Raw genomic sequence first — 72,089 nt, 5'->3', positions numbered from 1 at the left:
AGAGCATAAATTGAAAAGGTTAGTTTCCATTTGCACAACATTATAAGGAAGCCTATTAAGGGTGTCAAGTATCTATCTAACTATTCAAACCAAGTGAAATGGCATGAGAAAAGCATTATCATCTTCGAAGGAAGATTTTTTAAACTCACTTTTATCAATTGGTTCCTCTTTGATTCCTATCCTTTCATCATCTATAAATTTTGGTTAAGGTCATCTTTTTCAATTTCAGATTTAAAAGAGATAACATCTTTTTCAATTTCAGATTTAAAGGAGATAACATCTTTTTCAATTTGTTAAGGACAAGAGGTATGAATTCTCTATTTCAAGTTTATATTAGGATTAAATCACTTGAAATTTCATGTTCACATTTTGAACTTTGTTCATTCCTTTACTTTAGTAATTCTTTCATCTTGAGTGAATATGAATTGATGTTGAAAATTGTGAATTGGAAAAATTCAGGATGCTTTATGATTGCTTGAATACATGGAATTGGGAACAAACATTGGTGGTTGAATTTTTGTTATCCAAGTTTTAGTTGAAATGTTAACTTAGACATGACATTTGTTGAAATCAACTAAGGATACATTTGATTAAAACTTAGGATCCTATTTTAAATGCACTTGAGAGCATTCTACATTTTTCATTTGATTCTTGTCCATGGTCAAGCATTACAAGGTTCAAATATGAGGAAAATTAGAAAACATTCAATTTTGGATGTCTCTTATTGAACTGAATTGCATTATACAATTTTGTTAAGTTCCTTGTACATCCAATCTACCTCTATTTACTTTAACAAAAATGTGGAGGACAATGAATTGGAAATACTTATACAATTCAAAGCAATTCTATGATCATTTTTTTTTTCAAATAACTATTGTTATAATTTTCTTGTATTGATATTGGTGAACATTAATAAGAGGATCCTAAGGCATCCAATCCAAAGCCCAGTTTGTTCTACCAAACAAAGATGAAGGGTAAATAATGATTGAACAATCTTTCTAGCCCTAGCATCAACTCACCACCAAAACTATGTTTCCTTGTATTATTTTCATCATTTATTCCTTGATTTTATACTTCACACATTGTCTCTAACATATATTTTATTTTTAGTAGATTTTTTTTTTCATATATCCTTTTTTTATATCCTACATTACTCATGTTTGATTTTCTTTTTGTTTCAACTTTTGAAGTTAAAATTCATGAGAGAGAATGAGGTATCTTCCCATTCTTTATTTATCTATTTTAATTACACATTGAGGATAACATACAAGTTAAGTTGGGGGAAGGATCATAAAGAAAGAAAAGGAGATATGTTGTTAGTTTTTTAGGATTTTTTTTTTCATAAATCAAATTTGTGACTTATTAGGATTTTTTTGTTTTGTTTAAGAAGATTATATCATTTTTTTTGTTGATGAATGAATACACATAACTTAAAAGAAGTTAAGTTAGAATGATATCTTGTTTGCTTGATCTTAAATTATTTGTTATGTAAATTGAAGTTGATATAACTTTGAAGTTTTCATTTTCCCAAATGTCATTTCTATTTGAGTCTTGATACATACTATGCACTTTAAATTTAGGTATAAGATGAAAAACTAATCTAATCTAAACACTTGAACTTAATTGTCTTAGTAATATAGATTACTTTTGAATTGCACTAAGATACCTTGGAAAGAGATCAATGTGCCCAATTTGGAAAAAAAAAGTGAAAATATAGAAAAAAAATTAAAAAAAAAAAAGTTGGTGAATAAAACGGATTGAATTATACTTATCTTGAAAGTTGGGTAAGGTTTGAGAGTTGTATGGTCTTTAGCCTTTGAATCCCGGTACTCTAAGCCATTTTGATTAAGAGTCATTGATCTTAATGCTTACTAAATGGATGGATAGGTGAAATGTAATCTCAATTGAAGGTGTTAAGGTGTTCGGCTAGGATGAAATTCAAGGAGTTAGTGGCTAGTCGAATAGTTCTAAACTCAATGCCCAAGGCCTCATAGTTAGGAGTCATTGATGGATCCACATTATATAAACCATATTCAAGGGAGATACCTTTAGCATTATAATCCTATAATAAATCGTTTGATATAAATAAATAAACAAATAAAATGAGTGTTTTTTTTTTTTTTTACCTACGAGAGTGATTTATGTTGCTTGAGATGATAAAAGTTAGGTTGAGGAGAGGATTAGCTTTAATAGTAATTTTGAGGTTAAGTTAATTACACTCGAAACTTGTAAAGAAATATTGCTTAGGAGATCAAAGATGGATATGTCTTTAATACATATATTCTTTCTATTAGAAATTGTAAATAAATTGAGATTTTGATGATGCTTATAGATTGTAGGGTGTGTTTCCTTATCAACCATTTATGTTATGAAATTTTTTAAGATATTTTTTAATTAATTAGCAACGTCATTACTAAGGAACTAACAATGTGTTAATCGAGGGAAATGATTACTACTCAAAAAGTGCATATTATTAGCATTAATTAATTTATAAATCACATTTTTCAAGTACAAATTATATTTAAAATACCCAATTGACATGTTTTTACTTTTACAATGATTAATAATTTCTAAGTTTTAGAGTGATTTTAAGGTACAATTAATGTAAAATTGTACATAAAGAAAAATGAGTTTAGGAGAAGATAATAAATATGATTTTTTTTTTTTTTATGAACAAAATGATTAAATTTATGTAAGTAATAAAACTAGGAAATGGATGAATGAGATTAGAAAATGGAGGAGGAAATGGCTATTTCAGACAATCATGCAAATTTTGGCATGAGTAAGCCAAATGAGCTAGAGAATTAAAATGTTGTAGGCTTTAGAAAAACGTGTGAATAATTTTCACACGACTATGAGAAATTTCACATGGCCATGTGAAATGGTCCAAAGAACTTATATGCAACCAGCTAATTTCAATTTTGCATGATAATGTGAAATTAGAGTTCCTCATGCAAATTTGTGATCTTTGTCATCATTTGTTCATAATTCAAATTTTAAACTTTCTTTGAAAGCCTTTGATTGTAAAAGAATGTTCTAAATGGTTTCTAAGATGATATCAAATGACCACTTGATTTTCACATATAAATAGGAGTTAAAACTTCTCATTTAAAATATTTTTCCTTTAGCTTTCCAGTCTTTTTTTTTTTTTTTTTTTGGCTATTTTTAGATCTTTTGTAAGAGAGTTTTGCAATAAAATTTACCTTTACTCATTTCATTTTCCTTCACTTTCTCACTAGTCAAACATGTTTTGTAATAAAAAATTTCTACACTTATCTCACTTTTTGAACATCACCACCTCAATTCACATCATTTTCCCTTATGAATACCAAATTCATTTGTTATTCAAGTGGACCATACCTAGAATCACTATATTATCGTGGTTTTTTTTTTTTTTTTTTAATTTAAAACTCTTTTGATGAGACAAAAGCTACTTTAGAATAGCAAAATAGGTAATAAATATTGTTTCAGATGGAATACTAATGAAATTCCCTCTTGGTCTTTTCTTTCCGATTCAATCAAATGTCTGGTGTTGATGCTAGCCAAAACAATGTAAAGGTGCCTGTGAAATGAGTAGCCTGTACCTGATATCCGATACTAAAACTAAATAAATAAATAAAAATCAAGAGCTGTCAGCATTATTCTCTTGTCTGCAATCCATCACAAACTAAAATTTTGTCACTTAAAGATGCATCAATATGAGATAAAAACAGCTTATAAGAAAAACAGGTTGTGTATAACTTTTGGCCCAGCAGTCGATCAAAACCCCTTAAGCATTTTCAATAAAGCATGAGATCCTACACTCTCTGTGCCTCCCTAAAGTACAAGATCAAACAACTATCAAGGATGAGTAATTACAGAAATACAAGATAATTGCCCTGGCCTTGGGCATTCATAGAGAGAATTTCAGACCTTTCAAAACTCATTGTGACCTTAACTTCTTCAATTACTTTAGGCTACCCTCATAAATTCTATTCCAGTGAGCTACATAAATCCTATTCTCCAGTGATATCTTCTATATCAAGAAAGAATGCTCACAAGACCTGTTCATCTTTTGAGAAGATAGTAATGACAATAGCAACGGATTATCATGACAATCCCTTAAAAAAATAAATGACTGAAGCTGTAAAATAAACAAGTTCTTCATGAACGAATGCCCACTAAGGCAGCCATAACCGGCAGAAGGAAAGAGAGAAAGCCTGGCCACTAGCTTTTATGCATGAAATTTAAAGTTATTCCTATGAAAGCATACTACATTATATAGAAAGAGAAGATACACACAGCATTCAAAAAAAAAAAAATCACATTTGCAACCTCACAAAATTGAACTGTTACTTTCAAATCCCTTCAAATACAGCATTGACACAGAATTCTCATCAAGTGTACACAATATGAAAATATTTTGTATCAGATAAAACCAAAATTGAAACAGTTCCAGAATAACTGACAAGTTTCATCAGGAGTAGGTAATCAGAATTTGCACTTCATTATTCATGAACTATGAGTATATTCTATAATACAGAACTTTCCCAAATTGATTTCAAATTTTGCAAAATTCATTGAAGAATACTAAACCCTAGAAATAAATAATTAGGCTGTTTATTAACAAATTAAAAGAGAAAAACTTTTCTGCTAATTTCTTAATTTTCTTGAATGAAGACCTGAATTCCAAATCATATTCCCAATGCAACAATTTTCAAAACCCAAACTAATAATTATCTTGTCAAGCAGTCTCACAAAATAGGCAACAAATCAAACAACAGGCCTGGAACATTTGGAGGTAATTTTATATAACTATGAATGACAGGAAAAAGAAATACATGGTATACAAAGAAGCAGAATTGTAGTGTCCAAAAAATGTTTCCAGAGGAAGTACAACTAGTTCATTGATGTTGTACCAGGATTTTCAGATGCTTTTTCTCATTCTCCATTGTTTGTGGATCACCGAAGTACACTATCATTCAGTTGAATCAAATTATCAACTAAGCACTTAGAGCCATCTCAAGTTATCTGCTTTCCATAAGCCCCTGGTCCGGGAAGGCCCAACAACAGTAAAGCAATTTACAACGCTATGTTATTGAATATCCATTGATGCAGGGGTTTCCAAAATTGGGAGAATTTCGCCATCCAATGCTTCCCTGCTAGAGGACCTACAACTGAAGTAGAAAACTGCACTCATCATGGAATCAATAAGCACCACAAATGAGTACATAATCACCAAAAGAGGCCCTTCCCATACCCTGGAAGACCCATCTCCATAGCTCAATGTCTTCACCCTGTGCTCAAATAACCCCTCCACGAATGCCATCCCAATTGTGGATCCAAGAAATATCAATAGACCCACCTGAGTCTGACCCTTTATGAGGACTCCAGACCGCAGTAAAGCCTGCGGCCCTGAAACTTCCTCCAAAACACAGATTACGATTGCAATGTTGCAAATGATGATAGCTTTGGCGAAAACCACCGAAAAAATCAGCCCAACCATGATTGCAGCATACACAATTAAGTCGCCCGGAAACCCAATTATCAAAAATACGTTACAGACAGCAATGAGAGCAACAAGGAACACAGTGAGACAGCTGACAATCAGCATACAAACCCACAAATACGTCGAAACAAGCCGCCTCCAGATCTTAACAACTATGACGTAGAATTTGGAGGAATCAAACTTCTTCCTAGAATAACTGCAATCCACAGAGTAAACCACGGCAGCTTTGGACAATAGGGAGATGGTGAAGTATAAAGGGAAGCACGTAGCAGCAGAAATGGCCATCTCGGAGAACTTCTGGCACGACTGTTTGATGAAAGGCCTGAGAGGGAGTCCACTGGACCTGGCCACCAACAAAAGCCTAATACTCAATCTTTTCACAATTGACTGATCAACTAAGACATTGGATAAGAGAAGGGCGGAGACGGGGCAGATGAGGAGCGCGGCGATGAGCATGAAGCCCGATGAATTGTAACGGAGAATCCAGACAGTTTCTCTCAAGATCTGCAATGCGTTCATGGGATCAGACCCAGCACTGCCAGTGCCATTGCTATACTCATATGGCTCCAACTCCAAACCATGTACAACTCTCTCCAGGGATCCTGCCTTGGGCGTCCTAGAGGCCTCCATGTTCCCAAATCCTTACAATCATCCAACCATGGAGCTTGTCCCCCAACTCCAACCCCAACCCCAACCCCAATCCCCCAGATAAACAAAAGAAAAGAAAAACCCAAAATGCAAAAGGGGTTGCAATTCGGAAGAACCTTTAACGGTGGCAGTTTCAGATCTGGGAAGGTCACGAAATGGAGAGAGGAGAGTCGCGGTAAAAGCGGGTTTCACAGTGAGAAGCATGAGGAAGATGCGATTGGGCCGTGGAGGAGCGAAGGATGTGTCTTCCTTTTTCTTTCATTTTCTTCCTTTATTATTATTATTATTATTATTATTATTATTATTATTACTACGTTCAATATTTAAAACATCAAAAATTACAAAAATATTCCATGATCGAATTTTATGAAAATGTTGAAAAAAAATTGAAATATATATATATAAAATAAAGTGAGAGAAGAAGAAAAGTAAGAAAAAGATAATGGAATGCACAGTGAGAAAAAATAGAATATAGGAAGAAAACCATATGAATTTTCATTAAAGGTATCTTCCTTTTATAGAAAGTTATAAAGAAATATACATCAATATGAATAATCATTCACAAGTTCCCATAATTCAATGAATTTTCATATTTTATAACACTCTTCCTTGGATGATCATAAAAATATGTCTCATTAAAACCTTACTAAGAAAAACCCTATGAGAAAAAGTTTAGTGAAGGAAAAAGAGTACAATATTTTTTTGGATAACTGTAACTGTCTCGTTAAAAACCTTGTCGATAAAACTCAATGGGACAAAACCTGGACAAAGGAAAAAAGAGTGCAACGTAGTGATATTCTTATCAATTAGCTCCTCCTCATGTTGAAATGATTATATTTTCTTTAATAGCACAGTATGGAGATCTTTGAGTTGGCGTATAGTATGGAGATCTTTGAGTTGGCGTATTCCAATGAGCTTCTTGAGTATTGCAGTTGACAATGCCTTTGTGAATAAATCTACTAAATTGTCGCTTAATCTTATTTGTCGAATAACAATTTCATCACTCTTCTGGAGTTAATGAAAGTAAAAGACTTAAGCGATACATGCTTAATTTTATCACCCTTAATGTATCACTCTTGAATCTATGCAATGCATGCAACATTATTAACTTGGTAGCATTACCTTTGATGGAGGGTAGTCCACATGTTTCCATCATTTGCTTGATTGATCTCCATGATATTGTCATACCACCATAAATAAATACATACCTCATTTGAGATTGAGCTTTGTGGGGGGGTCTAAAAGATAGTCAACATCTACATATTCAAACAATTAGGTTTTTTATCATTCAGAATAACATAAACCCATGTTATCATAGTATATGACTGACTTTATTCCAATGTCTCTGAGTTGGTGTAGAATTATATCTCACAAGTAAATTAACAAGGAGTACAATATCTAGTCGTGTATAATTTACAAGATTCATCAGTACACCACTAACATTGTAATATGGTACTTCTGGACCAAGTAATTCTTCATTATCTTCTTTAAGACAAAAGAGGTCATTTTTCACTTCAAGTGAATGAACTATCATAGAAGAACTTAATGAATGTGATTTATCTATATGAAAGTGCTTTAAGACTTTCTTTGTATATGTTGACTAATAAACTAATATTTCGTTTAAAAAGTACTCGATATGCAAGTTGAGGAAAAATTTTTGTTTTCCAAGATCTTTCATTTCAAATTTACTTTTCAAATAGTCAACCATTTTTGTAAGCTCTTCAAAAGTTCCAACAAAATTCAATGTTCCACATATACTATAATAATTGCAAATATTCAACATAATGAATATGCATAGACAAATAAGGTAATACATACATACTTCTTATTTCAAATATTCATTGAAGTTATCATACCACATGTCTTTGGATTGCTTAATCAATACAAGGATCTTTGTAGCTTAATTGAGTATATGCTACAATGTTTTGAATTAGTTGCTTCAAGCATTTGAAATCCTTCAAGGATTTTCATATATATATATATATGTCATTATCTAAATATCCATGTAAATATGCAGTAATGACATCCATGAGACGCAAATCTAGTCCTTCTAAGACTGTTAAACAAATTAGATATCTAAATATGGTTGCATCCATTATAGGAGAATATGTTTCCTCGTAGTCAATACTAGGTTTCTACGGGAAACCTTGAGTTATGAGTCACATTTTATATCTCGTGATTTCATTTTTCTTGTAACACTTTCTTATAAATACTCATTTACATCCAACAAGTTTGACAATTTCAAGCGTCTAGACTATAGGTCCAAGTATTTCTCATTTTTCTAATGAGTCTAATTTTTTCGGGATGTATTCTTTCCATTTTGACCAATCTTTTCTATGTTGTCATTCATCCATAATTTTAAGTCTGGGATCCTCATCATTTCTCATGATGTCAATAGCCATTTGGAAAGAAAATATATTGTCAATGACAAGAGTATTTCAATCCCATTTTTCTCCATATATAAGTAAATAATTGACATCTTATCAATATCAGGTACTTGTACCTTTTCAGGAGCTAATTGTAAAACATATGTCTCTCATAGGGTTAATTGTTTAAACTATGCCTCTTCAGGGGTTGCTTGAGACTGATTAATCATTTTAATAACTCATTTCATATGCAACTTTTTCAAGAGTGCCACATTTCATATATCTTTCCTTATGTTTTCCTCTTCTAGGGAATATGTTTATCTTTCCAAGGTCTATCATGCTTCAAGCATGCCTTAGACTCGTTATTTAATTGTCTTTCAAGTACATCAACTCATTATTTAATTGTTCTTCAGGGACATTAATTCGTACTGGAATATTCTAGGTCAATGAAAATGATTTTTGTCACTTTCTTTGCATCAATGAAAGCATTTGGTAGTTGATTTTCAAGTTCTTGCAAATAAAAAAAATCTTTTAAACTTTTAGTTCACATTGATTAGTACGAGGATCAAGATAAGTCAAAGTCAATACATTCCAAATAATTTCAAGTTGTTCTCTTAGAACTGGCTCTTCTCCCCCTAATGGCGAGAAAATTGTCTCATTAAAATGATAATCTACATAACATGTCATTCTACTTTTTAAATGTATAGGTAGACTAGTCACTAAATAAAAAATTTTGGTTTTATAATGTACATCCATACGACCTTTTACCCCAGCCTGAGAGACCAAGTTGGTCTTACAAGATTCTTCTAGATCTAGCATCATATAAAGTGTCATTCACATGGAATCAAATACTACTAGTGACATAGTATAAGCTCTTCTAGAGCCTTTAATTAGGTTTCTATCACCTGATATAGTATTAACATTGTTTTTCATCAATGTTGTGCAATTAATGAGACAAGAGTTTCATCAAAATAACAAGTCATAAAACATGTCATAAAGACCTCGCCTTTATAGAGTTGAAGAAATATTATCATAGGGAAAGAGTTAAAATTAATGGAAAAATATCAGTCATTGATAACGACTTAACTTAATAAGTTGTGTAAAAACAATGAGAGCATATATAACTCAATAAAACAAATATGAAAAAGATAATTTAAAGTTATATATTTCTTAAATATCTCGTACATTTGATTTTGTAAGTGTGGAGCAATTTATACATGAAATAACGAGGAAGTATTTCAATAATCAAACTAATTATAGTGATAGATCAATAATTTTATTCAAAATATTATTATGATCTAAATCAATGTGCAAAAATTAATTCATAAATCAAAATTTCAAGAGAACATATCATGATTAAAGCATCTTGTTGTCTCAAAACTTTAATTGAAATATTACAAATCCATCTAAACATATATGTAAAGATATAACATAATATATTGAGAACAATAGTTGAACCTATTGTAATTTCAAAGTTATTTTTGGATAATGAAATTATTGCATTAATAAAAATACCATATGTGGCAACATGCAATAATATAAATTATTTTATATAACTAAAAATTTTCAATCATAAAAAGATGTTATAAAGAAAATTGACATGAAAAATCAATTTATTAATCATATGACCAAGTCATATATTTCATATGTATCAAAAAAATCTCAATTTTCTAAAACAAAATATTATTGTGTGTATTGTGGCACAATTTGCTAGGCATGCATCTACATTGGATGTTGCATGATGTATCAAGGTATGAAAGAGGTCCATGTATCTTCAAGTATAAATAAATAAAAGAATTTAAATGAGAAATAATAACATGTGAAATAAACTATAAAAGATGAATAATAAATAATGTGTTCAAAAGATGATAACAAAATAAACCTATTTGTAAAGAACTAAATAAAAACATAACATTTAATCAAAACAAACACTTCCATCACCAATTAGATGGTTAATTTTCTCATTAGGGTTCTCAAATAAATCTAAAACATCTAAATGGGTTAGATCCACTGGGCCATCACTATCAATGAAGTTCATTTCAACTTTCTTTCCTTTTGCTTTTATTAAGGCTTGATAAAGGTCAACCAAATGCTTTGAAGTACGACAAGCACGTGACCAATGCCCTTTCATTCCACATCTATGACACTTATTCTCACCAGCATGTTTACTTTATGGTTCTATTCCCTTTTCAGGTTGTGCCTCTGAATTATTCCACTTATGGCGGTTTGAGTTGTTCTTTTTTACTTTAAGAACCACTACAATGAGAAGAATTGTGTTTACCACGACCTCAACCGCAACCACGTCCTTGTCCATGTCCAAGAGTTTAAACAAATGTAGCATTGGCTTCAAGCAATGACATAGACCCAATAGGACAAAATTGATGGTTTTTCAATAAAAGCTCATTATTTTGTTTAGCCACAAGAAGACATGAGATCAATTCTAAATATTTAGTGAAATGATGCTCTCGATATTGCAGCTACAGCAGCATATTCGAGGCATGAAAAGTCATAAATGTTTTTTCAAGCATATCTTCTTTAGTGACTTTTTCTCCACACAATTTTAATTTTGAGCTAATTTTGAATAAGGCTAAGTTATAGTCACTAACAGACTTGTAATCTTGTAATCTCAAGTGCATCCAATTGTAGCGTGCCTATGGAAGGATTATGGTCTTTTGGTGGTCATATCGTTCCCTTAGATTATTCTAAATGATAAAAGGAAATTTGACCGTAAGGTATTCACCTTTTAATCCTTCATCAATGTGATGGAGAAGGAATATCAAAGCTTTGGCGCGATCTTGCAGAGATGCATCATTTCCTTCTTTAATGTTATTTCCAAGATTCATTGCATCTAGATGAATTTCAGCATCTAGAACCTAAGATAAATAGTTTTTACCTAAAATGTCGAGAGCAACAAATTCAAGTTTTGCAAGGTTTGACATTATCTGAAAACTATATATATAGAATAATATTAATAAAAAAATATTTCTATTATTATAATAAACTATTAATAAAAAGCTTTAACAATATTTCAAGTAAATAATATCTAAAAATATAATAACATAAAATTTATCAATTATAAATATGGTAAAAATGTATAAATATGAAATAAGAATTAAAATCTAGTATATATATATATATATATATATATATATATATATATATATATATATATATATATATACATATATATTTTATAGCTTCAGTCTATGATTATTTTATCATTACAAAAATGTGCAAATTAATACATAGCTTCAGGCCATGAATTATTTTATGTAAATTTGTGCATAGATTTGGGCTATAAACTTTTATTATGTAGATTTGTACATAACTTCAGGCTATGAACATTTATTTATTTATTTTATAGCTTCTAGCTATATAATATTATTTGGTATAACTTCTAGTTATATTTTATAATTAAAAATAAATAATTAAGGGTCATATATATAACTTCTGATTTTAGGGATTGCACATATTTTTCATAACTTCTGGTTATGAATTTACCCCATAATTTATAATTTATCCCATAACTTCTAGTTATAGGGATTGTACATATTTATGTATTCAAATAAAATAAGAGAAAATAGAGTGTCAAAGGGTAATAAAGTAAAAAATCATGATATAAGTTTATCACACACCTTTTTGTGAGAAAGAATAGAGAAGAGTCTTTCTATTTCTCTGAAGACAAGAACGTCTTTCTATTTCTCTAAATTGAGAAAAATCTTTTTACTATTCATACTGATAACGTGTTGTAAAATAAAGTGAGATAAGAAGAAAAATAAGAAAGAGATAATAGAATGCACGGAGAGAAAAATTAGAATGTAAGAAGAGAACCATATGAATTTTCATTAGAGGTATCTCCCTTTTATAAGGAGTTACAAAGAGATATACATCAAAATGGATGATCATCCACAAGTTCCCATAATCCGATAAATTCTCATATTTTATATATAAAATGATGATCCATTTAATTTGGATGTATTTAAAGATATAAAAAAATAATAAAAATAATAACATAGTTACCTTTATTAAAAAATGTTAATAATCTTATGTTTTCCTTATATTTAATTATCATACAAAAATATATATAAAAAAAAAAAAAAGACTTATTAAAGAATGTCATGATAGTTTTATATTTTTAACAAGGTAAATCAAATATTAAAATAAATAATTAAAATTTATTTATTTATTAAAGTTTTGTGTAATATTTAATTTTCTAAATAGGTATATTACATTGTTAGATAAAAATTTTATTTTAATATTTAGTTATAGGTAGACAATACAAGAAATTCTCCATTTTGCTTCAATATTTTGACATGAATAATATTTTATGGCAAAAAAAGACTTCTACAATTATTATTTTTAATGGTAAAAAAGTTCTTTTAAATATGAAATTTTTAGGCAAATAAATTTTATAATATTTTAATATAAATCCTATATTCATAATAATATAAATTTTTAGGCAAATAAAATTAATCACAATATTAATTTATTGTAAATTGTTTTTATAAAATCTTGTCACAAATTTGTGCAAATTCTAATTCATGGCAAATAATCTTGTTACCCTACTAGACTTTGGTTTTTCAAGGATGTCTTTTGATATGGACATAATTTATTTATTTATTTTCATTTAGATCCACAATTTATTGTAACATCACTAGCACATATGACTTTCTTGTTTAGGTATTCTTTCTATAGGGTCTGTTGTAATATCAACTTGATGACCGACTTCCTCCTATAGTTGGTATAATGAAGTTTAGACTATAACATTTACCTCGGAGTATGCCATATAAGACTTGCAAGATTGTATCAAAAATGTTTTGAAAGATATAATGTGGATATTTGAGCTCTAGATACAAGATGTTTTGGTGTTTGCTTTGTTCATGTACAACGAGGATCACATATATAGCTTCAATTACAAGTGTGTAGTGTTTATTCTTGTGTATTGTCTTAACAATGGTTCATATGACGTATGAACTTGTGTTTTATATAAAAGTGGTAGAGAAAATGTATAATGTTGGGAATTGAATTATGGGAAACCCCTATTGTTGTCACAAGAGTGACATCTCATGGTCAAGAGTCCCATTGTCAATGCAACATTTTATTTATTGGGTAAAATATGAATGATAGTGATTAAGATACCCTGATCTATTAAACTTCAGTTGCAATTTCTTTTTCTCTTTTCTTTGAAGTTATTATTTTGGTTATCAAAACATTTGAGGGAAAATGTAAGGGAAAGAAAATAGAAAAGAAAAATATAAGAAAAATAAAAATTAGATTTAAAGTTAATAAATCGTTTTTATGTACTATTTCAAACTTATTTTATTTATTTTACCCTCTTTAATATAAATTTTAAAAAAATACATATATGAACTCACATTTTCTACATGCGTGGGACTTGATGAGAAGACTCGTTTTTTATTGTGAAAAAATGATTTTTGAAAAAGTTGGAGTGGTCACTTATCTTTATTTATTTTTAAAGGAAAAACAAAATAAGAAATAAAACCCTAGAGTGACTCATTTTTAAGGAAAAAAATTGAGTTCAAGTCTAGGGGATTACTTATTGGGAAGGTATCATAGGATAACACTTCTCAAAGCCTTAAAAAAGTCTCTACTAAACAAGCAGAAGGAATTAAGACAATTGACTAATAGACTGTGGATACCAAGAGATAATAACAAGCATATACAACCTATTAATGGTGATGAAAAACAAGAGATAAAAAAATACTTATGCCATAAAATGCATATCAAAGAAAACAAATCAAGGTAATTAGAGAAAGTAACTAAAAAATGCCTCAAAATAGGGTGACATGCTTACACAGAAAGAAATGGTTAATTCACAAGCAAAATAAGATATATAATATAAAAGTAAGAGTCACCAAATATATGCAACATATATACAATCAAAATCAAAAGTTAAAGATAACTAAACTTGCATCAAAGTTGACTAATATATATTAATTATGTAGAGAGATCAAAATAGGATAGCTAACATATAGTTAAGAAATAAATTTAAATAAAATGGTTAAAGGGTGATCATGCTACAAGGAAAAGCTTGTTTAATGTATGCAATATGTCTACTATACAAACCAAGAGTCAAATAAGGTTAAAAGTATGCCAAAAGGGATTGAATTAACATATTATTCAAAAGGTACAAAAACAAAGCAACCAACAAATATTTACAAAATAAATGTAAATAAAATTGCAAGAGACAAGATAAAAATCAAAGAAAAAATTACAAAATATATATAAGATGTCTATATCAAATTCCAAAAGCCTCAAGTGCTCAAACCTTCACCAAATAGTCCAAATTTCAAAGAACTCTCACTACTCAAAAACAAGATTACACGACAAGCATGCAAAGATTGAATTAATTCACAAGCTTAATAATAATTTTTTATCAAGGCCAAAGCATCCAAGCTTATTTAAGAAGTCTAGAATACCAAAAAAAAAAATCAAAATTAGTTAAAAACCCAATAACTAGGATTGATTTGCAAAAACATTTGGATATGTGGAAACAAGGCAACAACATGGAAAATTTCCCCCTAAGGGTACTTGTTGAACTCCTTTAAATTATCAACAAGTTGAACCCGTTGTAAATCTATCAAATTTTCCCTTTTTTTTAGTAGAACATGCTCAACAAAGTACAACAATGCTAACTCCACAATGTCTTCATCAAGATTTGATTTCCCATTTAACTTTGCCTTATTTTTTGTCTTCTTTGTGCTCATTCTCTTTCCTTTCTTACATAATGCGATGAAAACCTCCTCCAATCGATCGTTGCGAATCTTATTCTCTCTATTGAAATATTGATCTCTTATCCTTAAAGATGTTATGTCAAATTGTGAAATTTTCCCAAATTTCAACCTAGTTATCAATGCAAACTCTAACACACTAAATCTCAATCCTTTTGAGTGAACAAGTATCCACATGTCATTTTTTATTTTTATTTTTAATGTCACATTCGCATAACATATTATGAACAATTTGAGCAGAAAATTTCAAATCATACATACCTAAGAAGTGGCCAAAACAAAATGTTTTAAACATCTCTAGTTGGGTTTCATTCAAGTTCTTCTTTATGTTGTCAATGGCAATAATGTGGGATAAGCAAACCACCTTAGATGGGAAGTGATCTTCAATACGTATTTTTTGTATGAAGATTATTGAAGAAGTGGTAGCCTGCAAAGTCACATACATTGTGCTTCACATTAAGAAAATATATTAAGAGTTACAAACATTTTGCATGAACTAAAATAAATTACAAAAAAATTAACTACTTCTACTAAAATCAAAATACCGATTCCATTAATTATATTGTAAGCAAGTTTGAAATATTTTAACAGAGAACTTAACACCAGTTATGTTATTTGTCAATGAGACTTAACCTCGATTAAGTTCAGGTGAATTTTTATTTTTTAATAACTTAACCTAGGTTAGGTTCTTTGTATATAAAACTTAACTATAGTGTAGTTTAAATGAATATTTTGATTAACATATAAAAAACTTAACTTGATTAGTTCATTATTTATGACAAACTTGAGATATAATATCATCTGTAGACTTATAATCTAGGCTTAATTTATATTTTTAGCATATGAAATGCAATAGATATATATTTTTCTATTGAAGGAGTAATCTCATATACAAGAATCATCAACACATTAACATCCGAAATAGTACAAAAAATACAAACCTTCTCATCAAATTCTTCAGTACTTGCCATTAAAGATGAGTAGTTCACTTTGTTCACTTTCTAGGATGATCACTTTTGGAGTTATACTAGATTGCAAATCTAAGTTTTTTTTTCCTTGTCCCTGAAAAATGAATATAAAAAAAATTCAAATAACAATCATGAATTTACTTTTTAAAATCCATAAGTTTATATTGAGTATATATATATATATATATATATATATAAGAGAGAGAGAGAAATAGAGACCATCGTATAACATTCTTTTACATCACCTTAGAAACAATTTTTAGAAATTTTCATTTTCATAAAACTTACACTACATTTTTCTTTGAATTCTTTTAAATATTTTATTGATGAAAGAGATTGCATGATGCACATGATTTTCTAATGAGTTCAAACACTTTGTCTATTCATGCCTAAATTTTAAGAACTAATCATGAGTCCATGTCATATTACTTTTCCTTGCATCTATATCTAGATATAAATGAAGTTCTAAAAGACCATCCTTACTTATAGAAATCATATGACAGAAGTATTTTGGCTATGCATATGCATCATCTCACTCAATATTTTAGTTGTGAGTAATATTTCAATCCTCAGTTGGGATCATTCTTTGTCATGGCTTTTGTTAGAGATTACTATTTCAATGTTGTGGTTTACATTGTAGGACCAACCAGGTCCCAAATTTAGCAAATGTCACTTATGATCTAGTAAAAGAAAACTGGGTTTAGACCTTGATGGGGTGCTTCTTAATGTTGGTTCACATCCAAGGGAGAACATGGATTTTCTTCTCAATCTATACAAGCGAAATGGAAACTATAAATGATACAAATTGTTTGATGAAAATTGAGATTTTCAATTAAACCAACTTCCTATCCTTTGGAAAAGAACTACAAATAGGAAAAGATTTTTTTCCCAAACTGCTAAAAAACTAGACACCCAATTGGAAAAAACTACAATGATCTCCAATTTTGTCATTAATAGAAAAGAATGATTATTCATGTATATCATATTGGTTCCATTACTAAAAAGTTAAGCAACACAAAAGGAGAACAATTGACATGAATGCTCATAGAAGAAGTCTTGTTTTCACGTTATGATAGAAACCAAAACTACTTTAAAATAAGGGTTTTGAATTTTGGAAAAGAAATCGAAACCATTCTTCCAATACTGCTCATGGAAAAAGACTTCAGCAACATCTTCAATATCTCCACTTGGGGGGTTTAAGGAAACAAATTCATTTTCCTATGGGACGAATGAAATGTTTCTTCCAATCACCAAGGAGGAGATATCAAAATGGGGGCAAATTCTATTTCTCTTATTATGATTCAACTCTTTAGAAAACCAAATTGGTCAACACATTTGTCACTTTTCACTAGATTTCTACACTACAGAAACAGAGCATTTGCCACAACATCATGCTTCAAAATCTTAACAACTAGACCAAAACATCAAAATAAAATAGCCAAGAAATCTAATTAAAGACATATTTTTTCAATTCAACTAGATATCTTCTTTGGTAGACCAATGTGTTTTCAAAGTTCAAAATCAAAGAGGAATATGCTAACAAATTTAAGAAAAACCCTTATATTTATGCTTAACAAAAAGTGAACATATAAACCCATTACTTTCTCTCGCATTTTTTCTGAAACCATGCATAAAGAAAACACACACCTCAAGCGAATGTATGAAATCAACAAAAAGAAAAATAAAAAACAAAAAAAAAAAAAACTATTTCAAAGTAATGAACTTACTTTTCAAGATCCTTTTTTATTCTCTTCTACTTCGTTTCGTTCTCTTCTTTTCCCGCATTTTTTCAGAACTTGGAGAAAAAAAATCACACTTCAATCAAATGAATAACCTTTTAGAATCCTTTTAGATAGATAATCAACAACAATACAAAAATCTACAATACATACATACATACATACATATATATATATATATATATATATATATATATATCAGAAGACCATAGAGTGCGTTGCAGACTACCATTCGAGAGAGAACCCTTGGTTTGTTTTCTTTATCATCCTTTTTGCACTTTTGAATTTCAAAGGTTTCTCTTTAATTTTTTTTAGGGGTAATTTAGTCCAAAAGGGGTCATTCTTAAGGTTTTAAAAAGGCAAAGGTCATTTTTCCATATACCAGCTTATTTTGGCACTTTTAACCAAATAACCCTATAATAAAATTATAGGTTTATAAAAATACCCTTTCATTAAAGGGAAATTTTTTTGTTAGTGGAGTTTCAGAGAGCACAAGAAGAAGTATACATACATATATATTACTTTCTTGGTTCCTTGGACTCGTGTTAATGGGACGCCATCTCATGTAGTGAGTGCCAATGTTCAGGATCCTTTAGTTCTAAGCGAGGGCTTAGCCCGTTGAGGAGGGCATGTTCTTCTGCATCTCTTTTGTCAAATCGCCTATGATGGGATTCCCCGTGTCCACAACATCGAAGATATGGTCTTTGGACCCCAATTTCCCGTCATAGGGAGCACTCTTCTAAGTTCCAAGATTCGCCAAAGGATGAGATCTTGGCTACCTACGGCGTGGGTACCATAGAATTCTCCATTCAAGAAATTAAGAAGCGAAAGCTTGAAGTAACATCCCTGAAATCGCCCCTTATGCCTTTGATGTCGACAATGATTTTGTAGAACACTGACCCCCTCCTGCGTACCGAGCCCTAAGAGAAATCTTTGTAGGCCGAAGGCCTACGCCTTCGTTTTCGAAGGGCCATATCACAAGTTTTGGGGTTCAAATGGCATGCATGAGTCAATCCATTAGTTATCGGTGCAAAAGATTCTATTTTCTTATGAATTTTTTGGGTGCTCTTTATTTTGGCTAGCCTTCTCTTTCTCCAGGTCTTTTCTTTCTTTTTCGGTGCTTTTTTTTTTTCTAGTGCCTAGATGGGCTCTTGATGTATACTACCTGTATACGTAGGGTGTGCCCCCTGTTTTTGGCGTTTATTAATTCAAATTGTCTTTGTCTATAAAAAAAAATTATATTATCTTACTTATCTGATCTTTTTTATTCTCTCTTCTTTTATTTCTAAAAAGTAAAAGGAATTCTCAAACCCTTTTTACGTTATCTGATTGTTCTGTTCCAAGAAAATGGTAAAAAAAAATACCTGAACAAGATCTTGTGCAATTTTAAGTTTGTTTTTGTTTCTTTTAGTTAGCTGATGCATAGTTGTGAAAGGTGCACCTAGGCTTAGGGCGGCGCGACGCCACCCTCCGGCACCTTGCCTGAAGGCAAGCAACGCCCCTTCACGAAGGCACCGCTTAGGCGTGCAAGGCACAACGTTGTTGCCTAACTCGCCTCTGGCCAAGTATGTTCTTCTTCTTCTCCTTTTTCTTCTTCTTCTTCTTCTTCTTCTTCTTCTCTTTTTCAGTCACCGTCGGGTTGCAGAGGGTTAGGACTAAGTAGCCCTATTTTTATTTTTTTATTTTTGGGTCCAAAACGACGTCGTTTTGGCCTTATTTTCCCTCCCAGCCCTTTTTTTTGTATTTTTGAACCTGACACCACTCCCAATCGTGCCCGAGCCTCAGCCATGCAGTGGAGAAGTGAATAAGAAGAAGAAAATGAGGAAAAATAGAGGAAATATAGAAGAAAAATAGAGGAAAAATAGTCACATAGCTTCCAGGACCTCGTCATGTTGATTAAATTGAAGTTTTGGATGATATTTGATGATTTATGTGTTTATGACAAATAAATGATTGTTAAATTTGATTATATTATATAAATATATATATATATATATATATATATATATATATATATGTAAATTAGGGTGCGCCTCACTTCACTAAAGCCCGCGCCTTAGGCTCTAGGACTATTTTGCTCCTTGGTGCGCCTTGAGCCTTTTAAAACTATGGGCTGATGAGAACTGAAACAAAAGAAAGAAAATGAAATATTTCTTTTGAATTTCTAGTTTCTTTTTTTCCTTTTTAATCATAATTTTGGCCCTTTATTTTTCTAGGTGATCAATAACAAAGGCCATGATGGTGCTAGGCTAAATCACAAAAATATTCTGGGATTTTCATGGAACTGAATAGTTAGTGACAAATCTCCTGATTTGTTTGATAAAGAACCATAAAATTGTTGATAAAATCGTGTGGCATTACTCTACTCTACTAAAACCTTTGTTACCCACCTCAGATGAAACTTCAAGGGGAGAAAACTGGACGCAAGGATCATTTATCCATTGCAATAGAGGTATGTCTCTCCTAGTTACCTTGTTTGCAGGATCCCTTGACCATGAGTTTATTGGAACATTAATTGAAAATTGGAGGTTAATAATTTACTTCGACATATTTTTGAGGTGGCCCATTTGTTGTACATGGTCGAGCTTCAAAAATCTAAGGGAGATACTCTGGAATTTCTCAAGGTATGCATATATTATCTCAATGCAATTGTCATATTAAATTAGAATGGATATTGAATTTTTATTTAGGGCATATTGGTGTCCAATATCTAGTTTGATATTATACCCAGCCCTTCCCTCTTTTATATAAAAGCATGTGCTTAAAATGTAGTGTTGTTTGTGCTAAAACAAACTTCTACTACCAACCACTAATTTATTCCAAATATAAATGGAATCCTAAATTGGGGTCTCTTGGATATAAGGACCTTAAATTCAGTGTAAGACCAGTTTTAAATTAGCTCTCTAGGGAATTGGCACCTTGAGCACGATTTTTTTTCCCCATGTTAGGAAAGCATTCCCTTTTTCTCTACAAATTATAAATTCAATCATTCATTGAATTTGTCTTATGTGCAGTTCTACAAGAACCTCTCAATTGGGTTGAAAGATATTGTCTAGAAATCAGGAGATGAAGCAAATGAGGAAGTGAATAATGGTTAGTGTGCATTATAACAGTGATTAAGTTCGCATCTTTCTTGAAATTAAATTATTGTTCCTTTAATGGCTTTGAAATGGCAATCAATACTTGAATTGATAAATCTAGGCATGCAATTGCATAGGCAGAAAAACAAATCATATGCAAAACTTGAAAATCTTAGAATTTGTTTGGTTTTTGAGAAAATTGAAACATAAGAATATAAAAATGAAAAAAATATGTCTTTTCCTGATGTTTTGGTTTCCAAGAAAATGAAAAAATTTCCTTGACAAAATCTTTTGCAAAAATTTGTGTAGTCCTTTCTCTTAGGGTTTGGTTTTTGCAAAGTAATACTTAAGTTGTTTAGTAGTGACATGGATATTCTTTGTTCCTGAACATAAGGCTTATCAATTTCTTTAGGAAACTTCATTCTTCAATGACATGGTATAAGTGTTTGTGAAAGATAGCTACTGTAGGCACAAAATCAATATGAAAGTTTAGCATCAATAGTTTGTAAGAAAAGTATTATGGATAGTACTATGGATCTAACTTGGTTTTGCTCCTTGGAAAAGAAGGTCAATTTGTGGTACTTGGATATTTTGTAACCCATGTTGCACAATTGATGGGGTTTCCTCTAACAATATCATTGTTTTGGACATCCCAAGATCATTGGTGGAGATGATTCCAAGAGTGTGCACTTATGATGTCCCCATGAGATTACTTCAATAGTGTAGTTAGCTTTGTAAAATCCAAAATATGATAAAATTCTTAAAATTATAAAAACAATGATGAGAATTGATTAATAGATATAAAAAAAAAAAACCATGAACTTTAAAAATAAAATAAAATGAAATTGATTAATGTCTAAGAAATCTTGAAAAATAAGTAAGAAAAAATTTCCAAAATTCAAGTTAGTGAAAGTTATATTAAAAAGTAGTGCAAACTAAGGTTAGCTTCTTGTTGGGAGGTGATCTGAAAGAAATTTTACCCTTGATTTATTTAGTAAGAGATGTTGGATTTTAGCTAATTACTACTGCCTCTGCAAACAAGTAGTTGAGTCAGAAAACCACATATTGATATTTATTTTTCTATTTAATTAAAGTGGGGTTAGGTGTTGCCTTAAGCGGTTAAGGAAGTTTTTCAAAGTTGGCAATGTGCTTTTATTAGTTATACGGGCAAAACGTTAGGGGCTTGATTCCTATGCTTGTTTTGGAATGTTTGGATGGTGCAAAATGTTACCACTTTTGAAGAGACTAAGTAGTTGATTTTTGCAGCAAAGAACTCTTCCTTTAAGCCTTGTTCTTATGGTACAATAGGGAAGTAAGAACTGTAATGCTCTCGTTTGTTGTTTTTGTAGATAGGCTTTGAGTGGTAGATTAACATGTTGGCTGGTTTTTTCTTCCTTTTGTTGCATCTTGTATAAATTGTGTTTACTTAGTTTATGCTAGGCTTTTTTTTGTTAATTTATCTTGTTTTTCCTATTAAAGGCATCATCAACAAAAACAATAATAATTATAAAAGAACATTAGAAAAGAATTGAGTGGACTCTAGAATTGACTATTAGATAAACATGTTGAGCATGAATTGTGTTATTAAGATTTTAAACAACTTCCAAAATACAGTCTTAGTTTACTGTTTAACAAATAAAATTGACTTGAACATATTCTCCTAGCTGTTTTCTCATCTTTGGTTTTTGTTGCATTGAGGATGAGCACTAGTCATGTGACTTTCATATTTTGAGTTTTAAAGAAATCTTACGGAAATTGGAGAATACATACATAAAATTTTCTGATATAGATTAACACAACTACTTGTAAATGGTTAATGAAGAAAGATATACGCCATAGATGCTATCGAAGTGCTTATAGGAATTGGAGTTTTAAATGGAAAAGTACAAGTTTAATAACTCATCCTCTGCATTTCAAGAGATATGTCTTGTTTGTCATGATCTGGAGTTAGATAATTTGATTCATAGGCTCTGCTTTTACAAGGTTATCCGTATGTTTACTGAATGATTCTCCCTAATATAACATATTTATAAAGCTAAAACCTGGTTATACAAGGACTTAATGTTATTGCAGATATTTAAGGTTGACTGTACGTTTCCTCCTTGCGTCTCCCCAAGTGTAAAGAAGCTAATCAAAAGAATCTTGCACCTTGTTTGAGCCCACTTTTGGGACCACCTGTGGGACACGTGGCAGGGAGAAACCTTTTTATTTTCTGGTAAGAGTTTGTTGAGAAGAGGGGGTAGTTTGCTAGCACCTGGGAGACAATCTCTGCTAGGGGGGACAACACGTTTTGGGGGGATTTCCGAGTAGTGAGCTGGGCATGCAGATAGAGTGTTAGCAAGAGAGAAGGAGAATTTTCTTGTTTGTGATGAAACGCTTGATGAGCAAGAAAGCTGGGACAGGGAAGAAGGGGTAGCGACTTTTTAGCCACCTGAGAGAGGTGTCTTGGGGAGAGTGAGTTTTCTGCAGAGGGGAAGAGGAAATGAGGAGGGGAAGAAGCTTAGGTGATTTTGCTGATTCCTAGCTTTGTGGTGGTTAGGGAGCAGAGGAGATTCACCATTCTGGGGAGACGTTTCAGTGTGAGAGGCTGTTTTGGCAGTGTGGGTTTTAGAGAGAGAGAGAGAGGAGAGAAAGCTTGGGAAGAGAGAAGATAGGAGCTGCTGGTCACCTGAAAGAGGGTGGGGGGGGAGGATTCTGATTTTCCTGGTGGGTTTTGGTTGTTGAGCTTAGGGAGTAGTAAGGATTCTGATTTTGCGGGTTTATGGCTGAGAGGAGAAGCAGGGGTGATTTTGCTGATTCTTGGGAAAGAAGGTAGAGTTGGAAGAAAAGCAAATTTTTGCTTGAGAGGAGAACTGTCAGGTAAAACCCAATATGGGTTTCATGCTTTTCGTTTTTCTTTCTTTTTTTTTTTACTGATTCACTTTCTTTCTTATTGATTTATGAGCATCATTTGTTGATTTGAGTATGGATGTTAGAAGATATAGATTTGTTTATGTTGATTCCCAGGTGGCTATGAGCTTGTTAGTTGCTGATTCATTTTTATTTGTTTTTATTTTTTTTATGAGATTGGGTTGAGAGCAACGCAGCTCTGTTATAGCTTTACTATGTATCACCTGGAAATCTCATCACTGTTTTCATTTCTGCGGAGTATATATTCTGGTTGTTTCACATGATTTCCAAGCCCATTGAAAGAGCATGAGATGCGAGTTCACATGGTTTTTGCTTGTTTCTTCTCTTCTAGTTTTGCTCTATTTTCTCCACTGTCCCCGTTTATTCTCTTTCCTCTTAACCTCGTTTTTTTTGTTTTTTTTTTTTTTTTTGTGACCGTCTTTGGTCTTGTGCATTGGGAATGTATTTGTTGCTTTGGGCTGGCCACCTTTGGGGAGACTGTGTTTCCAGATGCCAAAGAAAATTTCACTTCTGTGCCATGATGGAATGAGTTATCTGACTATGATAAAAGGGTCATTCTGTGAAACCAAAGATGGGTGATGACTGTTCCTGGAATCATTTCCGACTTGGGCAGATATGGTAGTAATAATGGGGATTCAAGATTCGAGAATGCAGTATGGCAATCTAATTTGTTATCGGCTTCTGGAGATATGTAGCTTAGACTAATAGACACGCATTGTATGAATAGAGTTGCCAGGGTTTGGATATTTTTGAGAAAAATGACACTGCTAGCAACCCCAATAGGGGATACTGGTTATATGCAGGCGTAGGACTTCAGCTCTCATCTGAGTGCTTTAGTAGAATCAGAAATAGAAGCTTGCCAGGGATCTTCTCCAGTTATTAATCAAGCTCCATTAGTAAGTTCCAAGGATGAAGGCTATGCTATCAACGGAGTCCTGTGGTTGTTGATGGTAATGGTTCATGAGGATGATAAAGGCTTAGTGATGCCCCCAAAGGTAGCATCTGCCTTAGTTATTGTGGTTCCTGTGCCTTTCAAAAATGCTGATGCCCCCTAAAGCAGCATTTGCCCTAGTTATTGTGGTTCCTTTGCCTTTCAAAAATGCTAATGCTCAAGCAATGCCTGTGATGTCCATCAATTTCCCTGAAATTCAGGAAGAAGCATTGGTGGCAATCTTGTTTTGTTTGTGCAGTCTAGGGTGATGGTCCTTGATGCTACTAATCACTTATTAGAATATGATGTTTATTGGAGAGAAAAGAAGGGTTCAACAGTGTCTCCTCAAACTTCTGCTGAGTCATCTGTTCTACTAGCAGTTGGGAATCCCCCCTTGCTTCCAAGGCTAAAACAGTTGTCTCAAACCATCACAGGTTCCCATTCCAGAAACCTTAGCTTGAATAACACAGTATTTGGTAGGGTTATGCTTCTTAAGCTGGTGACTGGGCAGAAGCCCCTAGAGGTTAATAATGGAGATGAAGGTTTCAAAAAAGGAACCAGGTGGATTGGGTTATTATTCAGTTGGTGATATCTGTTAGATAAATTGAAAGAAGCATCTGTGGGTTCATGATTGGTGTTGGGTTTGCTACTTCATGTTTAACACGCACTGAGTTAGTCTGCTTACACACCTTACTGCAATCCTGCTCCAGGGGCCTGTCAGATGAGTTGATCAGTCCCAAAGCTCATGTCCTGCAGAGAAACCAGAATTCCAAGTAGAGTCAGCATCACACACCACTGCGGTCAGTGAAGTCCCATGTTTACTTGCTGGATGCGTATACCTTGAAGATTGAGGTCAGTGGACCCAATTGAAAAGATTGCCAGAATAGAGGGAGATTTTAACGGAATTTCTTTCAAGGACCACTGGATTGTTGTGGAATGGGATCCCAATTGACTCCCGAGTACCTCTTTCTAGTGGGGGTTAGTTAGCAGCTTCTGGAAACACAATGGAGAATAGTGGTCGTTTATACTCTTCTTGTCTAAGCATGATAGGGGCTCTAGCACTACTATAGAAGAAATAATAGACTCAAGAGTATTATAATTTTTTCAGTTATCACCCGATTTTCCTAAGCAAATCTATCGAACTTAAACGAACATTTCTCTATCATATGATTGGTCTTGCCACAATGTAGACAATATCTATCTCTTCATTCTTTATAACATCCCCCTTCAACTGTAAGCCTATGCCTCGATCATTAAACCTCATTATCTCACAACCATTTGAAGTAACAAGAACAACTTAGGCTCCGGAAGAGAACCCAAATTAACATGGTTACTCTAGATAGATAACTATTCACTAGAAAGGATGTTGTTCAACATTCTTTAGACCTAAACCAATACCTGAGAAATTTAGCTAGAATTCCTCATATTGCTTGTATAACATATTAATATTATTAGTGAGAGGATGGTACACATTGAGTTTCTCTTGCATATCTTGCAGTTCTTCATGGCACTTGTAGAAAGAAACACCAATACTTGTGCAAGGGAAAAGAACTGCTTGTAGGTCATAAGTCCTTGACATATTTTTATCTTGGCAGTCTCAAAAAACATTGCAATGATAACACTTATAAAAAAAAAACAAAAAAAAAAAAAACACAGCAATGATAGCAACATAAGGTTCCATGCATTCCATAACCAGGTCATGATTATTAAATTATCCTTATACCATTTTCGTTGTCCTTTATCTCATCACACATAAACTTTAACTTGCCCTTTGCCTAAGAGATACTTATGGAGCTTTGTCCTCAAATAGAGTCAGATTTTTTAAATTTTATTGCAGTAATTTGGATATGATTATTGTCTTTAATTAAGCGGGGAGAAATCTTGAAACTACCATAAAAAGCCATTAAAAGAAAACATGGCAACAGATTGGAGAAACTTACTTGGACAGCAAATGAGGTGAAGGACAATAGCTAGTAGGCACACAAACAGCACAATGAAACATACCCATAGACAGTACCTATTTAATGGGTAGTCACCATAAACCACCTAGTAGAAGAAGAGGAATTCCAAAGGCCAATTGGCACTTCACTATTAAGAAAATTTCACAATGAAGCAACATTTTTAGAATCAAGAATTGAACTCATCCCAATCATACTCACAGTAAGCTGAGTGAGGATTTCAAAGAAGGTAGTCCGAGTAAGTCAAACAGTTGGCAGAGAAAATGGAAGGGAAAAAAAAAACCAAAAAGAAATTTTGGGATTCTTTTCGTATTACCTTTTGATTTGTTTGTTTTCAAAGAAAATAAAATCAAAAATCAAAAGAACCAAATAGTTGAATTATGTTCTGTTTTGGTGTAGAACCCATGAACATATGGAAATTCAATTTAAACTTTTCATATCAAAATTTCAATGTTTTCAAAAGGAAAAAGAGTAATTGATCATGCCTTCTTAAATATGAGAGTTTTTTTCCCCTTTTAATAGGCACAAATTATACATTAAAAGGTTCTCAAACATGAGATACAAGTTTTTAATCTTAAACCAAGATTGTTGAATGGAGTTTCCAAATCTTTAATACTCAATTTATTCATTGAAATTGAAAAATAGGTATCTAAAGTCAATAGATTTTTTTTCTTTTTAAAGTCAAGGAAGAATCCATCGGTCACATTCTTCTTCATTGTACCAAAGTAAGGCTCCTCCCGTAGTTGCTTTTCACTCTGATTGGTATCCGTTGGCTGCAAGCTGGTATGGTTAAAGAGACCCTCTTAGGGTGACATGGATCCTTTATCGGTAAAAGAAGCAAGAAGGTTTGAAGAACGGTTTCATTATGCATCTTATGGACTGTATGAAAAGAAAGGAATTGAAGATCAATTGACAATGAGGAGCAATTGGATCAAGCATTGAAAAGTTCTTTTCTTAGAAATTTGTTTTTGTGGGTTCTATGTCTTTGTATGATTTTGTAGATTGGTTGGGTTCTTGCGAAGAGAGGGAATTGTTTTTTTGGGTTCTCTCTTTTTGCTTGCCCCTTGTGGCACTCATTTTATACCTTTTGTGTGTTATGGTGCACCGTTTGGCCCTTGTTTATAAAAGTGTATTTTTTGCTTATCAAACAAAAAATAAATCTTGTAATACTAGGACAGAATGCTTCTTAATGATACATTGCTAGATAAACTATAGGACAAAACATTCATTTCTAATTTCTGTGCAGGCAATTGGGCAAGTACTTTTTCTCCGGCCCTATGTCAATGACTTTAGTACACAGTGGGTTCTATCCTCTGTTACTTTTTTGACTTTTGGATCAGTACTTACTACATACATTGGGGAAAGGATCTCTGACCTAAAACTTGGAAATGGTACATCCCTTCTAATCTTCACAAGCATCATCTCCTACTTGCCAGCTTCTTTTGGTAGGACAGTTGCACAGGCATTTTAGGATGGTAACTACATTGGACTCGTCATCCTCATAATCTCCTTCTTCCTCTTAGTCCTTGGTCTTGTGTATGTTCAGGTAAGTGTTAACTACTATATTTAAAAAGTTGGATTGGTGAAGCGAGGAACTGTTAACAATGATATCAACAAAGGGTTCCAGGAAGTAGAGAGGAAAATTCCACTTAATTATGCATCAAGATATACCAACAGAAGTGGAGGCCTTCAAAAATCTACTTACCTCCCTTTCAAGGTTCTCACTTTGTCCTTCTTCGAGTTGTAATGTTTTTATCTGCTTTTGTAATAGTGTAGTGATTAGAGCATAGCCATGGATATTTTTCATAGAAATAATTGAAAATGCTTTAGAACCTTGTCTTTTCCCCTACGACTTGCCATCATGTCACACTTAGGAGTAAACAACTATTTGAAAAATTAGGATTGTCTTGGGTTGGAATCCAGAAACAATGGAAGCAGAACATGATTGTAAATGTTGTAATTATTTTTTGCCTAGAAATTTTCATTTCACATTTGGAGGCAAGAGCTTCTTTGAGAATTAAGGGGTTGTCTGAGCTGGCATCCAAAATTCAATAGAACAGGCGCATGACTCTGCTGATCTATGCTTAAGGTAGTTCCTGTTGACACCATATGCCTGCATCCATGATATAGAGTAATGATACAATGTGGTTCTTGAGTATGACCAGCTTGAGCCTGTTACAGATGGGAGATGTTTGGATGAATTAGAGGTCCGCAAGGGTTTAACTGGCTGGGCTTTTGGGCCACATCCTTTGGGCTGCCAAGGGGTGGGGGAGGAGGCCCAAGTCGCAGAAGCTGTGGACCTGGCCCATGTGGAGTCTGTCGACGAAGGAGGGGCCTCTTTTAGACTCTTCTTAAGTTGCCAAAAGGGAGTGGATTCAAGGGAGAGAAGCCTTTGCTTGGTTCTGGTGGGATCGGGGGGATTTTTCCCTATTATTGAGGATTGAGAGTCGTCTCAAGGGGGCAGCAACGCTGTGGCAACTGAGAGAAGGGATGGAAGGGGCGGGGGACTGTCGCGGCCTTGGAGCTTTTTCCTGTGGCATCAGAAATGATTGAGAGGAGCTGTGAGGGTGTTCACTTTGACTCTGCAGTGCCCTTGGAGGATTCCTGGGTAGCAATCACGGACAAAACCCTCTTGGCGGAGGCAAACCAACACCTTTTTGCAGCATTCTCTTCTTTGGGATCCATGACACAAGATGGGTCCTTGAAGGCGATGAAGGGGTCATCAGATTTGGAGGCCAAGGTTGAGTGGGTGGACCCTGTTGGATTTTTTATGTGTGGACTTACATAATCAATTTGATAATGTCATAAATCAATGTTAATTTAATTTTTGTATTGTGGTACCACGAATTACAACCAAACACTACATTCCTTGCATCAAGCTGATTCAAACCATCAAGATTGCAGGATCAGGGAGTTGGAATCCAGCAGCCTACCATCTTGTATTTGCATTTTGCAAACCAAGCAATTGATAGAATAAAAATTATATCCCATCATATACAGATTTAAGCGATCATCTTCATTGCTAACCATATCATTGCAGTCATTTCTTACCTGAAAGTTCCAGAAGAAACCGATCCATTGTTGTCATCCATGTACGAGTATTCGAGGAGACTCTTCTCTGTCACATACAAATTGCTGACTTTAGTTTAACCCAATAGCTTCAATTCACATGGTAGAGGAGTTAGAAATATTAAATTTATGTATTCATTATGGATTATGCTCACAGTATCTGAATAGAGTTCCAAATTGAATCATCTGACCAAGAAACTTGCACAGCTTTATGGAGCAGAAGAGTGGACCACCAAGGGATTACACAATAGGATGAGAAAGTTGAGGGATGAATAAAAAAGGTGTATGTGTGTATTGTGTGCCTTTGTGCAAGCTGTGTATGTCTGTGCAACACGCTCACACATGTATGTGTGCTTGATTAGAAATAAGCCGATTTGGGAAACAAGTCGCTGATGAAATAATAGTAATGCTAAGGACAAAAGGAAGCCCCATGAATTAGTAAACTGCTTGAACTTATGATGTTCAGGAATTATGAAATAGGGAAGCAGGATTTATAATTCTTTTTTCTTTTTTGGTACATGGAACTGAACCAGGAAGTTCCTGATCCCCACCAAATCCTAGCCACCTAAGCTAGGCCTCAAGGGCTAGTGGAGGACTCATGTTGCGGAGCACTACATAGTTGGGAAAAGGTTTCGGAATGGATATAATAAAACTAACTTATATGGGGATATTTTGATCATGCATGTTGACACTACATCCACAAATAACAGAAACATAAGACATCAATATCCAAACACAAGCAATTGGCAAAGTTAAAAGTGGAAGATGTGATCCTTGTTTGACTTCAAGTACACTTTCTTATCCAAAAAAAAAAGTATTCTTCACTTCTATTTCGTTATAACTGAAACCCTTAGTATTCAGTAGGGTTATATTCTCTTCAGTCAGAGTGTTTGCAAAACATGATTATTCATGATGTCATGACATCACAAACTAATAAGCACAAACTTGAAATTCTATTATTATGAGTACATGATTTTCATGACAATCATTCAAAACATTGCGTAAGTTGCAATACTAAGTGTCACATAGGGAGAAATGAAGTTAATGGACCAAAAAAGAAATGTAGTTGATGAAAAAATAATTACTAACTTTTCATTCCCTTCTTGGTATGTGCAGCTTGATGCAACAGCTAACAATTGTCCACTGTGGTTATATGATGAGGACACCACACTATTAGGGTTTTTGGGCAACTGAAAAGTAAGAGAAGACGAGTAATACAAGAGAAATATTAGTAAGCAGAAAGTTAACAAGACAAGGCAAATTATATGCATATGTACATATAGATATATATATGCTTATGTATGTATGTATATACATATACACACAGGTGCACAATTCTAGGCTAAAATAGGAGCAAATTCTCCCTTGTCTAGCATATTAAATCCCTATAATTCAGGGATTGATTCTATCTTAATTTGAATCCTTAAAAATTAGAATAACTTCTCCATTAAAATAGCTTGACATAGGTTTAACATTATTTACAATTACTTGCAATCTCCTATTATGTGAAATCAGGTTGTCTCACACTCCCCCTCAAGATGGTGAGTGGATGTTGTCCATGATAGTTTGAAAAACAACACTGTTTAAACCTTTGGTTAGCACATCTGCAAGTTGTCCTCTAGTGGATATAAAAGGAATGCAAATCAATCCACTATCCAGTTTTTCTTTTATAAAGTGTATCAACTTCAATGTGCTTGGTACGGTCAGGTTTTACTAGATTATGGGCAATATCGATCATTGATTTGTTGTCACAATAAAGTCTTATAGGTCTTTCCTACTTAATCTTCGGATCTTCCAGAATTATTTTAAGCCATAAAGCTCACACCTGGTGTCATTGCTCTAAATTCAGCCTCTACACTTGATCGAGCAACTACATTATGTTTCTTACTTCTCCATGTTACAAAATTCCCTCCAAGGAATGTGCAATAACCAAATGTGGACCTATAGACCCTCCATTTTGTCCCTTTAGCACATGTCTTTAAGTTCACTTCCAGTGCTCCACAGTAGTTCCTTGGTGGCCCATTGCTACTCATACTACTTACCGTTTTTTAGCCACCTTGGAGACTTTGGTTGAGGGATTTATCTAACCTCATTGTGACTCTTAGGCTTTTCCTTCCTTTTTAGGATAGCTTTTAGGTGCACTTTTAGGATAGCACACTTAGGCATGTTTAGGTCACTTAGACAATGTCTTGATCACTTAAAGTCACTTAGGCACTATCCTAAACACCCTAAGCCCACTTAGGTACACTTGGCCCATTAGGCACCACCTTAGGCTCACTTAGGCCCTCTTGGCTCATTAGGCACCACATTAAGCCCACTACCTTAGGCTCATCTAGGTTCACTTAGGTTCACCTTGACCCACTTAAGTTCACCTAAGCACACTTGGCCCACTTCATTCACTTAGCACACTAGGATCGACAGAGAAGGTGGAGAAAGAAGCTTGATAGACAAGACACAAGGCCAGAAAAAAAAGGGTTCCCAATGAGCCTACTGCTCTAATACCATGTGAAGAAATCAAAATGTTTCTTTTTTTTCCCTAGTGTTACAACCCTAGGCAATATACGGTCATTTAGTAGTTTATAGGTACACGATTCTAGACTAGAAAATAAGAGCAGATTCTACCCTATCTAGAATATTAAATCCCTATAATTCAGGGATTGATTCAATCCTAATTTGAATCCCTAAAAATTTTTTTTTTTTTTTATAGATAAAGAGAATAATATTAAACGGGAAGAGGAAACACCAAACTAGTGCCCTCTAGGTATACATTGACCACTAAAATAGCATAATCTAGGTTTATCAATATTTACAATTACATGCAATCGCCTAGTATGTGAAATCAGGTTTTCTCACAAATATGTCATAACAAATACTTCTTTTTAGTACATGGAATCAAACCTGGAAGCTGCCATCCCCACTATAATCCTGATCCAACCCCAACCCCTTTGCCACCTAACAATTATTAAAATAACCATTTTGTAGATTTGATATCTTTTACAGCATTGCCACATAAGCAAATTAAAAGGGCATTTGAGAGGGCACTATACATTACATTAAATTCTACAAGCTTGACTATAATTTACCCAACTATGCATAATAATGATTTGATATCTTTTACAGCATTGCCACATAAGCAAATTAAAAGGGCATTTGAGTGGGCACTATATATATTGCATTAAATTCTACAATCTTGACTATAATTTACTCAACCATGTATAATAGTGATCTTTAAAGCTTATTTTCTGGTGTGTATCTCCTAGAGGGTAGCATTCATGAGATTACTATGCATAGCGATTTAAATATACAAGCAATTACATTAACAATGTTTTAATAGATTGAGGCATCACACACTATCCACTGGAAGTATCAGAATGTACAAAGTCCTACTAGGATCAGACAAATACCTCAAATAGTCTTCTCCTACTTTGAGCATCCCATGAACAAACATAGCCCTCATCATCGCATGTGACAAAAGCACTACAGATGCTATAGAAAAAACATTATTAACATACGTTTCTCCAATATACAGTATTGAACTGCTAATAAAAATACACATACATTGGGTTGAATACAATATCATTCACGGCTACAAGATGATCTCTTCCCTTCTTTGACTTCGGATGACAGCGAAAACTATATCTGCAATAAATCATGAAACTAATAAGATGGGGAGCCACAGCAGCCTTATATCAGAATATTCGATACCGAAACTATGCTCCAAGTTCAAAAGACCATTAAATAAAAAAATAAACAAAATAAAAAGAATAAAAAAAAATAGCTACCACAGCAGCAGACTTGAATTATGAAGTCAGCAAATGTGAGAGCAGATGCATACAATAGCGATCAAGTTGAAAACCTTCAGTATAGCATATTGGAACAAGTGATGCAGTTGTAAGAAAATTTTTGATAATTCTTAGAGCTATGGTTCATTTGGCTGCTACAAAGACACAAGAAAAAGGAAAATGAAATTAGATCTTCTAAGATGCTGGGGTTGGATTAGCAGCAGTCAGATTACAACTTTTTGCCGTACAACTCCTTGGCAGCTAAATGGAGTGAAAATGTCTAGTTGTGTTGGCAACTTCATGACATCTATATTGTAAGCTTTAGTGGATGTTCAGCTTTTGCGTTAGAGCCAATTTGAAATCCATGAAAATGCACTTGGAGTCCTTGATACATTGAGATTCAAGGTTGGTCCAGCCTGAATTAAGTTGGAAGCTTGCATTGAAGTGCATTATGAGATATCATGAGACGACCATGTCAAGAGTTGATTAAAATCATAAAAGATGTGCAAAATTTGGTGGAAGAATACCAACAGTTATAAGGGCAAAATACAATAAATGTATGAAGATTCCGCCAATAGAAGGGGGCTATGCACATGGATGCACCATGGTGAGGTAAATCTGTCTTGAGGCACTGCCTTAGCCATGTGCTCAATGAATGTAATGTATCAGATGACGGCACATGGCTGCTGCACACAAGTTTTTGGGTTTCTGCAAGGTGCTAGGCACATGGGCATGCACCTTACCTATATTGCTTGTTTAATGTTTGTTTGCATGGGATGTGCAGTTAGGGGCATCTAATCACCTTTGAATAGGAGTTTTGAGTTTCTCAAAGACCAATAAGGCGCTGCAAAATGTCCAGGCTCTCAACTGATTATGCCAAGTAATGCACCAAAGCACCATTTTGATCGTATCTTTCAAGTCCCTTTGCATTGTGTATATACTCTCCCCTACCATGTTTTATTCTAAAGTGCTTAATGTTGTTGCTCTGACCTTTTTCCTGAAGATGTGCAAGGTTAGGCAGGAAAATTAGCAAGGACTAAAGCACCTGTTGAGTATGCTCTGCAAGGCCTTAACTAGCCTTGGAAAGCTTGTCAAAGGTAGCACACTTGAATTCGTTGAGGAGACCATGCTTCATTGGGCATAATCACAAAGACACACATGAAGCAAAGACCCAAGCACTCACTTCCATCCCTTGTTCAGACAATACACTAAGGATTATACCTTCTAGCGAGCCAAGAGCAATCATTTCACTAGGCATAAGTGCTAATTACACTAGCTGGCAAGCCCAAGCATATCCAACGTAACTACTTTGCTAGCTTGTGACCATAATAACACATGTTGTGCAACCACTATGCTTGGCTCACTCACGCTCACCTAACCTAGCGTAAGCATCTCCTATCCAATGTAGATGGCCTAAGTCCCTTAATGATCTCTCATGCCTATTGTAGAGGAAATGACACCTAAGCAACTTTCGTACTTCAATTGGCATGTGAAAAGGCCACATTGCCCACACCATTTGTACAACCTCAAGTGGACATCACATTAGGAGTCCCATGATACATGTCATAGACCATCACCTCACTAGTTCCTTTTGGAGTGATTCAATCAATAAAAAGTTGAAGCAACAAGAATGTATGTTGAGGGGGGAGAACGAGAAGACGATAACATGAGAAATGGAAAGGGAGAGTAGAATAGACAAAAGTGTAAACCTCATTGAGAAGGTTGTTTTGATCTTCAATGTATAAAACTTTTGATTCATTCAATATATAGTACTTTTTCCAATTCTCTCTTCCATTTTTCAAATTAACAGTTAAGTGTTTTTTTATTATCTTATTTTTTTCTTAGTTTTAGTACCTGATTTTGCCACCAGGAGTTAGCTAAATTTTGCAAGTCAAGGATGGGAGAGCTATGGATCACTCTACTTAAGTTGTTTCCAACAATTAGGGGACCCCAAAGTTGCATTTCCTTATTTGACTTATCCCCTTACCTTCACCAACCCCACTGAGTAATAATGACCAGCAAAGCACCCTTATTGTTGCTTTCAAAACTCTCATGGCTTCTTATAATGACTTAAGCTTTGGGGGCTAATGTTTGAGCTTTAGCTAGTAAAGTCTTGGGTATAATTCAGTGAATCAATAAAGCCCGATGCACAATGTTGAGCAAACATGGTTAGGTTGCACATTGTGGTGATACCTCACAACACACCTAGGCAAAAGGGGCATACAATAGACCCCCACCTTGACCACTCGATTCCTCAATACTTCGAACAACCAACACAGTTTCAGACCTCTTGGTTGTTTGAAAGTCAAGGCTAAAACCATAAACATAAGCACTCACTGCTACTATCATCCCTGTTCACTGGAAGTCACAAACTGCTCACTTTCCCTTGGGTCCAACACCCATTATTCACTGGGTAGACTGCAAATAAGGTGTCCTTGCACTTGGGAACTAGAAGCTTTGTTTATAGCACATTCAGCATGCATGCATCAACCAACCTTCAAGAGTCTATAAATACTCATTGGAGATGAGAATCAATTAAGTTCTCATCTGTATATCAATTTTGGAATTTCTATGAGAAAATTTTAGAGGGAAAAATTCAGAGGGAGATGCATTTCTACTCATGGAGATTTCGCAGAGTGCATTATCATCTTGAAGAATTCTTCATAAAACATTGAAAGGTCTAAAGACTTGAAGCTACTGAATCAGAATTGAAGAGAAGAACATCTTAGTTCTTTTGAAATTTGAAGATTATGCATTCACGAGAATGACCTAAGACTTTACTGCTTTGATATTCTACATCTTCTTCTTCTTCTTCTTCTTCTTCTCCTTCTTCTTCTTCTTATCAGTTCTGGAATGGGATTTGTTCTCATCATGATGACTGACAATAGAGGATTGAAAATGTTCATTGGAAATCATTGAAGAAGAGCTAAGATTCAAAGATTGAAAGTTGCAAAGATTTGGAAGAGTGCTGCAGAGATCAGATTGCTGACCCTTTTCCTCTCAGAATGGGAGTTCAGTTTATCGAAGACTTTGGTGCTAAGATTGAAGGACTATATCAGATAATCAGTCTGATTAATTAAGCTGACGATTAATTGAAACAGAGATGCTGCTATTTGAGTGTTTGAATTCAAGTGATTGCAGCAGTGCAACCAGATTCAAAGGTGCACTTAGGAGGTTGTGAAAAACCTCAACTGCAGTTGAGTGTCTTGGTCTGATCCCAAAGTGCCTTCATAAGTTCAGCAGATATTAGTGGAGGCATCAGGAGTTGGACACCTTGTTTGGAGGACATGTTTGGAAGTGAAGATGCTTAAGAAGAGGGTACAACCAAGTATGATTTGGATTTGATCTAAAAAGATTACATTAGTAAGACTAATAGTCTTGCTATCTTTCTTTTAATCGTGGATTGCTCATAGCATTGAGTAGGCTCATGGTTTTCACCTCTGTAGATATTTCTACAGAAAGCGTGTGGTGTCATTGTGTGATTGTTTTAACTTGATATCACAATCACACACATCTCTGCTACTCAAGCTAATCACAGCACAGCAGCATCACACTAGGGTGATTGGAATTGAACTTAATAGAATCGATTCAACCATTAGTAACCTGAATCTGATCAAATCTAATCTAGTAAGGTTGATTGCAAAGTACACTTAATTAGTTTAAAAGAGTAATGGACACCAAGTGCAGCAGATCATAAAAATTCAGGCACAATATTTTCTAACACAGAGCATTAAAGAGATCTCTTTTCAGATCCAAAATGAAGTGGTCAAATAGGAAATCTAGGGTGTAACATCGTGCAGTAGCAAGAAAATTTTGAATTTTGTAAATTATGTAAGCTGAGATATTCCATCTCAGTTATCTAGCTTCGACATCAAACAAGCAGAACCCACATGGAGACCAGTTTTAAAGTCTCGCATGTACATTGATGATACTAACATGACCCACATACTCTCAAGGTGTATTCTTCAAGAACCCTCCACAAGAAATTATTCTATAATTTTAATAATGAAATAGAATTATGAAAAAAAAAAAAAAAAAGGTAGGAGGGGGGTGGTGTGGTGGTGTGGTGGAATTTGATCATGTTCTAAACCCATAATTCAGAGGTTGAACGTGCAAAAATCTGTACACTGACCCAGTGCCATTTGAATTGGATGGATCAGGAATCTGCAATGTCACCCGTCCATCAATAGATCCAACTGCAAACCCTGAATGGAAGAAAAAAAATTGTCACTTTAAAAGGCCCTAAAAGGTTTTAAACAAAGATGATTTTACACATATTAATGTGCAGAACTACAGACCAGGACAACTTTCAGTGGTGAAAAAAAGCTCAAAAATTGCAATTATAATCCAACAAAAAGAATTTGAAATTATCACCATGAAGCAGATATGGGATACTGAATTTTACTTTGGGAAATGAGTCAACTGAAAGGTGAACAGAATAATGACAAAGATCCACTTACGTTACGTTGTTTCCAACAGAAACAGTGTTAGGTGATATAATCCTTTGGCAAAATTGATAATACCTTTAGAGTTAGGAATTGATCTGAGACATTTTATTTGAACGCCCATTAATAATTGTTCTGCCTGGGCAGGTCTCTCTAACATACGCAAGTCATAAGTATTTACTGAGGCTCCAGCAGAAACCAGCAAATTAAATACGGATAATGACATGGACTCCACCTCAGCGCCCAGAATTTTGACACATCCAGGAGCCTTTTTCATACGCGTGTCCCACAACATTATCTTGTTATCCCAACCTGCAGAAACCACTTGACCTACACCAATGAAAGAAAAAGGAACTATTTAACAATCTTTTCCAGAGGAAAAAAAGGGAGATATGGGCCTAGAGATAATAGCATCAAAGTATCTAATCCAGAACACTGAATTTGCAAGAAATACATGATGAAACAAGTTATTGATGTCACTTTTGAAGGCAGAAGAAGACAAAGAAATATTAAATGATTGCTGCCAATTAGACAGTGAGTGACTAGTACCACTAGGTTATTCTTTTTAAAATATTATTACAGATAGTTTCAATGCAGCAGACTACTAATGCAATGACCCCATTCTATGACCACCAAATTTTTAAGGTTAAATGTAAGTTTGTGCAGCAATCAAATCCTTGAACTAGAAGTGCCATTTACTTCTTTACTACCATATCTCTTATTCATGGAAGTAAACAATAAAAATTAGAACAAAATCAAGAGAAAGCCTGGGATAACCAAATGACAAAAGGTGTGATTGATAGTGCTCAAGAGAATGAGCGCATATTAAAATGAATTCCATTTTGAAGATAACATCCTATCTTACTCACCTAGTCACCTTGTATGGCCTCAAAGTCCAACTAGATATCAATAATTATTTAATATATAGTGCTGATTTATTACACAGTATAGACATGAAAGGCTCAATAAGGCCCCAAAACATAGATAAATAATGGTGAAAACATGTAGTCCCTAAAGTTCCCCAAATGTTAAAATATCCTGAACAAAATATATATAGTAATTTCAGTTATTGCTGAAAATATCTTCAAATGAGAAAGTGGCTATATTGCTCCCTTAATATCGTCGGCAAACTACAAAACCTTAATTGACAAACATGAGAAACATAAAGTGACATTAAGAATGTAAATTAGACACCAATAACATTCAAAACAAAGAAGCATTAGTAGCTTACACGTTTCATCACAATATTCAACACAGGTAGCCAGATCATCATGATTCCCTATTGTATCTTGAATTCCTGAATGTAAGTCATACCTAAAAAAAACATACCAAAGGGAGTCATTAAGCATTGTGCAAAACAAGAATCTATCACCCCATGAAGTGTCAGATGAAGCAAAGACAAACTTGATTTCCATGTTCAAAAAATGATATAAAACAATAGTAAAAAGAATTTCAGCCCTTGTAAAAATACCCTGAACCAACCTGATCATATGATCATGAAGGTGTAAGCAATTATAATATATACTATTGGTCAAGGTACAAACAAACAAATATATTATGCCATACAAAATAATGGGTGAGCATGGTGTGTTTTCTGGATAAAGACATTATTAAAATAAAATAAGATAAAATAGATAAAAGGGAAGAAGAAGAAATTGACATTAAACATATAGAGAATTGATGGTCAAAAGCATGATACAGATGCTCATGAGAAGGGGACCTTGGAGATATGATGCTGTCTAGAATGGTGATGTGGTTCAATCTGTCCAGAAGTTCAGAGCAGCAAAGCAGGAAGTTGATATGTTGCTAATAGAGAAACCTCTTCTTTGGTTTCTGTGGGAGACAATATCCCCACATGAGACCATTTATAAATTATGATCAATCGATTTTTTTAATGTCCTTTTATTCTTCATTTCTTTCATTTGTCTCTTTCATCTTGGAAGAATTTTTCATCCTTCTTTCACACATCCCATATCAATAATATTGCTTTTATTTTTTATTGAAAAAGAACATAAGGAGGTGTTTGGTAAATCTGAAAATTGAGTACTGAAATTTTTAGTGATGAAATAGAAATGAGCATTTAAATGCTGAATGAATGATCTGAAATAAGTGCTGAATTTAATGTAACTAATTAAAATAAGTGTTGAATTTAATGTAACTATTTGATAAACAAAAAAACTTAAAATCTAAAAACTGTTTATTTTACAAAAATATCCTTACATCTAAGTGAGAATATTCTTAGCACTGTCATCGAAATGACTAAAAAATGACATAATTAATGTTTTAAGTTTTTAACTCCTTTGACCTATGTTGACCTGTTTAATTATCATGCATGGACATGATAGTGGCCCAACCCCATTTGAACATCATACCATCTTGACACAGTAACAAGTCAACCTATAAAAGACTCATTTAACTAATACAATGGTATATTTAAATCTTCTTTTCAAAATTAATAACTCTTGATAATAAAAGGCTCAAATTCTGATTTTAATAAAGGCTAGTAATTTGCATCTGTACATCAGATTTCAAAATCAAAACTTGTGCTGTGAATACTTTGAAGAAATAAAATTTGCCAGTAAATAGGTGAAATCTTTTCATTACAAACACCCAATTTTTTTTCCCACTTTTCAGCGCCTACTCAGCTATCAAACACCTTCAAAGTTTTCAAGTGGTGGAAATTTTATTTCAATGCCCTAATGTTATGAACCTCTCATCTCTTGATAAGCTGATATGGCAATATAGAGAACAAATATGACATATACAATCCATGTTTAGGCAATTAAACATAAACCTAATATAAGTCAAAATCCCAAAGCAATAAAGAAACATATATCATTGCGTTCTTCATACTTGAGCATAAAGGAGTACCCAAAATGCAACTACCACGTCCCTTAACCAGTATATTCTAAAGGCACAAGAGTTGCCATCCCTGGGTTGAGGTTGCCAAGATAGGTGGATATATATCATGTGCTATGGCAGTTGGTCTTCTTCTTGTGCTATGGCAATAAGGAAAGACAAATCGTTGTGTTCTTCATACTTGAGCATAATGGAGTACCCAAAATGCAACTACCACATCCCTAAACCAGTATGTTCTAAAGGCACAGGAGTTGTCATCGCCAAAGTTTTTAAAGGCGCTTCTCGGGCGCACCTTGAAGCACGCCTCAGGGCAAGGCAGGGCGAAAATGCCTTGAGGCGTAAGAAATAAAACGCAACGCTTGAAAGGCGTACGCTTTTTCCAATGAGGCGTGACTGAGGCGAGCTTTGATCGCGCCTGTTTACGCTCCAAGAAGAAGACGTACGCTTTGTGGGAGCTGATGTGGCCATGAACAGAAATTTACAAAAAAAAAACCCTAAGTAATCCCTGAAACCCGAGTCCCGATTGAAAACTTTGGCAAACACAAATTGGGAGAAAAACTCAACAAAACCCTACCTCAAGAGGCTCAAGCGGTGACGACCAACCACAGTGCATCTTCTCCGGCGGCGATCCCTCTCGTTCATCTCCAGGTATGTCGCAAACTCACGATCTCCCTTTCTTCGTCTTTCCCCTTTCTTCATCTCTTCATCTCTTTCCCTCTCTCGGCTTCATCTCCCATGGATTTCTCCATCTTCCATGGTTTCTCCCTCTTCGTCTCTCTCGGCACTCGGCAGTCGACACAGGCTTCTCTCTCTTAGTCGGCTTTTCAACGATTTTTTTTTTATCAAATCTATTGTGCCTCTTCATCCTATATATATGTATATATATTTAAACCCTCTGCCAGTAAGCCGATTCTCCCTTCATCCATTTTTATTTTTTAAATATTCGAATTTTAATTCACAGTTTGGCTAGGGAAGATGAGAAGCTTTTGTTAATAAGATTTTTTTTTTTTGAAGTTTTTTAGTTATTTTTAATATGTTTGCTTCTAGGAAATCATTCAGAAAGGAAAAAAATTTTAAAAATTATTTTTAATGTTTATCATAAAATAAAGTATGAACAAACAAATATAATTAAAATTATATAAAAGATAATTATTTTTGAATTTTTATTTTTTTATTTCTGGTTTAATTTTAATTTTCACCTAAATTTTCTTTATTTCATTATTAAATTCCAATTAAAATTTATGTGTATAATTTTTAAATTCCTCTAAAAAAAATATTGGTTTTTTTAAATTTAAACTAATTAAATTTTGTATTTCATTTTTAAATTCCTTTCAATTATGTCTAGTTATTATTTTTTAGTCAATTATATTGTTATATGGAAATTTGAATATTATTATTGGTGGTTTTTTTATAATGAGTTCCTCCGATTCAAGAAATTCAAGAAAAGATTTTGTGTGGAAGTATGTTATTGAAATTTCTGGGGAGCAATATTTAAGATGTAAATTTTGCAATCAAAGATGCACGGGAGGGGTGAATAGACTAAAGCATCACTTAGCCGGAACTCATCATGGTATGAAACCATGCAACAAAGTAAGTGAATATGTTAGATTAAAATGCAAAGAGGCATTGGCCAATTTTAAGGATCAAAAAATGAAAAGAAATGACTTGCTCCAAGAAATTGGTATGGGTCCAACTTCAATGCATGAGAGTGTCTTGTCTAAAACAATAAGGACATTAGGGAATGGGAGTGGGTGGGGTTCCTAGGGGACCCATGGATAAATTTACCACTTCACAACCTAGACAAAGTACTTTGAATTCAAAGTGGAAGGAAGTATAGAAAAATTGATAGGTTTATGTATTCAAAAGGTCTCCCATTCAACACTATGAATGATCCTTATTGGTTTCCTATGATAGATGTTGTTGCAAATTTTGGGTTCGGGTTTAAGCCTCCATCTATGCACGAATTGAGGACATGGATTCTTAAAGAAGAGGTGAATGACCTAAGTATCATTATGGAAGATCACAAAAAAGCTTGGAAACAATATGGATGTTCAATTATGTCAGATGGTTGGACAGATGGAAAAAGTAGATGTCTTATCAATTTTTTGGTGAATAATCCTGCTAGCACTTGGTTTATGAAATCAATTGATGCTTCTGATACAATAAAAAATGGGGAATTGATGTTCAATTATCTTGATGAGATAGGTGGTTGAGAAATTAGAGAGGAGAATGTTGTGCAAGTCATCACTGATAATGCCTCTAATTATGTGAATGTTGAAATGAGGCTTATGGAAAAAATGAGAAGATTGTGGTGGACTCCTTGTGCTGCTCATTGCATTGATTTGATGTTGGAGGATATTGGAAAGTTAAATGTTCATGCTACTATACTTTCTCGAGTTAGGCAAGTAGTAAAGTTTATATATGGGCATACTTGGGTTCTTAGCTTGATGAGAACATTTACAAAAAATCATGAACTTCTTCGTCCAGCAATTACACGGTTTGCTACTGCATTTCTTACTCTTCAAAGTCTTTATAAGCAAAAGCAAGCTCTTATAGCAATGTTCTCCTCAGAAAAATGGTGTTCAAGCACATGGGCTAAAAATGTAGAAGGTGTGAAAACTCGAAGTACAATGTTTTTCGATCCAAATTTTTGGCCTCATGTTGCTTTTTGCATAAAGACCACTGTTCCTTTAGTTAGTGTCTTGAGAGAGGTTGATTCGGAGGAAAGACCAGCCATGGGTTATATTTATGAGTTGATGGATTCGGGTAAGGAGAAGATTTCATTTAATTGTCAGGCGTGGAGAGAAAATATGGTCCAATTTGGAGAAAAATTGATGCAAAATGGACTCCACAACTTCATCGCCCTTTACATGCAGCAGGTTATTATCTTAATCCTCAATTGCGGTATGGAGATAAATTCTCTAATGTTGACGAGGTGAGGAAGGGATTATTTGAATGCATGGATAGGATGTTGGATTATCAAGAACGTTTAAAAGCTGACATTCAGTTGGATTCATATGATCAAGCAATGGGTGAATTTGGGAGTCGTATTGCAATTGATTCTCGAACATTAAGAAGTCCTACAAGTTAGTGGATGCGTTTTGGGGGTTCAACACCGGAGTTGCAAAAGTTTACTATTCGAGTCCTTAGCCTTACTTCTAGTGCTTTGGGATGTGAAAGAAATTGGAGCACATTTGAATCGGTAATACTTCTATTTTTGTAAATTTTTATACATATATTTCTATTTCAATGTTAGAGAACTTTATTTCATTTTAACAAATAAATTTGTTTCTTTTATTATTTGTAGATCCATACAAAAAAAAAAATAGACTTGAACATCAAAGGTTGAATGTTCTAGTGTATGTAAGGTACAACACTAGATTGAGAGAGCGAAGTCTACAAAGGAAACAAAATGTTGATCCAATTTTGGTGAAGGAGATTGATTCGGATGATGAATGGATTGCGGAGAAAGAAGATCCCCTCCTCCCCCTTGATCTTTGTTGGCTTCAAGATAATGAGTTATTTAGTGTTGATGTTATTAGAGTTGTGTCATCCAACTCCCAAGAGACTCAAGCATCATTAGATCACATGGTTTCTTCACATTCCTACAAAAGGAAACATAATGAAGTACCAAGTAAGTACTCAAAAATTGAAGTCATAAATTTGATTAAATTTAATAAAAAAAAACTTATAATATTTACACCTAATTAATACTTTATGTTAGGTACAAGTGGAGGCAAAGGCAAAGAGAAGGAATTGAATTTGACACCAATTGATGAAGATGAAGATTTACATGAAATGGGAATACATGATAGTGCACATTTTCCTACCATTGATACATTGGATGAGGATGACCTTGGAGAGGAGGATTTAAGTTGAAACAATTTACTCTAGTTGTTATTTCATGACTTAGTTATGGATTTTTTGTAAAAGTTTAGAACTATTATTATGGTTGACTCTATTTTCTATTTCATGACTTAGTTATGGCTTTTTGTTAAAGTTTGAAACTATTAGTATAGTTGAATCTAGAATCTATTTTATGACTTTCTTATGGTTTTTTGTGAAAGTAGGGAACTAGTATGCTTTTTTTTTATGATTCTAATAAATTGTTTTCATGTTTTTATTTATGTTATTTTATTTTATATATTTTAAAATATTAATTAATTATATAATGTGAGGCTCAAAAAGCTTACGTATCAACGCCTCGAGGCTTACGCCTCACCTCACGAACACAAAAACATCTCGTCTTACGCTTTCGCCTTTAAAAACTTTGGTCATCACTGGGTTGTGGTTGCCAAGAGAGGTGGAGAGATATATCATGTGCTATGGCAGTTGGTCTCCAGTTGGCTTATTAAATTAATCACATAACGCATGACATGCACTGGCACTAAAACAATTAGATTATTTTCACAATGAGGCTTAAGACCTCTTGTCTGCGAGTTGTACTTAGTATTCACCTTTGCTTTGCATGCTGTGAGTTTATAAATTGTACTGAGCCATGAGCTGACTTCCTACGTTTTAAACGTTTTATAGACACATCTGAGAAAAAACACAAAAATAGATGTTTAAGGATATTCCTGACTTGATTCTGTTTTTAATATACAAGGATATATTTCTTTGAAGTTTTGAGATGCATACTTAGTGGCTCACCACCATAAACTATTGACTATGGGCCTTGTTTCAATGTAATTCTGTAATGATTACTAGACTTTTTAGTGTCTAGTAATTAACCACATGTATTAAAATTTAAACAAGCTCTTAGGTTACAAAAGTGATCAAATTGTTATAGGTTCTCTTCAAATTTTAGACCCTGGTGGAAGCATTTAAAAGGGGAATCCTACCTAAATTTCACCCTTTCTCTGTCCCATTAACAAATTATACTATGTTGAAAGTTTGTCTCAAGTTTGGACATTGTGACTTGAATTTGAGTTATAAGAGTTGATTCATGGGTCTGAAGTTCAGGGTATTTGTTATACCTCACTTTCAGTTTGCAATGCCACTTTTTTAAAAATTTATGGCTGTCCTGCAGCTCCTGCCCAAATCCATCAAAATGGTAATTACTTGATGCTCTCCATTTTTTAGCATGGACTCTAAATATAATATGCATTGAAATTTTCAAAGTTTCTTCACCATTTTTATGTGCATATTAGTTGCCATATATCCATCATTTTCACTTTCATCTTCTATGGGCACAACATGAAGTTTGAACAAAGTTTGACAAGACCCAAACTTAAGAATAGACGTACTTAATGCCAGAAGTTTAACCGAAGGGGAGACAAGGGTGCCTTTACTTCTACTTGAACCATGTTGAGATTGATCCATAGCTTTGTTAAGACAGGCTGTCCCAATGGCAACTCAAAAATTAATGGGCCAAAAGGCTTAGACCTCCAGCTCAAGTGCTCTTCTCAAGGCCATTGATAAAGCAACCCACCAATTATGAACAATTTCCCTACTCATCATCTCAAAACAACTCTAATATTTACAAATTTTACCAATTTGTTTACACTTGGTTGGGTTGCTACATAACAGGTAGGTTCGTATCTAGCATCGAAGGCCTAATTAAATACATCCACATAATGAACCCATTATCTTCCTTTAACATCCGATACAATAGCTGAGTCTCACCTTCCTAGTGGTAAGCAACTAATGGAAACTATTCCTCCATTGAAGAATATGGAACCCAAAGGATTGCTCAAGCCAACAAATCCAATTTGCTAATTGATACCTTCTTTTGAATTGTAGTTGAGCTAGTTGAATTAGTCTTGCCTAACCTCAAGTTGCTACTAATATGCCCAGCCATGTCCAATTAGCCCCAGTCCTCAACCATTAGCACTTATAACAAGTTGTTACATACAACTTGGAGAGGTTGTTGACCTCATTCACACATGGGTCTATTTTGATTTAATTTTTTTAGAAGAATAATAAATATAAGATTCTTATAGTTACTAAGAGTATTATGGAAACTAATTAGGATTTACTTCATGAAAAATCTTCATGAAGAGTTGAAATAGAATAAATGTCTATAAAATAGTAGAGAGCTAACAAAATATCTCCTATAAAATAGTATCAACTGAACAATAATTTAGGTCTCATTTGGATATACTTGTTTTTTTATTTTTAAAACAAAATGTAATAATAACTTTTGTATAAAAAAAAAAATTAGAAACTCTTATTTAAAAAAGCAAAGTATAAGCTTATTGTACATCCTTAGAAATTACTTCCAAAATTTTTAATTTTGAGGTAGTAAAGATTTTTTAATTGCTCAATTTTTGAAAAATAGTCATCATTTTAGTATAAGCCTCAGATTTTTTGTGTTTTACATAGAAGTTACTAATATTTTCTATTTTAGTGTCTTAGACATAGAGGAACCACATAAATCCATCCTGAACTTGGTCGTTAAACTCTAACATGGCCAATAATAATATATCCAGACAAATTACCAACTTTTCAGCATAAAAAATTCAACCATTCATCAGAATAGCAGGTAAAATTCAGGGCACCAAACAAACGCTCTACAAAGCTAGAACTGGTAAAACCCAACTTAAAACAACTTCAAAAAGCAAATCTTTCATGTAACTCATTTTGGTATAACAATCAGAACAAGCATGAGGTCACTTAAATGCATAGAACAAGCATGAAATTGAAATCAAACGACAAACCTTCTAACATAACAATCAGAACCAGCACTAAAGGCTATGGACCCATTCTGGAAACAACAATCAAGCAGCGCAGAGTCCGTGGGAGCTTCTAATCTAAGCACCCAGCCATCCACGTCATATAATCGAAGACTCTGCATACGACTTATTACATTTAGCTAAGAAGGAGAGAGAAAAGTTGGGAAAAACCTGAAGACATAAATGAAATAAACCCTTACGCAGTCCCAAGAGGAGATGAGAAGGTTATTAGATTGTGGGGCGAATCTGATTCTAGAGATGGCATCACGGATTGGGTTTTGGAATTGCAAACAACTTCCCTCCATCACTAGACCGTAAAAGCAGCTGTCGTGGAAAATTAAAACTGGCAGATGGAAATTTCAGGCCCCAAAGAAAGTGAAGGTTGTAAGCATAATAAACCCTAGTTTTTCTTCCGTGGGTTTGCGCGAAAATTGTGTTTTGAATTTAGTCGGAACCACCAAAATTAAGCTTTAATTCATATAAGTTCCCTATTTAAACTCAATACTTAAAAAAAGATATGAAAATTGAAAAAAATGATATATATTTTTTATCTTTCCAAAAATGATTTTTATTGATTATAAAAAAAAAGTAAAAAACATTAATTTAAATTTATTCATTTTGTAAACCTTTATAAAATTTAATTTAATTTAGTAATTTAAAAAAAATACACCATTTTCCAAAAAAATAAAAATAAATTATTATTATTATTATTTAAAAATCAAACTTCTTGGAAAATATATATTTTTAAAATTATATATGTAAAAAAATAACTAAAAATATGTCAAAATTATTTTTTTTAAATGATATATTTTTAGAATATATTTTAAAAAAAATAGTTTTCTAAAAATAATAAATTTTCAAAATAATTATTAAAAAAAAATTAAATCAAAAAATTTGTCAAATATTATGATAGAAAATACTCAAAATAGTTTTGAAAAGTATATTGGTCTCTTCACATTTTATATGTTTCCCATCAATTATGAAACTTTTATGGGTCAAATCTTAATTTTTGAGTCCGGCTAAATCCAAAACACAATTGTCCCCTAAAATTTCACAATCTTGAATGTGTTTTTTATCCGAGTCATCCGACAAAGGGATTTTAAAAAAATGGCGTGTAGTTACGAAAGCACCCTCCTTATTTCGGATGTAACAATTTTAAAAGGAAAACATTATTGTAAAGAGAAAATAGAATGTTATTTAAAAAGAAGAAAAATCATTCCAATGTTCGTTAGATAAATAAAAAAGCACCTCATCCCCGGAGGTGGAGCAAGCCATACGTATAGAAGGAAATTGAGGGGAAAATGCCCATACACCCCTTAAACTTTTAACTACTAGTCAAAAGACTCCCTTAACTTTTTTATTGACCAATTTACTCCTTAAACTATTCACAACTGTCAAATTAATACTTCAGTTAGTCACACGTTAAAATACTAACGGAATAAACACATGCCACTCACGTGGCTTTTAAATACAAACTAAAAAAAAAACCCAAACATCCCAAACCCAACGGAAGAGAAGAGAACCAGTCCAGGTCCGGCAGAGAGAGAGAGAGAGAGAGAGACTGCACGCCGTTCATAGCCACTGCCAAGCTTCTCTCCGCCGTCTTGCCGCCCTTGTCCCGGCGGCGCCTTGGTGGTTCCGCCGCACTGTTCAATCTGGGTATGTCTTTTTTTTTTTCTTCTTCTTCTTACATCTTGCTATTTAAATCTTCTAAGAAATTTTTTTTTTTTTTTAATCTCCATGTGCGAATTTTTATTGTAGAAATTCTTGTTTTGGTTTAATTTCTAGGTTGGGTCTCTATGAAATTCTTGGTTTTTTACTTTCTCCCTGTGCCTTTCACCAACTGTTGCATTTGAGGATGCCATAGAGCTGTTTGATTAAATGCCTGAGAGAGATATGGCTACTGCTAAGGGGGTTTGGTTGCTTGGTTATCCAATTTTCCAAATATGCTAGCCTTCCAAGTTTCCCTTGCAACCCATTTGCTACAAAAAAATATCAAACACAATAATTGGTTCTGTAATGATCCAGAAGCCAATAACTAAATCTTCAATTAGAGAAATTTCATTAATTTTGTCACTTGCAAATATGCCTTGTATCCATCCAAGAAATAATGCAGAGCTACATAAGGATTGATCATGAACATCCAAAATCCTGTTTATGAATCCCTTGGTATTTTTAGTGTGTTCCAGTTTGGTCCAAACTTGCCATGTCTAATTATACTATAGAATTAGTGTAACACTTTTCTTTTTTATTATGAGAAGATAATGTAGTTTTTCCATATGTTCAGGCAAGGTCACTTTGTAAGTAAGCCTTACGGTCTTAATGTCTTAACAACCATCTTATGCAACATTTGCAATGACGAAGCAGTTGATACTGAAAAATCATAAACATAGTTTCAAAATTTGCATTAAGTCACTAAAGATTTTACCTAGTTTGATCCAAATAAGTTTATTTTTTATGATAATTCATTAGTTGGGATAGAGGGAATTTGATCGCTGAATGTCTTTGTAACTCAACTGATTTAAGGTTTCTAAATACTTTGGAATATGGATCCATTCAAAAGAATATTATTAATTTTTACATTTTTCTACTGTTGCTAGGTGCATCTTTTTTTTTTTTTCCCCCTAAAGATGCTGGGTGCAGCTAAGTAATATTAATATGTAATATATAGTTTACTGTTAAAGATATGGCTTTTGGTTAGTGTTAAAGATATTGGGTCTCAGTGTAATGATTCCAGCCATATGGTCTACTGACTAAGCTAGCATGTTGTAATATTTTGAATTATGTGAATTGAACTAGCAGCAATCATGCACATGTGCATGAGCAAATTGTTTTTTTTTTTTTTTCTCACTATTCTCTATATTGTTTTTTTTTTTAATTATGTTTTTTCCAGCTCTTCTATTAATGTTCTTGTTAATTTTGTATTGTAGCCATGGATGAAAGTCCACTGTCACTCCCTGGAAATTCACTCTCTATGCCAAATGTACAAGCCCCTCAATCCCAATATGATTCTATTGAGGCTGATGGCCAATCTGAAATTGTTAATGTTCCAATTGATGTGGAGGATGACGAGGATGACGAAGATTACAATTTGAGTGATTTTTCTGAATCTGATGATGATATAATTGAAGATTTTGGTATGGAGGATGATGGAATCAATAAAGCAATTGGAGGCAAGCAGCTTGAGGGAGTTTGGAATGGTGAAGGAGATTCAGATCATGGGGATAGTGATGAGTTAAGGAGTGGAGAAGGGTCATTTGATGATGAAGGGAATTCAAGGCCTAGGTTCCCTGAGTTTAACCAGCGCATTGGCATGGAGAATGTACAGTTAGTGAAGGATCAAAAAATTGCATCACATGTCATCTTCAAGGAAGCACTAAAGGAGTGGTGTATTAAAGAAAAACATGATTTTGAGTATAAGCACAATGATAAGTGGAGAGTGACAGCTATATGTAAAAAAAAAATGTGGTTGGAAGATACATGCATCCCAAACACAAATGGGAGATGCCTTTCAAATCAAAAGTTTTAAAAGCATTCATACGTGTGACAAGGATCATAAGAATAGTAAGATTTCTTCAAGGTGGCTAGCCAATAAATATTTGCCATTCTTTAGAAATGATCATACTTGGACAACAAATGCATTGAAGGGTGCAGTGTTTAGGGACCATGAAGTTGATGTGACTTTAGACCAATGTTATAAGGCTAAGAGAATGGCATTCAAGATGATACATGGTGCTGAGGAGAAGCAGTATGAGAGACTTTGGGACTATGCAGCTGCTATTAGGAAGTGGAATGTGGGTAGCACAGTGAAGATACAAACTACGAATGATGTGTTTGAGAGAATGTATATTTGTCTTGATGCTTGCAAAAGGGGATTTTTAGCAGGTTGTAGGCCACTTATTGGGATAGATGGTTGTCATTTGAAGGGGACAACAGGTGGACAGTTGCTGGTTGCTGTTGGAAAGGATGGGAATGATAATATCTTCCCAATCGCTTTTGCTATCGTTGAAATTGAGAATAAAAGCTCTTGGACCTGGTTGCTACAATGCTTGTTGGATGACATTGGACATGTGGATGAGAATGGATGGGTCTTTATCTCAGACCGACAGAAGGCAAGAAACAATTAGTGTGCATGTGAATTATTTATTTATTTTTAAAAAATATCATGATCTATAACCTGAATATGAATAACTAATGTATATTTGCGTATTTTTTATGGCAGGGATTAGTAGAGACCTTTAAAGATTTGATGTCTAATGTAGAGCACAGATTTTGTGTTAGGCATTTACATGCAAATTTCAAGAAGGATTTTCCTGGGAAGGTACTCAAAGATGCAATGTGGAGTGCTGCTAGGGCAACAACAAAGAATTCTTTTAACTTCCACATGGATGAGTTGAAGAAGCTAGATGTGAAGGCATATGAGTGGCTTGTGAAGTTAGATGTGAGAACATGGAGCAGACATGCTTTTAATCCAAGAAGCAAGAGTGACACTCTAGTAAACAATATAGCAGAGTCTTTCAATGCTTGGATTTTGGAGGCTAGGGATAAACCGGTGTTGACAATGATGGAGATCATAAGAGTGACGTTGATGCAAAGGTTGCAAACCAAAAGAGATCATATGAGAAGGTATGAAGGGAGGGTTTGTCCAAGAATCTATAAGAAGCTTGAGAGGATAAAAAGCGAGGTTGGACATTGCATTTCTCGTTGGAATGGAGAGTCCAAATATGAGGTGGAGTATATTTATGGTGGAAGATATGTGGTGGACTTGAATGAGAGGACTTGTGGTTGTGGGAGATGGGGATTGAGTGGAATCCCATGTTTTCATGCTGCTGCTGCAATAATTGAGCATGGAGAGCAACTTGAGACTTATGTAGACATTGCTTACACTAAGGAGACATTCCTAAGTTGTTACCAATGGATGATAAGCCCACTTCCAAGCCATGAACAATGGCCAAAAACACCCTATGACCTAATCAAGCCCCCAAAATTTACAAAGAAAGTAGGCAAGCATAAGAAGGTAAGAAAGAGGAAGGCAGGAGAACCTATTAATGCATTTAGGGTGAGCAAGAAAGGAACTACCATGAAATGTGGGAATTGTTTCCGGTGGGGCCATAATCAAAGAACTTGTAAAGCTCCTGATAACCCCAACAAGAAGGCTTATAAAAAAAAAAAAAAAAAGGGCAATTAGAACAATCATCTACATCTGGAGCTAAAGGGAGTAAAAAATTATTGGTAAATTTCAAGTACTACTTTGTTAAACTTTTTCAACTTTTTTGGCTTTTTATAGGGTACTCAACAATCAAATATAGGTACTCAACAGTCAAGTCAAAGTCGTACAAAGGACAACACTAGTGGAAGCAAGAAGGATAAGGGAAAGGCTAAGGTTTAGTGGCAGCAAGAAGATAAATAATTTTTTAGTTCAATAATTTGTTTAGTGATAGACAACCTTCTAAAAATATTGATGGAACCAGTATACTTTTGTTTTTCAATATTGCTTGGAAAGTGTAATTATTGATTCATTGAGTGTTATTTTTTTGGCAAACAATATACCATTTGTGAACACTTATTTGATATTTCAAGTCATGGCCTATTGAGATCCTTTTAAGAATACTGATGGAGCCAGTATACTTTTGTTTTTCAATATTGCTGGAAAAGTGTAATTATTGATTTATTTTCTTAGAGTTATTGCATAAAGTTCAATTCATGGCAGATTGGGACACATTCATTTTTGGTGATTATTGCATAAAGAGAAGAAGTACGCATTAACCAAATCACTCATACAACTTGAATCAAAATAAAGAGAAGAAGTAAGATCATCCCAAGATTGTTTACTTTCCTTGTTGACTACTTGAATTATTACAGTGTCAAATCTACATCACACAACTCAAACCCTCCATAGCAACCTTTCAATTTAATGGTTGTAAGAGAACCTATAACAGAAGGGGGACATATCTGATTCATGCCTAATTGGTGTCTCAGCTGATTTGTGTCCAGCTGGTGCTCCTTGATGGCGGGAGTAATCAACAAAATTTTTAACCTATAACACCATGAACTAGGGTAGCAAATAAAAAGCTACTATAGCATAGTGGCTCTAGGATCGTTCCACTGGGAAGGGTACTCAAGTTGAAAATGATACCAATTCAAAGTGAATTGGTGCTGTTTCATTTCAAGATTAGCTAAGAAATAAAACACAAACTTTGGTTGAAAAAATGTTAAGCTTAGGTTAACAACACGGTAAGTGATGAAAATTACTTAAGAAGAAAAGCATTCCTTGGAGATTCAGGTATACAGGGGAGGTTTCTCGTGCAATAGCATAGCTCCGATCAGTTGGTTCAATTCCTCGCATTAGAGAATTAACATGAAGTCAATTCTCTAATAGGTGCTGCACAAATGCATCCCTCAATTGGATTTCAGCTTTAATTCTCTCACTGATGCAACTTGCAATGGTTCAAGCCTCTCACTAGCCTTTACCATTCAAAGTGATCTTTAACCTTGGATTACCCGTCAAAAGCTCGCAAGAGATAACTAATGGATGTCTCCTTAGAGTCCAAAAGCTTATCAAGTGTTGGCTATTCTAGAAAATCCTACCTTCAAGTCACCTACCAGAGGCTCGCAAGGGGTAAACTAGTGCATCTCCATGGTTAGAGATCACTTGCCTTACCGAGTGTTGGCCCAGGTGACTCCAAGGCGTTTTAAGTTAACTAAAAACATTAGAAACCATTCACGGGACACACTCTCTCTTCATTCATAGCTGAAACCACAAAGCTTCTGATTTTTGCACTTGGAACCTTTCCCGGCAACCTTAACTCCAAGGAACTAAAAGGTTTAGTTACTCATTCTCTGGGGAAAACTCCTCAGAGAGTGCATAACTTAGTAAAATAAGTAAAAACACAATCAAAGTGAGAAGGTAAAGCAGAGCTCAAGCTCCGTGTATTTCTTTGAAACTTTTACAAAAGGTTCAACACCCTCAGAACAGGCTCCTCGGGCTCTCTTTAAACCAAAATTACATAATCAACTATTACATTGATATTTTAGCCAAATTCCTAACTTAAAAACTAAGGAACCCTATCATTGGTGACTTACAAGGAGAATTTGGGCATTTAGGCAACAAAAATCTAATGAAAAATATCTCCAAGTGTCGGTTACAAATATCGGGAAGCACTAAGGACCATTTCGCAGGTGAAAAGTGAGGTCTGCGAAATTTCGCAGGTACACAAGAAGCGCTGCGAAATTTCTTTGCAGCAAAAGGCTGACTCAACACCTTTGCGAAGTTGACTTCCATCTTGTGGTGCTTGGCTTCCATCGCGGCATGAAGCTTCAGGGGAAATCCATGGTACTGTAGAAAAAGGCTGCGAAATCATTCCGCAACAAAATGGTGATTTCGCAGCACTTTTCTGAAGCCTTCCTTCAGCTTGGAGCAGTCAGCTTCTAAAGGCTGTAACTTTCTCTTTTCAACTCCAAATTGCACACGGTTTGAAGCATTGGATTGTTAACTTCCTAAGCTTTCAAATGACATATTCTATGCATAAATTGGACATCAGGAAGTACTCCAAAAGTGGCTGCAGTGACTGTCATCAAGAATGCTTCATGGCTGGATTCTCTTTGCTTTCCCTTGCATTCCAGACTTTGCTTATGGCAATCAAAGCTTCAAAGCTTTGATTCTTCATGCCTCTAAGCTTCCCATTGCTTGCCAAGGATTCCATATAACTCTCCTCAATCTCATAATGCTTTGGTGATCAAAATACTAACAAAAACACCAAAACTTACACAATTTGATTAGAATTGATTGAAAGGGGCCTTAACATGCTAATTGGGTTAAAAGGTACTAACTACTACTCAAAAGTGTTTAAAAGGATTAATTAAAAGCTATCAAATAGCACTTTTTGAGTAGTAATCAATATCCCATTGGCTTCTATTTTTCATTGCTCCTATATGACTTGAAACCTTTACAAGTATCAATGGAAGAAGAAAAAAAATGTAACTATACATTTCTTCCATCTAAAGAATAGAAACAGATTTCATAATTCTTGCAGTCACAAGGTTCCTAAAGATCTGGTAGTGTTATCTTCCCAAAGTTGTTGCGATCAAGCTTACTGAAGTAATCGCAGATCAGCAATATATCTTTCTCCCCAATCTTTCCCATCTCTTTGAGCTTGTAAATTACATTATCTGATTTGCTGAAACAAATAAGGGAAATATTTAGGGTTGATTTCTACATGAAGAAAGAGAAAATTAAGAAATAATAATTGAAGTGCTATATAAACAGACAAGCTTTTAGTAGTCTTGATTCCAATTAGGTTAGTAACAAGGCATCGATTCCAAATAAGTTAGTAGAATCATCAAATTGTAAACTATTATCACACATGGGACAAATGTCTAGCACCATTATATTGGCAATATACTAAACATAATTGATTAAAAGGTTATAGATAAGGTTATAGATTAAAAGGTTAAAATGTCTAGCACCATTATCAACATGATTTGCTTGAGTAATAGCAGACAAATCCATAATTATAGCCATCATTTGCTACATTCTTAATGAAAACATGTAACACATACAGGCACGCACAAAGGAAACCAAGTAGCAGCTGCATAGTCCAAAAGATTGTTGACCAAAAGATGATCTAATAAAGGAGGCCTGGCCTTAAATAAAATGATGTGCATAAAATTGCTACCAAAACACCGGACTGAGTCTATATGAAACATCTTTCAAGAACATATAAATTTACATTCTTTGCTTATGCCTATCCAATTGTATAGAACTTAATGGCCTAAGTAACCTAAGCAGAAATAAGATATTAAACATCTGTGACAACCTTTATGTGGAAGTACAGACCCAAGGTTAACTCAAGTAAGGAGGTGCTTGATTCCAAATACAATAATTGGTTCTAGATCATTACAGAACCAATTATCGTGTTTGATATGTTTTTGTTGCAAATGGGTTGCAAGGGAAACTTGGAAGGCCAGCATATTTGGAAAATTGGATAACCAAGCAACCAAACCCCCTTAGCAGTAGCCATATCTCTCTCAGGCATTTAATCAAACAGCTCTATGGCATACTCAAATGCAACAGTTGGTGAAAGGCACATGGAGAAAGTAAAAAACCAAGAATTTCATAGAGACCCAACCCAGAAATTAAACCAAAACAAGAATTTCTACAATAAAAATTCGCACATGGAGATTAAAAATAAAAATAAAAGTTCTTAGAAAATTTAAATAGCAAGACGTAAGAAGAAAAAAAAAAAAAAAGACATACCCAGATTGAACAGTGCGATGGAACCACCAAGGAGCCGTCGGGACAAGGGCGGCGAGACGGCGGAGAGAAGCTTGGCAGTGGCTATGAACGGCGTGCAGTCTCTCTCTTTCTCTCTCTCTGCCGGACCTGGACTGGTTCTCTTCTCTTCCGTTGGGTTTTGGATGTTTGGGTGTTTTTCAGTTTGTATTTAAAAGCCACGTGAGTGGCATGTGTTTATTCCGTTAGTGTTTTAACGTGTGACTAACTAAAGTATTAATTTGGCAGTTATGAATAGTTTAAGGAGTAAATTGGCCAATAAAAAAGTTAAGGGGGTCTTTTGACCGATAGTTAAAAGTTTAAGGGGTGTATGAGCATTTTTCCCGGAAATTGATTATAGTAAAATCAACCCAACATCTAAAAATTCTAAAAAGACAATGGAGATAGTATAGTAAAAAGCCAAACTATTTCCACACCTGTAGAATTTGTTGCCAAGGTCCTGCACTGTGTGACCCCATGATAGAGCTAGGCCAAAGAAAATAATGAGCACCCTCCTTATGCTTATATTCTAACATCCCCCTTCAAACTCGAGGATGTTGTAACCACACCAAGTTTGCTTGTGAGAAAATAAAAACATGTTGAGGCCAAACTTTGATTAATCCATCAACTATTTGGTCACAAGAAGGAAGATAACGAATTTCCAAGTTTTTTCCAATACTTTATCTCTCACAAAATAGATGTCTAAACTCAATGTGTTTTTGTCTAGGCATAATGAATTGGGTTAACAATTAGAGAAACTTGCACTTTGATTATCACACCAAATGATTAAGCAAAAAGGTAAATCAACATCTAGTTCTTGAAGATGAGACTATATCCTAGCCAATTCAATAGGAACTTGCACAAGGGCTCTATTCTCTAATTCAATACTTGATCTAGCAACCACATGTTGCTTTTTAGAAGACCAAGACACTAAAGAATCATTGAAGTAAACACAGTAACCTACTATAGGCATCCTATCATCAATCCAACAATATAAGTTTGCATCCAAATAACAAGTTAATTCCAATCTTTGACTTGGTTTGATATGCAACCCTTGAGTAATTAAGCCTTTCAAGTACCTAAGCACTTGTATTACCACTTGCTAGTGTGAAAAGGTTAATTGTTGTTAGTATTAACTTAATTTGTTCATGATGTAAGTTATATCAAGTTTGTGAGTAAGTATTATAATGCACCAATTGCACTTCTATAAATACATTGTTACCCCATAAGATGCTAAGAGGGACTTTCCTATAATGACTAGTGTAGAACAAGGCTTCACAATTTCCATGTCCAACCATGTCCAACCATTTTAACAAATGAGCAATATGCTTACTTCTAGTGAGATACATTCCAATTTCATCTCCAGACCACTTCTATACTTAGTGACATGTGCCCACTTTTACATCTACTGATATGACTATTTTTCAATATGTGTCTGAATCTTGTGACGATGTTTCTTTATGCGCATCCTATTCACCCACATCACATGTGTTTGATATAGATGATGAGTCTAAGCATCATGATTAGGACTCTTCTAATTTTGATTCGAGCCCACATATCATGGAGTTCCACCTATTCCAAGGGATGTTAAAAATTTTTACCTTGGCATAACAAATCAGCCTAGAGAGTTCCTTGTTTACATATGAGGGAGATAAGCACATTCAGTTGCTTATATCATACTTAAATGTTTTTGTATGGTCTTATAAGGACATGTCAGACCTTGATCCCTCCATAGTTTAGCATCACTAACCACTTTTGCCTCATGTCAAATCAATTAAGCTGAATTTAAGGCGGTTGAATCCTCAATGGAGTTTATAAGTGAAAGAGGAGATTTAGAAGCAACTTAGTGTTAGATTCTTATCAATAGTCGAGTATCCTGAGTGACTGATGATAAAGAAGTGCAAGGGAGATCCACAAGTCTCATGCCATCATGAGTTATAATCTACCAGAACCTTACTGAATGGGAAACATGGCCTTGGAAAACAATTTTTACCTTCTTAGGTTAGGATACATCAAAAAGCACACATGATTGAAACTTCTCTACCACGTGGGGTTAATACATAGACCTTCCGACAGTGACCTTTAAGGGTTTCAAAGACATATCCTACACGTGAAGAAGAAATTTGGTAGATTGCTTCCCTATTCCAAACCCATCACTCAACTACTCATTATGTGGAAACATCCAATTGATGAGCAATTGGAAGATGTGCATTCCATGAATGATGAGGTTGACCTGGCCTACTATGGAAATCTCAAAGAAACCTTTAGGTAAAAAACCTTCACTTTTTTTTTAGGTCTCATTTTGATTATACATACCAATATGTGATTTTTGTTAAGCATTGTAGGTTTTATAATTAATTAGTTTTTACACTCAAGGAGCTTAGATTAAGCTAGATAAATAAGGATAAAGAATTGGTTTCAAAATTGACCAAAGAAAGTTGAGACTTTAATATTATTTTGGGACCCCTTTTTAAGGAGTTGAAATTGAAATTAGAACCTAGCACAAAATACATTTGAACAAAAGTATGGACCCGCATTTTTCACGTGTGTCTCCACTTGATGATAAGACTTGTTTTTAAGTGAAAAAATGATTTTTTTTTTATTTTAAATGTTGTAATTATTTTATTTTATTTTTTAAAAGGGAAAACAAAATAAAGAATAAAACCCTAAAGGTGACTCCTTATTTGGAAAAACATATCTTTGAAAACTTGAGCCTAAGTCAGAGGGTTAGGTTATCGATCAGAAAGGTACCATAAAGGCACCATGATATCTCATGGATTAAGACAATGTGTACCCTTAGGTGATCCTAAGGACATGTAATAATAAAATCTATAGTCCAGTAATTTATTTAGTAGAATTTGATATATATTCTTTATGATTTAGAGTATGTCAATTGATCATATAATAGAAACATCTATAACTCAATGATTGGAGAAGTAATCTTGAGAAGTTGATATGAATGTGAATTCATAATGAGTCTGTATGCAATGGATTATAGGTCGCAGATTCAAGCTCTTATATCTCATTGTAATATACATAAGATATTGAAGTGTAGTTGACTTTCTGTAGTAAGATGTTAAGTCAACTTTAACATTAAATTCTAAAGAGGCCAATATTTTCCTATGGATCCTAGTAGTTTTAATTAAGCTCAGTTTCCATGGTGACATAATTTATGAGGTTTGGTTGTATCTTTATCCACTTGTTCGTATAAATTTATTTTGGTAAATACATAAGGTTGCATAAGAGCTTGTGATTGATCTTTCTAAACTAGGCTAATTGATCGATTAGAACTCAAAATGATTAATTAATCAATTAAGATCCAAGTAAGCTAGTTTGAGTGCCCAAGCCTAAGATGAGGTCAAATCACTTAAGCCCATGTGAAGTCTATATAAACCCCTTTAGGGTTAAAGGTTTCAAACTTTTGTCATAATCTTCCATTCTCTAGAGAAATGAGAACCCTAGCCAACAACACTCTTTGAGGATTCCACCCATCCATATTAGGATCTAGAAAGAAGCAATCTAGTGGAAGGTTATTATGTTTACGAGATTCATTTTGTTTTGGGCACATCTTTGTAAACTAGAATTGATCTAGGAACATTCAAAAATCAAGTAAAATACTAAACTTTCTTTGCTAGGATCTAGAAGCCCTAAAAAAGTTGCATGCACCCTAATTGGTCCTGGGTATAGAAGGAAAGAATTAATTTAGGTTTTCCCTACATTATAAACAAATCTATTTACAAATATCTCATGACTTGAATTTTTTGTGTAACTCCTAATGAATTTAAGTCATTTACAATACAAAATATGTCAAGTCATAATACTCATAAGATATAATGCACATAATAGAATAAATAAAAATGGGAAATTTGAATTTTATTATAAATAATAAATTCAAATATGTTATACCATTTGTAAGGACTCTATCCTAATTTCCCTTTCCATTTTTTTCCCTCTTTTTGCTATGAAATTAAGCTCAAAGTGAATATTAATATCATTATTAAGATCTTAGTATCAATTCAAGTTAAATTGAATGATCGCATAAATTTTATTGTTTATATATCATGAGAGTATATAGTTTGACTCAAATTAGTTAGTTATCAAAGCTTTAATCATTCCTAGGCGGTTTCAAGCATCTTGTGAGTTGTCGTTTGGCAGATAAAGACCAAAAATAATGCTATATATACACCCAAGTCTTTAATTATTTGATTCGTTTTCAATTTTCTAAGGTTCTATTTTGATTATTAAAATTGTTAGCAAAAGCAGAAAATATAAAAAGTATGGAACATAATAAAAATTATTTCAATAATTTTACATTTTAAAATTTTTTTATTTGTTTTTATTGTGAAACAGGAATAACATTAGAAAACGTAAAAAAGAAAAGATATTAGGCTTGAAATTATTTTTTATTTTTTATCTTCTTTCTCGCCACCTTTCCAAGCTTTTGAAGGAGAAACAATCATGGTCAGGAACTTAAAGATTTGCTTAGAAATGTTTTTAGAAACACTTTTCAAAAATGTTTTTTTCAATGTTTTTAAAATAAAATTCTATTTCAGAATTTGGAATGTTTTAATTTGATTTTTGTATTTTTAAATACTTATTAAAAATAACTTTTAGTTGTAGAGTTTTATTTTTAATTTTTTTATTGTATGATTATTCTTTTAAACAACCAAAAATAAAGTAAAAATGAAAAAAAACACTCTACTTTTGGAATAAGTTATTAGAAAATTGTTTTCTATAAAAAAAAAAATCATTTTTCAAAGCAGTTTCCAAATAAGCCCAAGTTACCACTTGGGCCAGTCTGGGCTTGCAAGGTCCACAAATTTCTTAAAAGCAGATGACATAGGCTCAACTCGGCCCAATGAAATATATACGGGTTTTGATACTATGTTCAAACTCTGGATTGTATATAAAAATTATCGAGAGAAGAGGGAACTGGTGTCTCACCTATGAAATGGACTTGCAACTCAAAGTTACAGTGGTTAAATTTTATCGAGGGTGTTTTAGGTTTTGAGTAAATAGTAAATACATTAAATCATCTCAAGTTTCAATATATTTTATATATAAATTTTAATTTTTAAAGGATTATTAATAATTTCTATTTAAAATATTTTTATTTGAAATCTCTAAAAAAATAAATTTGTAAGAATGTTAATTTACAAATTTGACACCAATAATAATTAAGTGTATTTACATCCAGTAGTAGCACTCAAAAAAAATTAATCCTAATTATAGCGGCGGGCCCTACATATAATATTTTCGTGGGGCCCTAAATAATTCACAGGAATTGACATCCCTCCTCTTTTTAATTATTCTTCGTGTGTTCTTTTTCTCATGTATTTTCCTTTTAATCATTAGAGATCAGCTTGCGTTTATGATTCGGGCATGGCAGGAAAAATAAATATTATTCTAATGATATTGGAGACCGAGAGAGAGAGAGAGAGAAGTGGGCCATGGAGATAGAGTCCATAGCACTAGTCTAAAGTGAACATTAGCAAAACCTATGCACACTCGCCCCCTGTCACCCACTCGATCCATCGGCCCAATTAACCCAGTAGCGAATAATGAGTCCCATTTTCCATATTCACCCACCAGGGCCACCGCCAACCTTTAACCCTCCATTTCTCCTCGTGTTTGCAAAACTGCCAAGAACAAGTCGAGAGGAACGGAGTGGAAAAATGAAGTGGCTTGCTTCACATTTAAAGCAATAGGAAGTGTAGGATTCAAGTTTTCCTTCTCCTTGTGTTTGCATCTTTCTTCGCTTTTAAATGAAGCAACTGGTTTTGATTGATCCTCATTCCTCCCCCTGATTGCATGTTGACTTTTGTCCACATAATGTCCTTCTCTTCCCTCGATCAACCCCATAATGCCAACTTGCCATCTCACCCCGACCCAGCCCCTCTCTAAAATGCATCCACCATGGATGAGTCCATGCCCATGTTTTATGTTTTTCAAAACACTATTTTGTTAGCATATTTTTTTAAAAACGTTTTTTTTTTTTTGTAAATATTAATTTTATAAGATGTCAACATATCAATTTCACTACGGCTTTAGTTATTGAAAATAATAACAAAATAAATAATATATTTTATATGTGAACTTTATTATTATATTACATCTATTTATTATTTTTGTTATATATTTTATTTTAAATATTGTAGTAAAATATTTTAATATACTTATAATTAATATATTAAAATGAATTAGTTTTTAATATTTTAAAATAATATTTTATTTCAAATATATAGTAAGTAACATTTTATTCATATTATATTTGTAATATTTGTTATTTTATATTGTGAGTTTTATGATTTTATTTTCTTCCTTGTTTTCAATTTTAAGAAAATGGTTTTCACTTCCTTAAAAAGGAAATTGAAAATATTAATTTGGATCTATTTTTTGAACTTAATATTTGAGAAACTAAAATTGGGAAAAAAAATTTTTAAAATGTTTTATGTCTAATATTAAGTTATTTTTCATATTAACGATTCAAAGGTTCCTGATTTGAAAATTATAATCGATGACACTTTAAATTTATCTGGTGCTCGTAGTTATAGCACCTCACATTATTAAAAATAAAAAATAAAAACATTATTTTTCACATCAAACTCAAAAGGCTAAATTTATAAAAAAAAAAAAAAAATTTAAATAAATATAGAGGCTTCCTAAAAATTAGAAAAAGTGGTTTTTCCCTGTCTAAGCCAAGATAAACAAAGAGGGTGATAGGGACAATAAATAAAATAATGTATAATGATGAAACTCGTATGGGCTCCAAGGGGTGAATCGCCAATGGGGTAGGAGTCACGGGTTGTAACTTGCAAATTGCAATCACGTGCCACATATCCCCCAGCTACCACAAAAAATAAAAATAAAAAGAAAGAAAGACATTAGTACGATAGACTCACGGGTTGACTTTATTACTTCAAGGCTACGAGTTCTTAAAATGGCTTTTGTTGTTCAGCATGTACAACATGTGAGGAAAAATAAAATAAATTTATTGTCAAACCCACGGTCTAAACTCTAAAGTGTTTTATAGTGTTGATTTTCATTATTTTATTTGTTACACTTCATACATGAAAAGTATTTTAGAGCCCGACTTAATATTAGATTCATAATTTAATTAAAATAAAAAAATAAATTATCATATTATTTACCAATACACATGGTGTTGATAAGATGATTTTCATATCAAATTTATTATATTATTTAGTCACTTAGGAATGGTAAGATATTTTCTTATTAACCCCTTTTTATATATATAATACATTCTAAAATTATAAGAGTTATTTAATTATAGAATGAATAATATTTATACGGTTAAAAACCTTTCGTTATAAAGCGAGATAATATTGGACTCAAATTATATTAACAATTTATTGGGGGTTAAATATTTTTCTCTTTAATAAAATTTTAATTTAATTTAACATATCATTGACTGAATTTGAAAAAACAAAATTTTGTTTCCATCATTTGCTGAATTCTTGTGAAAATTAGATTAACAATTTATATTTGGTTTTTTTTTTTAACTTCTTAAATATTACTGATATGAAGAAGTAATTAAGTAAGTGGGAGCACGCATGTCTGTCCAACTCCGACCAGGCCGGATGAAGGAGGGATCCAAACAAATTAATGCTGCCAGATACATTAATAAATAATTTATATATTTATTTTCCCCCCTCTATGCCTCATTTTTCTGATACCCAAGGTGGATTGGTAAGCTTCCGCGCCACATGAGGCCCTAACGGCCTAGGCTCTACTGTACCTTCTTTTTGTTGCTGTTGTGCTGCCTCGTAGTCGTAGCCACGTAGGTGGTGTGTGTACATGCACATAATGTTAAATGAAAAGTGGATATAGGGTAAGATAATGAAGAAGTCATATCAGCCCCACCATGTGACAAGAAAATGCCAAATAAATTCAAAGACCCTATGCACACTCACTATACCCCATTCTCACCATTGGGTCACTCTCCTTCCTCTTCATCCCTCCCTTCCCCTCTAACCTGCCCCACCCCCGCTTTCATTCCCCTTGCAGTCTATCCTCCCTGCATCTTTTTCAAACTTACATGATAGTAAGAAAAAATTCTGAGGTTTGATAAAAATTTAATACTCATTATTTAATAACTTAATTTTAAATTAAATTATTAGTTTAAAATTTATTTTTTAATTTTAATTTTAACTATTAAGATTACTTGATAAAATCAACTTACTTTTATTAAATCATTGATATATTTACTATCATTAACTTTAATTAATATATATTATCATTAATTTTCATAAATATTTGCCTTTATTGATAATAATTATTTGTTAAACATCTGCATTAAATGTCTTATAGAAACATAAAAAACTATCAAATATTTACTTAAAAAAATAAATGTCAATGTGGGATCATGGACATCACTTTCACTATGTATGAAAAAAGAGACTAAATGAGATTTGAGATTCAAAACAAGTAAACTAAGTAAGGGCTCTTTTCGCCATGTTTTTTTGTACTCGTTTAAAAAAAAAAAATTTAAGTTAACAAAAAACAGTTCTTGGTATTCTATAAAAATAAGGGTGCTTAGGAATTTGTTTTTAAAAATAGTTTTAAAAAATAAAAAACCAAAAACTTATATGAATAAGTGTTTTAAAAAATAATTTTTTATTTTTATTTTGATTATGTAAAAGCATTGTGAATTTAATTAATATAATTTTAGTTATGTTGTAAAAAAAATAGAAGAATAAACAAGAAAGTAATAAATTGGAATGCTCAAAGAAAAATAAAATATATTTTCACTAGCAAGTTTTCCCCTTTTATTGAAAGTTCGGAAGAGATATAACAAATTCTCATATTTTATAATACTTTGCTTTTGATGATTATAAGAATATGTCTTGTTAAAACTATTGCTGCACAACCTTTTTGGATACGATGACTATTCAGGGCACTAGACTACCTCTAAGTGTAACCTTCTCTTCTGATACATGTCTTTGTTTTTATGCCTTAGACAAAACCTGCCTTTTCCCTTATCCTTCTTCTCCTTTTATATGGCTTTCAAGTCATCACCCAATTGGTCGAGTACGTCAGCTTTCTCTTGGAGGAGTGGTGTGTTAGAGGGTAAACATCAAAGGTTGCATGGTGTCCATGGTTGAGTGGATGAAACCCATGTCAAGCGATGCATGGCTGACCCTTTTAGTATTTACTGCTAACAAGACCGATTAGAGTTTTGCTTTGGGACCTACTTCTTGTATCAATCTTATTGTAGCCCCTTATTCCTCATACTAGTCTTGTCGCTACCCCTTATTCCTTGAATCAGTCTTGTTGTAGCCCTTGGTGTCTATACCGCATGAGTCAAGGTGTGGGCGGGACCACATATGTTCAGCCTCCCTGAATCAACTAGTAGGGGGCCCCGGGTGATCCGAGCTTTGATTTTTTAGGCATCCTACCCCAATAGGTGACCCATGTTGGTTATCTCTTGAGCAAGCTCTATTGCCCTGAGAAGATTTGATTTGGTGAGGTGATGCTATTCTTTTTTGGTTAGAGGCTTACCGACTTGGTTTTGAGAACCATCGTGTCTAGGGAGATCTATCTAGATCGTGTGATTCTAGTTACCTTTTCAACAAAGGCTTTGGTTCTAAGGGGGGTATCGACCCTGTGGGTTAGCCACCAATTAAGCCTAGTACCTCCAAGAACAGGGGTGGACCTGTGGGTTGGACACCAATTAAGCCCAATACCTCTAAAAACCTTATTAGAAAAAACCCAATGGGAAAAACTATACAAAAGGCAAAAGAACATTATTCTTAAAATAATTTGATTATTATGATTGTCTTGTTGGAAACCTTACTAATAAAACCCATGAAGACAAAGCCCAAATGAAGGAAAAAAATAGTGCAATATATTTATATCAATATTCTTACCCTCATGTAAACATGATTATATTTTCTTCAATGTTTTAATCAATAGATCTTTCATTCTTTGTATTACAATGTTGTATTTAACCTTCTCAATGTCATCAATGGCAACACTTTATATTTTGGTCAGTTGTTTTTATATCGACGTTCTGACATAATTCATGATTTATAATTTTCATGATTCCTTAATAAAACTAATGTAGAACTTATAGATGAATGTTTTGGTCTTTTAATAAGAACATGCAATTTTCATTGAATGTTCATCATCTTACGTAAAATATCTTAATGATAAACTTGATAAACCTTTTCCTAATTTTACTTTATCTTTTTTTTACTTTGTATATCTTTTTCTTGATGGTTTCAACGATATCTTTTTGTCGATCATATTTATATATGATCTTTAGATCCAAACTTATTGTGTTATGATGAAACACAAGATTAACCAAACCTATGTCTAACAAATTAAATATAATTATAGTCTTATTAAATATGAAAATAGTTTTGTAATTACAAATAAATTAAAAATAATAGTTTTTTTTAGTAAAATATGAATAGTAACACTAAAATAAATCATAAATATGTTTTTTCATAAAAAAAAAAATTATATAGCATATGTTATAAAAATATGGATATTAACATCTCCATAAAAGTATGATTGATTTTTTTATTAAAATAAATAATAATAATAATAGTAATTTAAAAATAATAATTTTTTAAAATATTTTAATTAAAATCAATTTAAAAACAAATAGAGTTTAATTTTTTAATATGTAGATGAGTCAAGTTTTCTATTACATGCACACATCTACTACTTTTATTATGAATAGAATATTCTAAAATGGTTTCATTTAATTTGAAATTAATTACATTAGTTTTTTGAATTCTAAATTATTCTTAAAAATTATAAATTTATTAAATAATTTAAATTATTAATTATATCTCACTTAATTTCAAATTTATTTACTTATTTTGAAAATCCAGAAAATATGATTGTATGTATAAGAGAAAGAGTAAAATCATGATTCATAATTGTTAGGAATTTGAGGCTAATCCAAACTATGGTAATCACCCTATAAGGGGGGGGGGGGTAAATAGGGTAATGGTCTCTTTTTCCCAAATTTAAACTATGTAAAAATAAGAGACAATTATATGCAAATATATAATAAACAAAATAAACACAATTGCATATAATTTAAAAGAGTAAGGGAAGAGAGAGTGCAAACACAAGATTTATAGTGGTTCGGCGCAACCCGGCCTACATCCACTCTCCTCTAGCTTCAATCCCAAGCTTGAGGTTCCACTAATTCAAGGCTTCCAAACCAAGCATTCAAACAATACAATTGGATTATGGTTCTAATCCACCCTCTTGGACTTTTGGCTCCAAGCACCCTTTACACTTCTAAAGAGATACCACACTCTTGGAAAACTTCCTCTCAAGAATATACAAATAAAGATCTCACAAAATCCTAGTACAAAAGCTTTAAGCTCAAATGATACAAGAAACTAGGATTGAATGGTGCACTAATGATATGCAAGTTTTGGAACAATGGTGCACTCAAAACACTTCTTCAAAGGCTTAAATATATTCAAGAAAGGTTTAAGAAAGTTAAGCTCTTGAAACAATGAAGATTGAAGCCTTTTTATAGAAGAAAAAAAAAGCCAAACTAGCCGTTTGGGGTTCGACCGGTTGACTAGCCGTTAGCATTTAATGCTTGGCAGGTGACCGTTGGGCCTCGACCGGACCTTGACCGGACGAGGTTCAACCTTGACCGGTTGAACAACCGTTCTGAAAGAAAGAGAAATTTTTTGCATTTTTCAAACGGTCGACCGGTTACTGTTCATACCCCTCAACCGGTTGAGTTGGGGGTCAACCGGTTACTGTTCATCCGGTTCAACCGATTGAGCCATTTTTGGCTCAACACCCAACTTTTTCAACTTAAAACCTTTAAAACAAGTTTGAAAAATATTTGACACAAGGTTTTAATTGAAAACATGAAATCATCCAATTTTAAAAGGATTTAAAATGAATTAATTCTTGGATGATTTTGGTACATAAGTAAAGAATGTAGTGCATGAAAAAACCTAGTGCACCAACAACCTTACAAAGAGATCTTATGAAGCTTGGGTCTTGAAAATCACTTCTCTTTGAGGTGGTCTTCTTCTTCATGATTTCTCTATGGCTTGGTATGTCTTTGTAATTGCCACTTTGGAAATCATCTTGCCTAATCACACTTAAAATATAATCATTAGTTCTAAATCTTGTTTTGTTATCATCAAAATCAAGATTAACCAAACCTTGGTTTCACAATAATGTATCAATTTTAATCTATTATTATTATTTTTTTTTGTGATTAAACCTATTTTTGAGTTTTGAACTATTTTTAAAAATTATTAAACTCATCATTAAATTCAATATAAAATGTTACTTCATTTGAAGTTCATTTATATTGTGGGAAAATTAAAAATATAATTATGTGTAGAAAAGAAATAATAGAATTATTGTGGAACGATGTTTATCCATAAATCCTTGGTATTAATTGAGTTATTGTTTGAGTTTCAAATTGTTTTAAAAATGATTAGACTTATTAATAAATGTAACATATTTAGTCTTGTTTAATTTTGAATTTATTCGTCTAATGAAACACAAAAATATAATTCTAAATAGAAGAGAAATAATAGAGTTATTTTAAACCAATTTTTGTCCATAAATTTTTTATATTAATTGGATTACTATTTGAGTTTTAAGTTATTTAAAAAAATTATTAAACTAGTTAATGAATTTAAAATATTAAGTCTTATTTGATTTGAAATTTAAAATTTTGTAAAAGTATGATTATATATAAAGAAGAAATTAACCAAGTCATTTTGAATGAGTTTATGATTTTCTAATGTTATTGAGTTTTATAACTTTCTACTACTAATTAAATTATTTTTTAAGTATGAAATTATTTTAAAAAATTAATAAATTTTATATATCAAGTATAGTTTTATTTGGAATTTATTTGTTTAACAAAATTTTTTAGAAAAGTTAAAAGAAATTAGGAAAAATAGGTATAATTCAAAGGGAGGTGGTATTTAAAGATTTTCAATATAGGTATTGGATCGTGGAGAGAAAAAGAAATATATCATACTTAATTTTTTTTATATATTTTTATAAATTTCTCAAGTTTTTTTTTCCAAAATTAGTGAAAACAACTTCTACTTATTTTTTAAAAATTATTTTTCATTTCACTTCATTTTTAAAAACTGAAAATAAATAACAACAATCTCTTAGTGCTATGAATTTTTATAAGTAATTTTTTGTTTTTAAAGCAAAAAATTATTCTTAAATCACATGACCAAACAATTTTTTGATTTGAGAACCAGAAAACAAAATATTATGAATTATTTTGACTTCCATGGAAAGTCATTTTACGTGTACTTAATGAATTATATTATTAATTATTTTAAGTGATTAAATTGATTTAATAAACATTATATATCACTTAAAATTAAATTGTTTCATATTTGATCGTATTTACTCCGGTTAATACATTCAAATCTTAAAATTTCTACTTTGAAGCTCGGATAAAAGCACATTATGGATGAAAATTGTTTCTTTATTTAAAAAAAGAAATATAACAAAATTAAGGTGGTGTTTGTTTTTTGGTTGAATGAAAAAAATTAAAATATTTGATTTTTTGTATTCAACTAAATATAACCTCTTAATATTAACCAATATAATTAAATTGAACTTATTAATAACAAATTTATTTTAGTTATATTGGTTAATATCAATAAGTTCTAACTTAATAAATTTTTTTTTAATTTTTTCTATTCAATAAAAAAATAAATACCACAGGAACGTGGAGAAATTTACTTAATTTGAAACCTTTTGTTAAGTTAGAGGAAAAAAAATTGTCTTGGGAAGAAAAATTGAGCAGAGTTTAAAAAATGAAAGAAATGTTTTGGGAAGAAAGTTGTGCTTCTTCCGAGTGGGAAAAAAAAAACTAGTGCAAGTCTGGAATCAATTTTGATGATAACTCATGACATATTCTAAATGACAAAAGGCTTAGCAAGTAAACAACTAAGAGGACAAAAGATACAAAGCAATACAAATAAAAAAAAGAGGAATTATTTAATCTTCTGCAGCATGGGCCATTTGTTTGTAGTGCCCTGTTGTTTGCGCTTTGACTGAATGTGGACCCCGCATTTCGGCTCAATGCGTTTCCCACTCGATGGCGAGCTCGATTTTTATTTGAAAAATTGATTTTTATTGATTATTTGAAAATGACTTGGAGTCGCCACTTATTTTTGTTTTATTTTTTAAAAGGGTAAACAAAATAAGAAAGAAAAACCCTAAGTGTGACTCCTTATTTTGGAAAAGGCGGTCTACGAAAAACCGGATTGGGTTCGGGGGTCAGGTTACTTATTGGGAAGGTACGGTACAGACCGTAGCACCCCTTTAAGTCCCTAAAGTCGGGTCTCTACTAATAAAATGAAGCAATCATGGCAACTAATGAGGAAATCAATGAGTACCCAGAATAAATCATACACGCGTGAGAATCAAAATATGCTTAGACAATTACCAGAGTGAAAGTAGGTGCGTACCTGGGCGACGAGCCACCATGCGCTATCAAGAGAGGGTTAGTACATCATATAGAGCACAAAACATATCACGTGCATCACGCAACAGGGATTAAAATTGTTCGAAGGAAAACTGGATTTTTGAAATTCATTTGAGAATCGGGATCTTAGAGATTATTTGAAAATCGGAGCTTTAAAATTTATCTGAAAATTGGATTCGCGGGAATTAGATGTAAGAATGAGAATTTTGGAAATTAAATTTGAAAGAGATTGGGATTTTGGGGGATTATTTAAAAGTTCGAGATTTTTGAGGCAAACTAAGTTACGAAAATTGGGGCTTTGGGAATTGAATTTTGAAAGAAAAAAATGTGAGTTATTTGAGAAGTAGAGATTATGAGAGTCGACTTAGAAAAAGTTGGCAATCTAGAAAATCATTTGAAGGCAAAAATTATAGAAATAATGAATAAAACAATAGTGACAATAATAATGATAAGTAGCAGGATAAACATGGGAATTGGAGTACGAGAAACTGAAAATGAAGTTCGGAGATAGGACAATTAGAATTTCGAATAGCTAAGCTTAGGAATCGGAATTTTGAAGAATCAGACTTTAATGATTGAAATTTTTAAGAGAAATAAATGGGTAAGTATGGAATGATGGTACTAATTAATTATAACGATATTTGGACAGATGAATAGT

The 72,089-nt window shown here is 33.1% G+C and overlaps 3 protein-coding genes across 5 annotated transcripts; 1 reads left to right on the top strand and 2 right to left on the bottom strand.

Annotated features, from left to right (window-relative positions):
* Positions 1-4,693: 4,693 nt before the first annotated feature.
* On the bottom strand, positions 4,694-6,179 carry LOC117911528. The gene has a single exon (XM_034825941.1). The coding sequence runs from the start codon at positions 6,116-6,118 to the stop codon at positions 5,075-5,077; it is 1,044 nt and encodes a 347-aa protein (XP_034681832.1). The 5' UTR covers positions 6,119-6,179; the 3' UTR covers positions 4,694-5,074.
* Positions 6,180-29,625: 23,446 nt separating this feature from the next.
* On the bottom strand, positions 29,626-48,109 carry LOC117919192 (mitotic checkpoint protein BUB3.3). Of its 3 annotated transcripts, none has more exons than XM_034836325.1 (9): positions 47,870-48,109; positions 47,655-47,785; positions 39,368-39,450; positions 38,215-38,466; positions 37,824-37,896; positions 33,468-33,548; positions 33,314-33,386; positions 30,999-31,099; positions 29,626-29,958 (listed from the first exon to the last, which is right to left on the bottom strand). In XM_034836325.1, the coding sequence occupies exons 1-9, from the start codon at positions 47,972-47,974 to the stop codon at positions 29,925-29,927; spliced, it is 933 nt and encodes a 310-aa protein (XP_034692216.1). In that variant the 5' UTR covers positions 47,975-48,109; the 3' UTR covers positions 29,626-29,924. The 3 variants fall into 3 exon arrangements, with proteins under 3 accessions (XP_034692216.1, XP_034692207.1, XP_034692224.1); XM_034836316.1 differs by having other exon boundaries at positions 33,314-33,395; positions 47,870-48,108; XM_034836333.1 differs by lacking the exons at positions 47,655-47,785; positions 47,870-48,109 and adding an exon at positions 41,570-42,018 and having other exon boundaries at positions 33,314-33,395.
* Positions 48,110-50,601: 2,492 nt separating this feature from the next.
* LOC117920444 lies at positions 50,602-53,058 on the top strand. Its single transcript, XM_034837983.1, has 4 exons — positions 50,602-50,991; positions 51,317-51,781; positions 51,892-52,686; positions 52,957-53,058. The coding sequence occupies exons 1-4, from the start codon at positions 50,602-50,604 to the stop codon at positions 53,056-53,058; spliced, it is 1,752 nt and encodes a 583-aa protein (XP_034693874.1).
* Positions 53,059-72,089: the final 19,031 nt, after the last annotated feature.

The sequence above is a fragment of the Vitis riparia genome, chromosome 1 (assembly GCF_004353265.1).
Source record: "Vitis riparia cultivar Riparia Gloire de Montpellier isolate 1030 chromosome 1, EGFV_Vit.rip_1.0, whole genome shotgun sequence".
Lineage (NCBI taxonomy): Eukaryota > Viridiplantae > Streptophyta > Magnoliopsida > Vitales > Vitaceae > Vitis > Vitis riparia.
Note: the sequence above shows the minus strand (reverse complement) of the source record. Positions and strands in the feature narration are given on the sequence as shown.

Bases quoted from the DNA above. Each gene is read 5' to 3' on its own strand.
- LOC117911528 (XM_034825941.1), bottom strand. From the start codon at position 6,118: ATGGAGGCCTCTAGGACGCCCAAGGCAGGATCCCTGGAGAGAGTTGTA.
- LOC117919192 (XM_034836316.1), bottom strand. From the start codon at position 47,974: ATGGAGGGAAGTTGTTTGCAATTCCAAAACCCAATCCGTGATGCCATC. The intron at 47,786-47,869 runs GTAAGGGTTTAT...AGTCGTATGCAG, and splicing joins TCATCTCCTCTTGGGACTGC to AGTCTTCGATTATATGACGT. The intron at 33,549-37,823 runs GTCAGTGTACAG...GATTTATTGCAG, and splicing joins TCCAATTCAAATGGCACTGG to ATATAGTTTTCGCTGTCATC.
- LOC117920444 (XM_034837983.1), top strand. From the start codon at position 50,602: ATGGATGAAAGTCCACTGTCACTCCCTGGAAATTCACTCTCTATGCCA. The intron at 50,992-51,316 runs GTACAGTTAGTG...AATGCATTGAAG, and splicing joins AGCGCATTGGCATGGAGAAT to GGTGCAGTGTTTAGGGACCA. The intron at 52,687-52,956 runs GTAAGAAAGAGG...GGCTTTTTATAG, and splicing joins AAGTAGGCAAGCATAAGAAG to GGTACTCAACAATCAAATAT.